Raw genomic sequence first — 71,054 nt, 5'->3', positions numbered from 1 at the left:
GCCGCTGCCGGGCGTCTTTCGGCAGAAGCCGCGCTAAGGAGAGCCCTGTGAGCGGCACAATCGTCTTTGCGCGAAGAAGCCGCTTCTTGGGCTCCGGCAGCCGGCGAGAGCGGCAGCTTCGGGAAGGTGAAGAAGCAAGCTGTACAACACTGGGATTGTGTGCGCACCTTGCCAACTGATAGAAAACAGTACCTTTGCACTCTCCTGACTTTTCCAATCACAGGAACATTCGATTGGAAGCTGTTTTGGACAACTTTTCTTTTCTTCCTGCCAAACACTTGGCAGACATCCGTGCAACTTCTAGAACACGATGGGAGATGTTTTCTGTGCTGGCACAGTTTTTCCTAGCCAGACATAGTGGAGAAGCTTTTTGCCGAGGTGTAGATGAGAAGAGGAGCTAAAGACGAAGGTAGGATGCTCTCCGGAGGTAAGAGCCGCTGCCGGGCGTCTTTCGGCAGAAGCCGCGCTAAGGAGAGCCCTGTGAGCGGCACAATCGTCTTTGCGCGAAGAAGCCGCTTCTTGGGCTCCGGCAGCCGGCGAGAGCGGCAGCTTCGGGAAGGTGAAGAAGCAAGCTGTACAACACTGGGATTGTGTGCGCACCTTGCCAACTGATAGAAAACAGTACCTTTGCACTCTCCTGACTTTTCCAATCACAGGAACATTCGATTGGAAGCTGTTTTGGACAACTTTTCTTTTCTTCCTGCCAAACACTTGGCAGACATCCGTGCAACTTCTAGAACACGATGGGAGATGTTTTCTGTGCTGGCACAGTTTTTCCTAGCCAGACATAGTGGAAAAGCGTTTTGCTAAGATGTAGACGACAAGAGAGGCTAAAGAGTGGATGTTAGCAAATGACACCCATCTTCAAAAAAGGCAATTAAGAGGACTCGCCATAGTACAAACCAGCCAGCCTCTTTTTTATCCCCAGGAAGTTGATGAAGCAGCTCTTCCTGGAAATCCTTGCCAGGCACATGACAGATGACCAAATAATGTAGTTAGCATGATTTTTCAGGGGAATTTCATGCTGAACATCACTTTAAACTCCTCTGATGAATCAACTTGACTGGTAGATGAAGGGAATATTATCTGCCTGGGCTTCAGGGAGGTTTTTGACATACCTCTACATGGCATCACACATACATATGGAAGCAATAGTGCAAAGGGGAGGGAATCAGTGTCTTTTCAGTGATGCTGAGGGAAAAGACAAGAGGCAGTGGGCACACACTGAAATACAGGAGATTGCCTTTGAACATCAGTAAATGTTTCTTTACTGTCAGGGTGACTGAACCACGGCACAGACTGCCCAGAAAGATTGTGGAGCCTGGATCTTTGAAGACATTAAAAGTACACCCAGATAGAATCCTGGGCAAGAGGCTCTAGGTATCCTGGTTTAGGCAGGGGGGTTGGGCCTGGTTAGCCCCACCAACCCCTTCCACTCTCTTTCATTCTGTGCTAGTGAATTCTCTTCAAGATGCATTTCAAAGCACTGGCATGACAAAGTTCTGTGCAGACAGAGATCCAAATGGACATGGCATCTAAGTTCCTTAAGCAGTGTTCAAGAAGAATGTAAAACTCTGGCACAAGTGTCTCTTCCCTAACTGAATCCCTTTCATGGGAAAATTCCCAGCTCTAGAAAGATCTTCTGATACGCATGCTTAAGACTGACACTGGCTGAGCAAATTTCTCCCTATGTATATCTAAGACCAGTTAGGATCTTCACCCAAAGTGCTGTCAACATAGTCACAGAATGCCTATTGTTAAGAAGTGACAGCTTCCATCAGAATGGCAGCTATTGGTCCACAAAATGGATTAATGGATGGGAATTATCTACGTGGGTTAAAAACAAAAATAAAGAGTTGGTCTTTATTTATCAATTTCATGGCAATATTGATAAGGGAAGAAAAAGATCTAAGTCCTTGACTTTCTGGACTCGAGGAAAGATTTTAAAAATTCCTTGTAAAAATGTATGATCACAATCAGACTATTGAAACCATTTTAGTTGGGAACAAAGTTCCAAAATTGTCTAGATAGTGGCAAAGAAGCCAAGAAAATAGGAAAGAAACAAAAAGAGAGCAAAAGAGTCAGCTTCAGTGTACAAGCTCGTTCTAGAAGTAGTCTGCTGGGAAAAGGAACCCCCAGCTAAATTTCCAATGTATTCCTGCGCTTGATTCAGTAACTGGTCAATGTAAAAACCAATCCTTTTGTACAACTTCTTCCAGCAACAAAAACTCCAACAGGTTGACACTACCATCATGCCTGTTCCAGACATATTTAAAAGAGAAATGATGATTTTCTTGAAAACCTACTTACATAAAAGTTGCAAGATGGTGGAGGGATTCCCACATCCTCCTTCCTCCATCTGGCTTGAAAGTATATTTGATAAAATATGCAACAAAGCACATGATTTATAAGGGAGAGTCAAATGGATGATTTGGGAATCGATCTCTTGTTGATAGTAAACTTCATATCCACTCGGTGTGACCTTTTTAAAACAAAATGTGGAGCTGAGGCATGAATCTGCCACAACAATTGTAAAGCAAACATACACACTCCCCTTCATATGCCCCCCCCTCCACACACACCTAGGCACACACAGAGATCAGCATAGCAGATCATGAACACCTTGGAAAAGACTGAAATGCTAAATGCCTCTCTTGATGGGCAAAAGAGCTGGTGCAGTAATTCAAATGCCTGGTACAAAAATTCTGTTTAATATTTAGCTCCTATTTAAAACACAGCTTTTCATTTCATTCTATTTACAGAATATTTTCATTTCATTTGTTTCTTTAAAATTACTTAGTTCTCACCTGTTGTATGTCTAGGAATATTTTCTTCCAAAAATAGAAAAAAATAGATGATATCTTTTCAGCAGAAAACATTGGTTGATACAATTTTAAACCATCATGATATGGAAGAATTCTTCTGTCCCTCTCGAAGGTGGAAGAAGCATTTGGATCACAGATCATCTACAATGAAATACTTGACATGTTTAAGATGCTTTCAATCAATTTTGATCGTCAATTGCTTATTTGTTGTAAACAGTAATTTTTCAGTGAAGGGAAAGTGTGTGTGGTATATCTACATGATATGTTCAAAGGCAGTTCCTACTAATGGCCAGGCTGAATTCCAGTAAATAATGTCCCGAATGATATTTTGCCGCCTTCTTTGGCACTTCATGAAATCTTACCCTGATGAAGTGCTGAAACACAGAGATTTTCTCTTAGAGAGTGTCTCATGTTGTAACCTATCCCATGGATTTTATGCTGTAATTCTTATCTCTTTTAAAATTTACTATCTTCTGTACAGTTTTCATGAAACTTTCTGTTACAGTAGTGAATAGCACAGATAAATGTCATTTTGTACAACTTTGAATTTACCCCAAGAGCTGAGAGAAAACTTGATCCTATACTTCAATCCGAGTTTCTTCTATAGTCCAACTTTGTTTCTCTACCATCAAGCTTCTCCTTTGTTGCTGCTCCAAGCCCTGTCCAAGGTGACCTTGAATACTTTCAGGGATGGGACACCCACAACTTCTCTGGGCAACCTGTTCCAGTGTTCCAGCACTCCCACAGTAAAAAAGGCCTTCCTTTCATCTAATATGTGTAGGAAATCATAAATCTAGGCATAGAAGCTTGGAGTGCAAATTTGAAATTCTTTGGATTTGAAGCACATTTTATATGAATACTGACTTACAGATGACTAAAAGATGTTGATGGGCATTTGAGCTGACAAGTTTTGAAAAAGTGCACGGAAATTAAAATTGAAACCACTAAAATTAAAAACTCCTTGCCATTTTCTTTTTCCTCTCCTATTCAAAATTGCATATGTCAGATATCAGTGCTTCATGCAAACCTCTCAGATGCTCTCAGAGAAAAAGCTTTTCTTTCAGACTAAGTTGCGGTTGACGTAGAACACTAGCAGGAGTGAAAGATTTTCTGGGCATCGGGGCAGCCCGTTCTCCTTGGATTTGTGTGCAGAATGCATTTTATCCAAACTGGAAAATAGATCCCAGCTCTGTTCTATTCATCATCCTTACTTCATCAGGCCAGAAGATTCTGTGAAAAGTAGCCTGTGGACCTTGAAGACAGCGCATGTGAACCAGATGAGAGGTGATAGAGAAGTTGAGGGAGAGAAGAAAGAGCATGAGGCTGAAACCAGAAAGTATTTCTCCACGTGATCATGGAAGATTGCAGGAGCCACTTGGTACTATCAAACCAGCCCAACTTGGCACTGGTGCCACCTTGGGTCTGGGAGCCATGTTGCATATCGTGCATTTTAAGGAGCCAGCTGGCCACACCCAGCCATATGCCCCCAAACACAAACCAAGGCCCTTTTCTCTGGCAAACAAAACTCAGCTGCCCTGCTTCTGGATGGCAGATTGCAGGAACCACTTGGTACTATCAAACCAGCCCAACTTGGCACTGGTGCCACCATGGGTCTGGTCACCATCCTGCCTATTGTAGCTTTTCAGGAGCCAGCCGGTCACTCTCAGCCATAGGCCCCCAAACACAAACCTCGGCCCGTTTCCCTGGCAAACAAAAGTAAGCTGCCCCGCTTCTGCATGGCAGATTGCAGGAGCTACTTAGTACTATCAAATCAGCCCGACTTGGCACAGGTGCCACCTTGGATCTGGGAACCATCCTGTGTATCGTGGATTTTCAGGGGCCAGCCGGCCACTCTCAGCCATATGCCCCCAAAAACAAACCACGGACCTTTTCTCTGGCAAACAAAAATCAGCTGCCCCACTTCTGGATGGCAGATTGCAGGAGCCACTTGGGACTATCACACCAGCACAACATGGCACTGCTGCCACCTTGGATCTGGGAACAATCCTGCGTATCGTACATATTCAGGAACCAGCCGAACACTCCCAGCCACAGGCCCCCAAACACAAACAACGGCCCATTTCCCTGGCAAACAAAAGTAAGCTGCCCCGCTTCTGGATGGCAGTTTGCAGGAGCCACTTGGGACTATCAAACCAGCCCGACTTGGTAATGGTACCACCTTGGATCTGGGAACCATCCGGCGTATCGTGGATTTTCAGGGGCCAGCCGGTCATTCCCAGCCATATGCCCCCAAACACAAACCTCGGCCCTTTTCTCTGGCAAACAAAACTCAACTGCCCCTCTTCTGGATGGCAAATTGCAGGACGCACTTGGTACTACAAAAAGAGCCCGACTTGGCAGTGGTGCCACCTTGGCTCTGGGAACCATCCTGCGTATCGAGCATTTTAAGGAGCCAGCCGGCAATTCCCAGCCGTATGCCCCAAAAAGAAACCATGGACATTTTCTCTGGCAAAAAAAACTCAGCTGTCCCGCTTCTGGATGGCAGATTGCAGGAGTCACTTTGAACCATACAACCAGCCTTACTTGGCACTGGTGCCACCTTGGATCTGGGAACCATCCTGCCTATCGTTGATTTTCAGGGGCCAGCCGGCCACTCTCAGCCATAGGCCCCCAAACACAAACCACAGCCCTTTTCTCTAGCAAACAAAATTCAACTGCCCCGCTTCTGGATGGCAAATTGCAGGAGCCACTGGGTACTACAAAAACAGCCTGACTTGGCACTGGTGCCACCTTGCGTCTGGTTACCATGCGGCGTATCGTGCATTTTAAGGAGCCAGGTGGCCACTCCCAGCCATATGCCCCCAAACACAACCCACGGCCCTTTTCTCTGGCAAACAAAACTCAGCTGCCCCGCTTCTGGATGGCAGATTGCAGGAGACACTTGGTACTATCAAACCAGCCCGACTTGGCACTGGTGCCACCTTGGGTCTGGGAACCATCCTGCGTATTGTGGATTGTCCGGAGACAGCCGACCACTCTCGGCCACAGAGCCCAATCAAAAACAAAGGTCCGTTTCCCTGGCAAAAAAAACTCAGCTGCCCCGCTTCTGGATGGGAGATTGCAGGACGCACTTGACACTGTCAAACGAGCCCCACTTGGCACTGGTGCCACCTTGGGTCTGGGAACCATGCTGCGTATCGTGGATTTTCAGGAGCCAGCCGGCCACTGCCAGCCACAGGCCCCCAAACACAAACCACAGCCTTTTCCTCTGGCAAACAAAACTCAGCTGCCCCGCTTCTGGATGGCAGATTGCAGGAGCCACTTGGTACTATCAAACCAGCCCGACTTGGCACTGGTGCCACCTCTGGTCTGGGAACCATCCTGCCTATCGTGGATTTTAAGGAGCCAGCCGGCTACTCCCAGCCACAGGCCCCCAACAAAAACCACGGCCCTTTTTTCTCGCAAACAAAACTTAGCTGCCTCACTTCTGGATGGCAGATTGCAGGAGCCACTTGGTGTAATCAAACCAGCCCGACTTGGCACTGGTGCCACCTTGGGTCTGGGAACCATCCTGCGTATCGTGGATTCTAAGGAGCCAGCCGGCCACTCCCAGCCACAGGCCCCCAAACAAAATCAACGGCGCTGTTCCCTGGAAAACAAAACACGCCTGCCAACTTTTTGATGGAGTCTGCAGGAGCCACTTGGTACTATCAAACCAGCCCGACTTGGCACTGGTGCCACCTTGGGTCTGGGAAACATCCTGCGTATCCTGGATTCTTAGGAGCCTGCCGGCCACTCCTAGCCACAGGCCCCCAAACAAAAACCTAGGCCTATTTCTCTGGCAAACAAAAGTAAGCTGCCCTGCTTCTGGATGGCAGATTGCAGGAGACACTTGGTACTATCAAACCAGCCCGACTTGGCACTGGTGCCACCTTGGATCTGGGAACCATGCTGTGTATCGTGGATATTCAGGGGCCAGCTGGCCACTCTCAGCCATATGTCCCCAAACAGAAACCTCGGCCCGTTTCTCTGGCAAACAAAACTCAACTGCCCCTCTTCTGGATGGCAAATTGCAGGATGAACTTGATACTAAAACCGCAGGCCGACTTGGTAGTGGTGACACCTTGGGCCTGGGAACCATCATGCGTATCGAGCATTTTAAGGAGCCAGCCGGCCACTCCCAGCAATATGCCCCCAAAAACAATCCACGGAATTTTTCTCTGGCAAACAAAAATCAGCTGCCCCGCTTCTGGATGGCAGATTGCAGGAGCCACTTTGCACCATCAAACCAGCCCGACTTGGCACTGGTGCCACCTTGCATCTGGGAACCATGCTGCCTAGCGTGGATTTTCAGGAGCCAGCCGGCCACTCTCAGCTATATGCCCCCAAACAAAACCCACGGCCCGTTTCCCTGGCAAACAAAATTAAGCTGCCCCGCTTCTGGATGGCAGATTGCAGGACGCACTTGGTAGTATCAAACCAGCCCGACTTGGCACTGGTGCCACCTTGGGTCTGGGAACCATCCTGCGTATCGTGGGTTCAAAGGAGCCAGCCGGCCACTCCCAGCCACAGGCCCCCAAATACAAACAATGGCGCTTTTCCCTGGAAAACAAAACTCGCCTGCCAAGTTTTTGATGGCAGATTACAGGAGCCACTTGGTACTATCAAACCAGCCCAACTTGGCACTGGTGCCACCATGGGTCTGGTAACCATCCTGCCTATTGTAGCTTTTCAGGAGCCAGCCGGTCACTCCCAGCCATAGGCCCCCAGACACAAACCTCGGCCCGTTTCCCTGGCAAACTAAAGTAAGCTGCCCCGCTTCTGGATGGCAGATTGCAGGAGCCACTTGGTACTATCAAACCAGCCCAACTTGGCACTGGTGCCACCTTGGGTCTGGGAACCATGCTGCGTAACACAGATTCTAAGGAGGCAGTCGGCCACTCCCAGCCACAAGCCCCCAAACACAAACAACGGCGCTATTCTCTGGCAAACAAAACTCAACTGCCCCTCTTCTGGATGGCAAATTGCAGGACGCACTTGGTACTATAAAAACAGCCCGACTTGGCACTGGTGCCACCTTGGGTCTGGGAACCATCCTGCGTATTGTGGGTTGTCAGGAGCCAGCCGAACCCTCTCGGCCACAGACCCCAATTAAAAACAACGGCCCGTTTCACAGGCAAACAAAACTCAGCTGCCCCGCTTCTGGATGGGAGATTGCAGGAGGCACTTGACACTGTGAAACCAGCCCCACTTGGCACTGGTGCCACCTTGGGTCTGGGAACCATGCTGCGTATCATGGATTTTCAGGAGCCAGCCGGTCACTCACAGCCATAGGCCCCCAAACACAAACCTCGTCCCGTTTCCCTGGCAAACAAAAGTAAGCTGCCCCGCTTCTGCATGGCAGATTGCAGGAGCTACTTAGTACTATCAAATCAGCCCGACTTGGCACAGGTGCCACCTTGGATCTGGTCACCATCCTTCCTATCGTAGCTTTTCAGGAGCCAGCCGGCCACTCCCTGCCACAGGCCCCCAAACACAAACAACGGCGCTTTTCCCTGGAAAGCAAAATTCGCCTGCCAACATTTTGATGGCAGATTGCAGGAGCCACTTGGTACTATCTAACAAGCCGAACTTGGCACTTGTGCCACCATGGGTCTGGTCAACATCCTGCCTATCGTAGCTTTTCAGGAGCCAGCCAGTCACTCCCAGCCATAGGCCCCGAGACAAAAACCTCGGCCCGTTTCCCGGGCAAACAAAAGTAAGCTACCCCGCTTCTGGATGGCAGATTGCAGGACGCACTTGGTACTATCAAACCAGCCCGACTTGGCACTGGTGCCACCTCTGGTCTGGGAACCATCCTGCGTATCGTAGATTCTAAGGAGCCAGCCGGCCACTCCCAGCCATTGGCCCCCCAAAAAAAACAACGGCGCTTTTCCCTGGAAAACAAAACTTGCCTGCCAACTTTTTGATGGCAGATTGCCGGAGCCACTTGGTACTATCAAACCAGCCCTACTTGGCACTGGTGCCACCATGGGTCTGGTCACCATCCTGCCTATCGTAGCTTTTCAGGAGCCAGCCGGTCACTCCCAGCCATACGCCCCCAGACACAAAGCTCGACCCGTTTCCCTGGCAAACAAAAGTAAGCTGCCCCGCTTCTGGATGGCAGATTGCAGGACGCACTTGGTACTATCAAACCAGCCCAACTTGGCACTGGTGCCACCTTGGGTCTGGGAACCATCCTGCGTATCGTGGATTCTAAGGAGCCAGCCGGTAACTCCCTGCCACAGGCCCCCAGACACAAACAACGGCGCTTTTCCCTGGAAAACAAAACTCGCCTGCCGACTTTTTGATGGCAGATTGCAGGAGCCACTTGCTACTATCAAATCAGCCCAACTTGGCACTGGTGCCACCATGGGTCTGGTCACCATCCTGCCTATTGTAGCTTTTCAGGAGCCAGCCGGTCACTCCCAGCCATAGGCCCCCAGACACAAACCTCGGCCCGTTTCCCTGGAAAACAAAAGTAAGCTGCCCCGCTTCTGGATGGCAGATTGCAGGAGCCACTTTGCACCATCCAACTAGCCCGACTTGGCACTGGTGCCACCTCAGGTCTGGGAACCATCCTGCGTATCGTGGATTCTAATTAGCCATCCGGCCACTCCCACCCACAGGCCCCCAAACACAAACAACGGCGCTTTTCCCTGGAAAACAAAACTCGCCTGCCAATTTTTGATGGCAGATTGCAGGAGCCACTTGGTACTATCAAACCAGCCCAACTTGGCACTGGTGCCACCTTGGATCTGGGAACCATGCTGTGTATCGTGGATATTCAGGGGCCAGCTGGCCACTCTCAGCCATATGTCCCCAAACAGAAACCTCGGCCCGTTTCTCTGGCAAACAAAACTCAACTGCCCCTCTTCTGGATGGCAAATTGCAGGATGAACTTGATACTAAAACCGCAGGCCGACTTGGTAGTGGTGACACCTTGGGCCTGGGAACCATCATGCGTATCGAGCATTTTAAGGAGCCAGCCGGCCACTCCCAGCAATATTCCCCCAAAAACAATCCACGGAATTTTTCTCTGGCAAACAAAAATCAGCTGCCCCGCTTCTGGATGGCAGATTGCAGGAGCCACTTTGCACCATCAAACCAGCCCGACTTGGCACTGGTGCCACCTTGCATCTGGGAACCATGCTGCCTAGCGTGGATTTTCAGGAGCCAGCCGGCCACTCTCAGCTATATGCCCCCAAACAAAACCCACGGCCCGTTTCCCTGGCAAACAAAATTAAGCTGCCCCGCTTCTGGATGGCAGATTGCAGGACGCACTTGGTAGTATCAAACCAGCCCGACTTGGCACTGGTGCCACCTTGGGTCTGGGAACCATCCTGCGTATCGTGGGTTCAAAGGAGCCAGCCGGCCACTCCCAGCCACAGGCCCCCAAATACAAACAATGGCGCTTTTCCCTGGAAAACAAAACTCGCCTGCCAACTTTTTGATGGCAGATTACAGGAGCCACTTGGTACTATCAAACCAGCCCAACTTGGCACTGGTGCCACCATGGGTCTGGTAACCATCCTGCCTATTGTAACTTTTCAGGAGCCAGCCGGTCACTCCCAGCCATAGGTCCCCAGTCACAAACCTCGGCCCGTTTCCCTGGCAAACTAAAGTAAGCTGCCCCGCTTCTGGATGGCAGATTGCAGGAGCCACTTGGTACTATCAAACCAGCCCAACTTGGCACTGGTGCCACCTTGGGTCTGGGAACCATGCTGCGTAACACAGATTCTAAGGAGGCAGTCGGCCACTCCCAGCCACAAGCCCGCAAACACAAACAACGGTGCTATTCTCTGGCAAACAAAACTCAACTGCCCCTCTTCTGGATGGCAAATTGCAGGACGCACTTGGTACTATAAAAACAGCCCGACTTGGCACTGGTGCCACCTTGGGTCTGGGAACCATCCTGCGTATTGTGGGTTGTCAGGAGCCAGCCGAACACTCTCGGCCACAGACCCCAATTAAAAACAACGGCCCGTTTCACAGGCAAACAAAACTCAGCTGCCCCGCTTCTGGATGGGAGATTGCAGGAGGCACTTGACACTGTGAAACCAGCCCCACTTGGCACTGGTGCCACCTTGGGTCTGGGAACCATGCTGCGTATCATGGATTTTCAGGAGCCAGCCGGTCACTCTCAGCCATAGGCCCCCAAACACAAACCTCGTCCCGTTTCCCTGGCAAACAAAAGTAAGCTGCCCCGCTTCTGCATGGCAGATTGCAGGAGCTACTTAGTACTATCAAATCAGCCCGACTTGGCACAGGTGCCACCTTGGATCTGGTCACCATCCTGCCTATCGTAGCTCTTCAGGAGCCAGCCGGCCACTCCCTGCCACAGGCCCCCAAACACAAACAACGGCGCTTTTCCCTGGAAAGCAAAATTCGCCTGCCAACATTTTGATGGCAGATTGCAGGAGCCACTTGGTACTATCAAACAAGCCGAACTTGGCACTTGTGCCACCATGGGTCTGGTCAACATCCTGCCTATCGTAGCTTTTCAGGAGCCAGCCGGTCACTCCCAGCCATAGGCCCCGAGACAAAAACCTCGGCCCGTTTCCCGGGCAAACAAAAGTAAGCTACCCCGCTTCTGGATGGCAGATTGCAGGACGCACTTGGTACTATCAAACCAGCCCGACTTGGCACTGGTGCCACCTCTGGTCTGGGAACCATCCTGCGTATCGTAGATTCGAAGGAGCCAGCCGGCCACTCCCAGCCATTGGCCCCCCAAAAAAAACAACGGCGCTTTTCCCTGGAAAACAAAACTTGCCTGCCAACTTTTTGATGGCAGATTGCCGGAGCCACTTGGTACTATCAAACCAGCCCAACTTGGCACTGGTGCCACCATGGGTCTGGTCACCATCCTGCCTATCGTAGCTTTTCAGGAGCCAGCCGGTCACTCCCAGCCATAGGCCCCCAGACACAAAGCTCGACCCGTTTCCCTGGCAAACAAAAGTAAGCTGCCCCGCTTCTGGATGGCAGATTGCAGGACGCACTTGGTACTATCAAACCAGCCCAACTTGGCACTGGTGCCACCTTGGGTCTGGGAACCATCCTGCGTATCGTGGATTCTAAGGAGCCAGCCGGTCACTCCCTGCCACAGGCCCCCAGACACAAACAACGGCGCTTTTCCCTGGAAAACAAAACTCGCCTGCCGACTTTTTGATGGCAGATTGCAGGAGCCACTTGCTACTATCAAATCAGCCCAACTTGGCACTGGTGCCACCATGGGTCTGGTCACCATCCTGCCTGTCGTAGCTTTTCAGGAGCCAGCCGGTCACTCCCAGCCATAGGCCCCCAGACACAAACCTCGGCCCGTTTCCCTGGAAAACAAAAGTAAGCTGCCCCGCTTCTGCATGGCAGATTGCAGGAGCCACTTTGCACCATCCAACTAGCCCGACTTGGCACTGGTGCCACCTCAGGTCTGGGAACCATCCTGCGTATCGTGGATTCTAATTAGCCATCCGGCCACTCCCACCCACAGGCCCCCAAACACAAACAACGGCGCTTTTCCCTGGAAAGCAAAACTCGCCTGCCAACTTTTTGATGGCAGATTGCAGGAGCCACTTGGTACTATCAAACCAGCCCAACTTGGCACTGGTGCCACCATGGGTCTGGTCACCATCCTGCCTATCGTAGCTTTTCAGGAGCCAGCCGGTCACTCCCAGCCATAGGCCCCCAGACACAAAGCTCGGCCCGTTTCCCTGGCAAGCAAAAGTAAGCTGTCCCGCTTCTGGATGGCAGATTGCAGGACGCACTTGGTAGTATCAAACCAGGCGACTTGGCACTGGCGCCACCTCACGTCTGGGAACCATCCTGCATATCGTGGATTCTAAGCAGCCAGCCGGCCACTCCCAGCCACAGGCCCCCAAACACAAACAACGGCGCTTTTCCCTGGAAAACAAAACTCGCCTGCCAAGTTTTTGATGGCAGATTGCAGGAGCCACTTGGTACTATCAAACCAGCCCAACTTGGCACTGGTGCCACCATGGGTCTGGTCACCATCCTGCCTATCGTAGCTTTTCAGGAGCCAGCCGGTCACTCCCAGCCATAGGCCCCCAGACACAAACCTCGGCCCGTTTCCCTGGCAAACAAAAGCAAGCTGCCCCGCTTCTGGATGGCAGATTGCAGGAGCCACTTTGCACCATCAAACTAGCCCGACTTGGCACTGGTGCCACCTCTGGTCTGGGAACCATCCTGCGTATGGTAGATTCTAAGCAGCCAGCCGGCCACTCCCAGCCACAGGCCCCCAAACACAAACAACGGCGCTTTTCCCTGGAAAACAAAACTCGTCTGCCAACTTTTTGATGGCAGATTGCCGGAGCCACTTGGTACTATCAAACCAGCCCAACTTGGCACTGGTGCCACCATGGGTCTGGTCACCATCCTGCCTATCGTAGCTTTTCAGGAGCCAGCCGGCCACTCCCTGCCACAGGCCCCCAAACACAAACAACGGCGCTTTTCCCTGGAAAAAAAAATTCGCCTGCCAACTTTTTGATGGCAGATTGCAGGAGCCACTTGGTACTATCAAATCAGCCCAACTTGGCACTGGTGCCACCATGGGTCTGGTCACCATCCTGCCTATCGTAGCTTTTCAGGAGCCAGCCGGTCACTCCCAGCCATAGGCCCCCAGACATAAACCTCGGCCCGTTTCCCTGGCAAACAAAAGTAAGCTGCCCCGCTTCTGGATGGCAGATTGCAGCAACCACTTGGTACTATCAAACCAGCCCAACTTGGCACTGGTGCCACCTCTGGTCTGGGAACCATGCTGAGTATCGTGGATTCTAAGGAGCCAGCCGGCCACTCCCAGCCACAGGCCCCCAAACACAAACAACGGCGCTTTTCCCTGGAAAACAAAACTCGCCTGCCAAGTTTTGATGGCAGATTGCAGGAGCCACTTGGTACTATCAAACCAGCCCAACTTGGCACTGGTGCCGTCATGGGTCTGGTCACCATCCTGCCTATCGTAGCTTTTCACGAGCCAGCCGGTCACTTCCAGGCTTAGGCCCCCAGACACAATCCTCGGACCGTTTCCCTGGCAAACAAAAGTAAGCTGCCCCGCTTCTGGATGGCAGATTGCAGGAACCACTTGGTACTATCAAACCAGCCCAACTTGGCACTGGTGTCACCATGGGTCTGGGAACCATCCTGTGTATCGTGGATTCTAATTAGCCATCCGTCCACTCCAGGCCATAGGGCCCCAGGCACAAACAACGGCGCTTTTCCCTGGATAACAAACTCGCCTGCCAACTTTTTGATGGCAGATTGCAGGAGCCACTTGGTACTATCAAACCAGCCCAACTTGGCACTGCTGCCACCATGGGTCTGGTCACCATCCTGCCTATCGTAGCTTTTCAGGAGCCAGCCGGTCACTCCCAGCCATATGCCCCGAGACACAAACCTCGGCCCGTTTCCCTGGCAAACAAAAGTAAGCTACCCCACTTCTGGATGGCAGATTGCAGGACGCACTTGGTACTATCAAACCAGCCCAACTTGGCACTGGTGCCACGTCAAGTCTAGGAACCATCCTGCGTATCGTGGATTCTAAGGAGCCAGCCGGTCACTCCCAGCCATAGGCCCCCAAACAAAAACAACGGCGCTTTTCCCTGGTAAAGAAAACTTGCCTGCCAACTTTTTGATGGCAGATTGCAGGAGCCACTTGGTACTATCAAACCAGCCCAACTTGGCACTGGTGCCACCATGGGTCTGGTCACCATCCTGCCTATCGTAGCTTTTCAGGAGCCAGCCGGTCACTCCCAGCCATAGGCCCCCAGACACAAAGCTCGGCCCGTTTCCCTGGCAAACAAAAGTAAGCTGCCCCGCTTCTGGATGGCAGATTGCAGGAGCCACTTGGTACTATCAAACCAGCCCGACTTGGCACTGGTGCCACGACAAGTCTGGGAACCATCCTGCGTATCGTGGATTCTAAGGAGCCAGCCGGCCACTCCCAGCCACAGGCCCCCAAACACAAACAACGGCGCTTTTCCCTGGAAAACAAAACTCGCCTGCCAACTTTTTGATGGCAGATTGCAGGAGCCCCTTGGTACTATCAAACCAGCCCAACTTGGCACTGGTGCCGCCATGGGTCTGGTCACCATCCTGCCTATCGTAGCTTTTCAGGAGCCAGCCGGTCACTCCCAGCCATAGGCCCCCAGACAAAAACCTCGGCCCGTTTCCCTGGAAAACAAAAGTAAGCTGCCCCGCTTCTGGATGGCAGATTGCAGGACGCACTTGTTACTATCAAACCAGCCCGACTTGGCACTGGTGCCACCACTGGTCTGGGAACCATCCTGCGTATCGTGGATTCTAAAGAGCCAGCCGGCCACTCCCAGCCACAGGCTCCCAAACACAAACAACGGCGCTTTTCCCTGGAAAACAAAACTCGCCTGCCAACTTTTTGATGGCAGATTGCAGGAGCCACTTGGTACTATCAAACCAGCCCAACTTGGCACTGCTGCCACCATGGGTCTGGTCACCATCCTGCCTATCGTAGCTTTTCAGGAGCCAGCCGGTCACTCCCAGCCATAGGCCCCCAGACAAATCCTCGGCCCGTTTCCCTGGCAAACAAAAGTAAGCTGCCCCGCTTCTGGATGGCAGATTGCAGGATCCACTTGGTACTATCAAACCAGCCCGACTTGGCACTGGTGCCACGACAAGTCTGGGAACCATCCTGCGTATCGTGGATTCTAATGAGCCAGCCGGCCACTCCCAGCCACAGGCCCCCAAACACAAACAACGGAGCTTTTCCCTGGAAAACAAAACTCGCCTGCCAACTTTTTGATGGCAGATTGCAGGAGCCTCTTGGTACTATCAAACAAGCCCAACTTGGCACTGGTGCCACCTTGGGTCTGGTCACCATCCTGCCTATCGTAGCTTTTCAGGAGCCAGCCGGTCACTCCCAGCCATAGGCCCCGAGACACAAAGCTCGGCCCTTTTCCCTGGCAAACAAAAGTAAGCTGCCCCGCTTCTGGATGGCAGATTGCAGGAGCCACTTTGCACTATCAAACTATCCCGACTAGGCACTGGTGCCACCTTGGGTCTGGGAACCATCCTGCGTATGGTGGATTCTAAGGAGCCAGCCGGCCACTCCCAGCCACAGGCCCCTAAACACAACAACGGCGCTTTTCCCTGGAAAACAAAACTCGCCTGCCAATTTTTGATGGCAGATTGCAGGAGCCACTTGGTACTATCAAACCAGCCCAACTTGGCACTGGTGCCACCATGGGTCTGGTCACCATCCTGCCTATCGTAGCTTTTCAGGAGCCAGCCGGTCACTCCCAGCCATAGGCCCCCAGACACAAAGCTCGGCCCGTTTCCCTGGCAAGCAAAAGTAAGCTGTCCCGCTTCTGGATGGCAGATTGCAGGACGCACTTGGTAGTATCAAACCAGCCCGACTTGGCACTGGCGCCACCTCACGTCTGGGAACCATCCTGCGTATTGTGGATTCTAAGCAGCCAGCCGGCCACTCCCAGCCACAGGCCCCCAAACACAAACAACGGTGCTTTTCCCTGGAAAACAAAACTCGCCTGCCAACTTTTTGATGGCAGATTGCAGGAGCCACTTGGTACTATCAAACCAGCCCAACTTGGCACTGGTGCCACCATGGGTCTGGTCACCATCCTGCCTATCGTAGCTTTTCAGGAGCCAGCCGGTCACTCCCAGCCATAGGCCCCCAGACACAAACCTCGGCCCGTTTCCCTGGCAAACAAAAGCAAGCTGCCCCGCTACTGGATGGCAGATTGCAGGAGCCACTTTGCACCATCAAACTAGCCCGACTTGGCACTGGTGCCACCTCAGGTCTGGGAACCATGCTGCGTATCGTGGATTCTAATTAGCCATCCGGCCACTCCCACCCACAGGCCCCCAAACACAAACAACGGCGCTTTTCCCTGGAAAACAAAACTCGCCTGCCAAATTTTGATGGCAGATTGCCGGAGCCACTTGGTACTATCAAACCAGCCCACCTTGACACTGGTGCCACCATGGGTCTGGTCACCATCCTGCCTATCGTAGCTTTTCAGGAGCCAGCCGGTCACTCCCAGCCATAGGCCCCCAGACACAAAGCTCGGCCCGTTTCCCTGGCAAACAAAAGTAAGTTATCCCGCTTCTGGATGGCAGATTGCAGGAGCCACTTTTCACCATCAAACCAGCCCGACTTGGCACTGGTGCCACCTCTGGTCTGGGAACCATCCTGCGTATCGTGGATTCTAAGGAGCCAGCCGGCCACTCCCAGCCATAGGCCCCCAAACAAAAACAACGGCGCTTTTCCCTGGAAAACAAAACGTGCCTGCCAACTTTTTGATGGCAGATTGCAGGAGCCACTTGGTACTATCAAACCAGCCCAACTTGGCACTGGTGCCACCATGGGTCTGGTCACCATCCTGCCTATCGTAGCTTTTCAGGAGCCAGCCAGTCACTCCCAGCCGTAGGCCCAGAGACACAAAGCTCGGCCCGTTTCCCTGACAAACAAAAGTAAGCTGTCCCGCTTCTGGATGGCAGATTGCAGGACGCACTTGGTAGTATCAAACCAGCCCGACTTGGCACTGGTGCCACCTCTGGTCTGGGAACTATCCTGCGTATGGTAGATTCTAAGCAGCCAGCCGGCCACTCCCAGCCACAGGCCCCCAAACACAAACAACGGCGCTTTTCCCTGGAAAACAAAACTCGTCTGCCAACTTTTTGATGGCAGATTGCCGGAGACACTTGCTACTATCAAACCAGCCCAACTTGGCACTGGTGCCACCATGGGTCTGGTCACCATCCTGCCTATCGTAGCTTTTCAGGAGCCAGACGGCCACTCCCTGCCACAGGCCCCCAAACACAAACAACGGAGCTTTTCCCTGGAAAAAAAAATTCGCCTGCCAACATTTTGATGGCAGATTGCAGGAGCCACTTGGTACTATCAAATCAGCCCAACTTGGCACTGGTGCCACCATGGGTCTGGTCACCATCCTGCCTATCGTAGCTTTTCAGGAGCCAGCCGGTCACTCCCAGCCATAGGCCCCCAGACACAAACCTCGGCCCGTTTCCCTGGCAAACAAAAGTAAGCAGCCCCGCTTCTGGATGGCAGATTGCAGCAACCACTTGGTACTATCAAACCAGCCCAACTTGGCACTGGTGCCACCTCTGGTCTGGGAACCATGCTGAGTATCATGGATTCTAAGGAGCCAGCCGGCCACTCCCTGCCACAGGCCCCCAAACACAAACAACGGCGCTTTTCCCTGGAAAACAAAACTCGCCTGCCAAGTTTTTGATGGCAGATTGCAGGAGCCACTTGGTACTATCAAACCAGCCCAACTTGGCACTGGTGCCGTCATGGGTCTGGTCACCATCCTGCCTATCGTAGCTTTTCACGAGCCAGCCGGTCACTTCCAGGCTTAGGCCCCCAGACACAATCCTCGGACCGTTTCCCTGGCAAACAAAAGTAAGCTGCCCCGCTTCTGGATGGCAGATTGCAGGATCCACTTGGTACTATCAAACCAGCCCAACTTGGCACTGGTGTCACCATGGGTCTGGGAACCATCCTGTGTATCGTGGGTTCTAATTAGCCATCCGTCCACTCCAGGCCATAGGGCCCCAGGCACAAACAATGGCGCTTTTCCCTGGATAACAAACTCGCCTGCCAACTTTTTGATGGCAGATTGCAGGAGCCACTTGGTACTATCAAACCAGCCCAACTTGGCACTGCTGCCACCATGGGTCTGGTCACCATCCTGCCTATCGTAGCTTTTCAGGAGCCAGCCGGTCACTCCCAGCCATATGCCCCGAGACACAAACCTCGGCCCGTTTCCCTGGCAAACAAAAGTAAGCTACCCCACTTCTGGATGGCAGATTGCAGGACGCACTTGGTACTATCAAACCAGCCCAACTTGGCACTGGTGCCACGTCAAGTCTAGGAACCATCCTGCGTATCGTGGATTCTAAGGAGCAAGCCGGCCACTCCCAGCCATAGGCCCCCAAACAAAAACAACGGCGCTTTTCCCTGGTAAAGAAAACTTGCCTGCCAACTTTTTGATGGCAGATTGCAGGAGACACTTGGTACTATCAAACCAGCCCAACTTGGCACTGGTGCCACCATGGGTCTGGTCACCATCCTGCCTATCGTAGCTTTTCAGGAGCCAGCCGGTCACTCCCAGCCATAGGCCCCCAGACACAAAGCTCGGCCCGTTTCCCTGGCAAACAAAAGTAAGCTGCCCCGCTTCTGGATGGCAGATTGCAGGAGCCACTTGGTACTATCAAACCAGCCCGACTTGGCACTGGTGCCACCTCTGGTCTGGGAACCATCCTGCGTATCGTGGATTCTAAGGAGCCAGCCGGCCAATCCCAGCCACAGGCCCCCAAACACAAACAACGGCGCTTTTCCCTGGAAAACAAAACTCGCCTGCCAACTTTTTGAAGGCAGATTGCAGGAGCCACTTGGTACTATCAAACCAGCCCAACTTGGCACTGGTGCCGCCATGGGTCTGGTCACCATCCTGCCTATCGTAGCTTTTCACGAGCCAGCCGGTCACTCCCAGCCATAGGCCCCCAGACAAAAACCTCGGCCCGTTTCCCTGGAAAACAAAAGTAAGCTGCCCCGCTTCTGGATGGCAGATTGGAGGACGCACTTGTTACTATCAAACCAGCCCGACTTGGCACTGGTGCCACCACTGGTCTGGGAACCATCCTGCGTATCGTGGATTCTAAAGAGCCAGCCGGCCACTCCCAGCCACAGGCTCCCAAACACAAACAACGGCGCTTTTCCCTGGAAAACAAAACTCGCCTGCCAACTTTTTGATGGCAGATTGCAGGAGCCACTTGGTACTATCAAACCAGCCCAACTTGGCACTGGTGCCACCTTGGGTCTGGTCACCATCCTGATTATCGTAGCTTTTCAGGAGCCAGCCGGTCACTCCCAGCCATAGGCCCCGAGACACAAAGCTCGGCCCTTTTCCCTGGCAAACAAAAGTAAGCTGCCCCGCTTCTGGATGGCAGATTGCAGGAGCCACTTTGCACCATCAAACTATCCCGACTAGGCACTGGTGCCACCTTGGGTCTGGGAACCATCCTGCGTATGGTGGATTCTAAGGAGCCAGCCGGCCACTCCCAGCCACAGGCCCCTAAACACAACAACGGCGCTTTTCCCTGGAAAAAAAAACTCGCCTGCCAAATTTTGATGGCAGATTGCAGGAGCCACTTGGTACTATCAAACCAGCCCAACTTGGGACTGGTGCCACCATGGGTCTGGTCACCATCCTGCCTATCGTAGCTTTTCAGGAGCCAGCCGGTCACTCGCAGCCATAGGCCCCCAGACAAAAACCTCGGCCCGTTTCCCTGGCAAACAAAAGTAAGCTGCCCTGCTTCTGGATGGCAGATTGCAGGAACCACTTGGTACTATCAAAACAGCCCAACTTGGCACTGGTGCCACCTCTGGTCTGGGAACCATCCTGCGTATCGTGGATTCTAAGGAGCCAGTCGGCCACTCCCAGCCACAGGCCCCCAAACACAAACAACGGCCCGTTTCCGTGGCAAACAAAAGTAAGCTGCCCCGCTTCTGGATGGCAGATTGCAGGAGCCACTTGGTACTATCAAACCAGCCCGACTTGGCACTGGTGCCACCTCTGGTCTGGGAACCATCCTGCGTATCGTGGTGTCTAAGGAGCCAGCCGGCCACTCCCAACCACAGGCCCCCAAACACAAACAACGGCGCTTTTCCCTGGAAAACAAAACTCGCCTGCCAACTTTTTGATGTCAGATTGCAGGAGCCACTTGGTACTATCAAACCAGCCCAACTTGGCACTGGTGCCACCATGGGTCTGGTCACCATCCTGCCTATCGTAGCTTTCAGGAGCCCGCCGGTCACTCCCTGCCATAGGCCCCGAGACACAAACCTCGGCCCGTTTCCCTGGCAAACAAAAGTAAGCTGCCCCGCTTCTGGATGGCAGATTGCAGGACGCACTTGGTACTATCAAACCAGCCCGACTTGGCACTGGCGCCACCTCACGTCTGGAAACCATCCTGCGTATCGTGGATTCTAAGCAGCCAGCCGGCCACTCCCAGCCACAGGCCCCCAAACACAAACAACGGCGCTTTTCCCTGGCAAACAAAAGTAAGCTGCCCCGCTTCTGGATGGCAGATTGCAGGAACCACTTGGTAGTATCAAACCAGCCCAACTTGGCACTGGTGGCACCTCTTGTCTGGGAACCATGCTGCGTATCGTGGTTTCTAAGGAGCCAGCCGGCCACTCCCAACCATAGACCCCCAGACACAAACCTCGGCCCGTTTCCCTGGAAAACAAAAGTAAGCTACCCCGATTCTGGATGGCAGATTGCAGGAGGCACTTGGTACTATCAAATCAGCCCAACTTGGCACTGGTGCCACAATGGGTCTGGTAAACATCCTGCCTATCGTAGCTTTTCAGGAGCCAGCCGGCCACTCTCAGCCATATGCCCCCAAAAACAAACCACGGCCCTTTTCTCTGGCAAACAAAACTCAACTGCCCCTCTTCTGGATGGCAAATTTTAGGACGCACTTTGTACTACGAAAACCGCCCGACGTGGCACTGGTGCCACCTTGGCTCTGGGAACCATCCTGCGTATCGAGCATTTTAAGGAGCCAGCCGGCAATTCCCAGCCGTATGCCCCAAAAAGAAACCATGGACATTTTCTCTGGCAAAAAAAACTCAGCTGTCCCGCTTCTGGATGGCAGATTGCAGGAGTCACTTTGAACCATACAACCAGCCTTACTTGGCACTGGTGCCACCTTGGATCTGGGAACCATCCTGCCTATCGTTGATTTTCAGGGGCCAGCCGGCCACTCTCAGCCATAGGCCCCCAAACACAAACCACAGCCCTTTTCTCTAGCAAACAAAATTCAACTGCCCCGCTTCTGGATGGCAAATTGCAGGAGCCACTGGGTACTACAAAAACAGCCTGACTTGGCACTGGTGCCACCTTGCGTCTGGTTACCATGCGGCGTATCGTGCATTTTAAGGAGCCAGGTGGCCACTCCCAGCCATATGCCCCCAAACACAACCCACGGCCCTTTTCTCTGGCAAACAAAACTCAGCTGCCCCGCTTCAGGATGGCAGATTGCAGGAGACACTTGGTACTATCAAACCAGCCCGACTTGGCACTGGTGCCACCTTGGGTCTGGGAACCATCCTGCGTATTGTGGATTGTCCGGAGACAGCCGACCACTCTCGGCCACAGAGCCCAATCAAAAACAAAGGTCCGTTTCCCTGGCAAAAAAAACTCAGCTGCCCCGCTTCTGGATGGGAGATTGCAGGAGGCACTTGACACTGTCAAACGAGCCCCACTTGGCACTGGTGCCACCTTGGGTCTGGGAACCATGCTGCGTATCGTGGATTTTCAGGAGCCAGCCGGCCACTGCCAGCCACAGGCCCCCAAACACAAACCACAGCCTTTTCCTCTGGCAAACAAAACTCAGCTGCCCCGCTTCTGGATGGCAGATTGCAGGAGCCACTTGGTACTATCAAACCAGCCCGACTTGGCACTGGTGCCACCTTGGGTCTGGGAACCATCCTGCCTATCGTGGATTTTAAGGAGCCAGCCGGCTACTCCCAGCCACAGGCCCCCAACAAAAACCACGGCCCTTTTTTCTCGCAAACAAAACTTAGCTGCCTCACTTCTGGATGGCAGATTGCAGGAGCCACTTGGTGTAATCAAACCAGCCCGACTTGGCACTGGTGCCACCTTGGGTCTGGGAACCATCCTGCGTATCGTGGATTCTAAGGAGCCAGCCGGCCACTCCCAGCCACAGGCCCCCAAACAAAATCAACGGCGCTGTTCCCTGGAAAACAAAACACGCCTGCCAACTTTTTGATGGAGTTTGCAGGAGCCACTTGGTACTATCAAACCAGCCCGACTTGGCACTGGTGCCACCTTGGGTCTGGGAAACATCCTGCGTATCGTGGATTCTTAGGAGCCAGCCGGCCACTCCTAGCCACAGACCCCCAAACAAAAACCTAGGCCTATTTCTCTGGCAAACAAAAGTAAGCTGCCCTGCTTCTGGATGGCAGATTGCAGGAGACACTTGGTACTATCAAACCAGCCCGACTTGGCACTGGTGCCACCTTGGATCTGGGAACCATGCTGTGTATCGTGGATATTCAGGGGCCAGCTGGCCACTCTCAGCCATATGTCCCCAAACAGAAACCTCGGCCCGTTTCTCTGGCAAACAAAACTCAACTGCCCCTCTTCTGGATGGCAAATTGCAGGATGAACTTGATACTAAAACCGCAGGCCGACTTGGTAGTGGTGACACCTTGGGCCTGGGAACCATCATGCGTATCGAGCATTTTAAGGAGCCAGCCGGCCACTCCCAGCAATATGCCCCCAAAAACAATCCACGGAATTTTTCTCTGGCAAACAAAAATCAGCTGCCCCGCTTCTGGATGGCAGATTGCAGGAGCCACTTTGCACCATCAAACCAGCCTGACTTGGCACTGGTGCCACCTTGCATCTGGGAACCATGCTGCCTAGCGTGGATTTTCAGGAGCCAGCCGGCCACTCTCAGCTATATGCCCCCAAACAAAACCCACGGCCCGTTTCCCTGGCAAACAAAATTAAGCTGCCCCGCTTCTGGATGGCAGATTGCAGGACGCACTTGGTAGTATCAAACCAGCCCGACTTGGCACTGGTGCCACCTTGGGTCTGGGAACCATCCTGCGTATCGTGGGTTCAAAGGAGCCAGCCGGCCACTCCCAGCCACAGGCCCCCAAATACAAACAATGGCGCTTTTCCCTGGAAAACAAAACTCGCCTGCCAACTTTTTGATGGCAGATTGCAGGAGCCACTTGGTACTATCAAATCAGCCCAACTTGGCACTGCTGCCACCATGGGTCTGGTAACCATCCTGCCTATTGTAGCTTTTCAGGAGCCAGCCGGTCACTCCCAGCCATAGGTCCCCAGTCACAAACCTCGGCCCGTTTCCCTGGCAAACAAAAGTAAGCTGCCCCGCTTCTGGATGGCAGATTGCAGGAGCCACTTGGTACTATCAAACCAGCCCAACTTGGCACTGGTGCCACCTTGGGTCTGGGAACCATGCTGCGTAACACAGATTCTAAGGAGCCAGTCGGCCACTCCCAGCCACAAGCCCCCAAACACAAACAACGGCGCTATTCTCTGGCAAACAAAACTCAACTTCCCCTCTTCTGGATGGCAAATTGCAGGACGCACTTGGTACTATAAAAACAGCCCGACTTGGCACTGGTGCCACCTTGGGTCTGGGAACCATCCTGCGTATTGTGGGTTGTCAGGAGCCAGCCGAACACTCTCGGCCACAGACCCCAATTAAAAACAACGGCCCGTTTCACAGGCAAACAAAACTCAGCTGCCCCGCTTCTGGATGGGAGATTGCAGGAGGCACTTGACACTGTGAAACCAGCCCCACTTGGCACTGGTGCCACCTTGGGTCTGGGAACCATGCTGCGTATCATGGATTTTCAGGAGCCAGCCGGTCACTCTCAGCCATAGGCCCCCAAACACAAACCTCGGCCCGTTTCCCTGGCAAACAAAAGTAAGCTGCCCCGCTTCTGCATGGCAGATTGCAGGAGCTACTTAGTACTATCAAATCAGCCCGACTTGGCACAGGTGCCACCTTGGATCTGGGAACCATCCTGTGTATCGTGGATTTTCAGGGGCCAGCCGGCCACTCTCAGCCATATGCCCCCAAAAACAAACCACGGACCTTTTCTCTGGCAAACAAAAATCAGCTGCCCCACTTCTGGATGGCAGATTGCAGGAGCCACTTGGGACTATCACACCAGCACAACATGGCACTGCTGCCACCTTGGATCTGGGAACAATCCTGCGTATCGTACATATTCAGGAACCAGCCGAACACTCCCAGCCACAGGCACCCAAACACAAACAACGGCCCATTTCCCTGGCAAACAAAACTCAGCTGCCCCGCTTCTGGATGGCAGTTTGCAGGAGCCACTTGGGACTATCAAACCAGCCCGACTTGGTAATGGTACCACCTTGGATCTGGGAACCATCCGGCGTATCGTGGATTTTCAGGGGCCAGCCGGTCATTCCCAGCCATATGCCCCCAAACACAAACCTCGGCCCTTTTCTCTGGCAAACAAAACTCAACTGCCCCTCTTCTGGATGGCAAATTGCAGGACGCACTTGGTACTACAAAAAGAGCCCGACTTGGCAGTGGTGCCACCTTGGCTCTGGGAACCATCCTGCGTATCGAGCATTTTAAGGAGCCAGCCGGCAATTCCATGCCGTATGCCCCAAAAAGAAACCATGGACATTTTCTCTGGCAAAAAAAACTCAGCTGTCCCGCTTCTGGATGGCAGATTGCAGGAGTCACTTTGAACCATACAACCAGCCTTACTTGGCACTGGTGCCACCTTGGATCTGGGAACCATCCTGCCTATCGTTGATTTTCAGGGGCCAGCCGGCCACTCTCAGCCATAGGCCCCCAAACACAAACCACAGCCCTTTTCTCTAGCAAACAAAATTCAACTGCCCCGCTTCTGGATGGCAAATTGCAGGAGCCACTGGGTACTACAAAAACAGCCTGACTTGGCACTGGTGCCACCTTGCGTCTGGTTACCATGCGGCGTATCGTGCATTTTAAGGAGCCAGGTGGCCACTCCCAGCCATATGCCCCCAAACACAACCCACGGCCCTTTTCTCTGGCAAACAAAACTCAGCTGCCCCGCTTCTGGATGGCAGATTGCAGGAGACACTTGGTACTATCAAACCAGCCCGACTTGGCACTGGTGCCACCTTGGGTCTGGGAACCATCCTGCGTATTGTGGATTGTCAGGAGACAGCCGACCACTCTCAGCCACAGAGCCCAATCAAAAACAAAGGTCCGTTTCCCTGGCAAAAAAAACTCAGCCGCCCCGCTTCTGGATGGGAGATTGCAGGAGGCACTTGACACTGTCAAACGAGACCCACTTGGCACTGGTGCCACCTTGGGTCTGGGAACCATGCTGCGTATCGTGGATTTTCAGGAGCCAGCCGGCCACTGCCAGCCACAGGCCCCCAAACACAAACCACAGCCTTTTTCTCTGGCAAACAAAACTCAGCTGCCCCGCTTCTGGATGGCAGATTGCAGGAGCCACTTGGTACTATCAAACCAGCCCGACTTGGCACTGGTGCCACCTTGGGTCTGGGAACCATCCTGCCTATCGTGGATTTTAAGGAGCCAGCCGGCTACTCCCAGCCACAGGCCCCCAACAAAAACCACGGCCCTTTTTTCTCGCAAACAAAACTTAGCTGCCTCACTTCTGGATGGCAGATTGCAGGAGCCACTTGGTGTAATCAAACCAGCCCGACTTGGCACTGGTGCCACCTTGGGTCTGGGAACCATCCTGCGTATCGTGGATTCTAAGGAGCCAGCCGGCCACTCCCAGCCACAGGCCCCCAAACAAAATCAACGGCGCTGTTCCCTGGAAAACAAAACACGCCTGCCAACTTTTTGATGGAGTTTGCAGGAGCCACTTGGTACTATCAAACCAGCCCGACTTGGCACTGGTGCCACCTTGGGTCTGGGAAACATCCTGCGTATCGTGGATTCTTAGGAGCCAGCCTGCCACTCCTAGCCACAGGCCCCCAAACAAAAACCTAGGCCTATTTCTCTGGCAAACAAAAGTAAGCTGCCCTGCTTCTGGATGGCAGATTGCAGGAGACACTTGGTACTATCAAACCAGCCCGACTTGGCACTGGTGCCACCTTGGATCTGGGAACCATGCTGTGTATCGTGGATATTCAGGGGCCAGCCGGCCACTCTCAGCCATATGTCCCCAAACAGAAACCTCGGCCCGTTTCTCTGGCAAACAAAACTCAACTGCCCCTCTTCTGGATGGCAAATTGCAGGATGAACTTGATACTAAAACCGCAGGCCGACTTGGTAGTGGTGACACCTTGGGCCTGGGAACCATCATGCGTATCGAGCATTTTAAGGAGCCAGCCGGCCACTCCCAGCAATATGCCCCCAAAAACAATCCACGGAATTTTTCTCTGGCAAACAAAAATCAGCTGCCCCGCTTCTGGATGGCAGATTGCAGGAGACACTTTGCACCATCAAACCAGCCCGACTTGGCACTGGTGCCACCTTGCATCTGGGAACCATGCTGCCTAGCGTGGATTTTCAGGAGCCAGCCGGCCACTCTCAGCTATATGCCCCCAATCAAAACCCACGGCCCGTTTCCCTGGCAAACAAAAGTAAGCTGCCCCGCTTCTGGATGGCAGATTGCAGGACGCACTTGGTAGTATCAAACCAGCCCGACTTGGCACTGGTGCCACCTTGGGTCTGGGAACCATCCTGCGTATCGTGGGTTCAAAGGAGCCAGCCGGCCACTCCCAGCCACAGGCCCCCAAATACAAACAATGGCGCTTTTCCCTGGAAAACAAAACTCGCCTGCCAACTTTTTGATGGCAGATTGCCGGAGCCACTTGGTACTATCAAACCAGCCCAACTTGGCACTGGTGCCACCATGGGTCTGGTAACCATCCTGCCTATTGTAGATTTTCAGGAGCCAGCCGGTCACTCCCAGCCATAGGTCCCCAGTCACAAACCTCGGCCCGTTTCCCTGGCAAACAAAAGTAAGCTGCCCTGCTTCTGGATGGCAGATTGCAGGAGCCACTTGGTACTATCAAACCAGCCCAACTTGGCACTGGTGCCACCTTGGGTCTGGGAACCATGCTGCGTAACACAGATTCTAAGGAGCCAGTCGGCCACTACCAGCCACAAGCCCCCAAACACAAACAACGGCGCTATTCTCTGGCAAACAAAACTCAACTGCCCCTCTTCTGGATGGCAAATTGCAGGACGCACTTGGTACTATAAAAACAGCCCGACTTGGCACTGGTGCCACCTTGGGTCTGGGAACCATCCTGCGTATTGTGGGTTGTCAGGAGCCAGCCGAACACTCCCAGCCACAGGCCCCCAAATACAAACCAAAGCCTTTTTCTCTGGCAAACAAAACTCAGCTGCCCCGCTTCTGGATGGCAGATTGCAGGAGCCACTTGGGACTATCACACCAGAACAACATGGCACTGCTGCCACCTTGGATCTGGGAACCATCCTTCCTATCGTGGATTTTCAGGGGCCAGCCGGTCACTCTCAGCCATAGGCCCCAAACACAAACCACGGCCCTTTTCTCTGGAAAACAAAACTCAACTGCCCCTCTTCTGGATGGCAGATTGCAGGAGCCACTGGGTACTATGAAACCAGCCCTACTTGGCACTGATGCCACCTTGGGTCTGGGAACCATCCTGCGTATCATGGATTTTCAGGAGCCAGCCGGCCACTGCCAGCCACAGGCCCCGAAACACAAACAACAGCCTTTTTCTCTGGCAAACAAAATTCAGCTGCCCCGCTTCTGGATGGCAGATTGCAGGAACCACTTGGTACTAACAAACAAGCCCGACTTGGCACTGGTGCCACCTTGGGTCTGGGAACCATCCTGCGTATCGTGGATTCTAAGGAGCCAGCTGGCCACTCCCAGCCACAGGCCCCAAAACACGCACAACGGTGCTTTTCCCTGGAAAACAAAACTCGCCTGCCAAACTTTTGATGGCAGATTGCAGGAGCCACTTGGTACTATCAAACCAGCCCAACTTGGCACTGGTGCCACCATGGGTCTGGTCACCATCCTGCCTATCGTAGCTTTTCAGGAGCCAGCCAGCCACCCCAATCCAGAGGCCCCCAGACAAATATTTCGGCCCGTTTCCCTGGCAAACAAAAGTAAGCTGCCCCGCTTCTGCATGGCAGATTGCAGGAGCCACTTTGCACCATCAAACCAGCCCAACTTGGCACTGGTGCCACCTCAGGTCTGGGAACCATCCTGCGTATCGTGGGTTCTAAGGAGCCAGCCGGCCACTCCCAGCCACAGGCCCCCAAACACAAACAACGGCGCTTTTCCCTGGAAAACACAACTCGCCTGCCAACTTTTTGATGGCAGATTGCAGGAGCCACTTGGTACTATCAAACCAGCCCAACTTGGCACTGGTGCCACCATGGGTCTGGTCACCATCCTGCCTATCGTAGCTTTTCAGGAGCCAGCCAGCCACCCCCAGCCAGAGGCCCCTAGACACAAACCTCGGCCCGTTTCCCTGGCAAACAAAAGTAAGCTGCCCCGCTTCTGCATGGCAGATTGCAGGAGCTGCTTAGTACTATCAAACCAGCCCGACTTGGCACTGGTGCCACCTCAGGTCTGGGAACCATCCTGCCTATCGTGGATTTTCAGGGGCCAGCCGGCCACTCTCAGCCATATGCCCCCAAAAACAAACCACGGCCCTTTTCTCTGGCAAACAAAACTCAACTGCCCCTCTTCTGGATGGCAAATTTTAGGACGCCCTTAGTACTACGAACACCGCCCGACGTGGCCCTGGTGCCACCTTGTGTCAGGGAACCATCCTGCATATCGAGCTTTTTAAGGAGCCAGACGGCCACGCCCAGCCATAAACCCCCAAAAACAAACCACGGACTATTTCTCTTGGAAACAAAAATCCGCTGCCCCGCGTCTGGATGGCAGATTGCAGGAGCCACTTTGCACCATCAAACCAGCCCGACTTGGCACTGGTGCCACCTTGGGTCGGGGAACAATCCTGCATATCGTGGATTCTAAGGAGCCAGCCGGCCACTCCCAGCCACAGGCCCCCAAACACAAACAACGGCGCTTTTCCCTGGAAAACAAAATTCGCCTGCCAACTTTTTGATGGCAGATTGCAGGAGCCACTTGGTACTATCAAACCAGCCCAACTTGGCACTGGTGCCACCTCTGGTCTGGGAACCATCCTGCCTATCGTAGCTTTTCAGGAGCCAGCCGGTCACTCCCAGCCATAGACCCCCAGACACAAACCTCGGCCCGTTTCCCTGGAAAACAAAAGTAAGCTACCCCAATTCTGGATGGCAGATTGCAGGAGCCACTTGGTACTATCAAATCAGCCCAACTTGGCACTGGTGCCACCATGGGTCTGGTAAACATCCTGCCTATCGTAGCTTTTCAGGAGCCAGCCGGTCACTCCCTGCCATAGGCCCCTGGACACAAACCTCGGCCCGTTTCCCTGGCAAACAAAAGTAAGCTGCCCCGCTTTTGGATGGCAGATTGCAGGATGCACTTGGTACTTACAAACCAGCCCGACTTGGCCCTGGTGCCACCTTGGCTCTGGGAACCATGCTGCGTAACGTAGATTCTACGAGGACAGGCGGCCACTCCCAGCCACAGGCCTCTAAACAAAAACAACGGCGCTTTTCCCTGGAAAACAAAACTCGCCTGCAAACTTCTTGATGGCAGATTGCAGGAGCCACTTGGTACTATCAAACCAGCCCAACTTGGCACTGGTGCCACCATGGGTCTGGTCACCATCCTGCCTATCGTAGCTTTTTAGGAGCCAGCAGCTCACTCCCAGCCATAGGCCTCCAGACAAATACCTCGGCACGTTTCCCTGGCAAACAAAAGTAGGCTGCCCCGCTTCTGGATGGCAAATTGCAGGACGCACTTGGTACTACGAAAACAGCCCGACTTGGCACTGATGCCACCTTGGGTCAGGGAACAATCCTGCGTATAGAGCTTTTTAAGGAGCCAGCCGGCCACGTCCAGTCATATACCCCCAAAAAAAACCACGGAACATTTCTCCAGCAAACAAAAATCCGCTGCCCCGCGTCTGGATGGCAGATTGCAGGAGCTATTTAGTATTATCAAACCAGCCCGACTTGGCACTGGTGGCACCATGAGTCTGGTAACCATCCTGCCTATCGTAGCTTTTCAGTAGCCAGCCGGTCACTCCCAGCCATAGGCCCCCAGACAAATACCTCGGCCCGTTTCCCTGGGAAACAAAAGTAAGCTGTCCCGCTTCTGGATGGAAGATTGCAGGAGCCACTTGGTACTCTCAAACCAGCCCAACTTGTTCCCAGACCCAAGGTGGCACCAGTGCCAAGTCGGGCTGGTTTGATGGTGCAACGTGGCTCCTGCAATCTGCCATCCAAAAGCGGGGCAGCTTACTTTTGTTTGCCAGGGAAACGGGCCGAGGTTTGTGTCTGGGGGCCTATGGCAGGGAGTGACCGGCTGGCTCCTCAAAAGCTACGATAGGCAGGATGTTTACCAGACCCATGGTGGCACCAGTGCCAAGTTGAGCTGATTTGATAGTACCAAGTGGCTCCTGCAATCTGCGATCCAGAATCGGGGTAGCTTACTTTTGTTTTCCAGGGAAACGGGCCGAGGTTTGTGTCTGGGGGTCTATGGCTGGGAGTGACCGGCTGGCTCCCGAAAAGCTACGATAGGCAGGATGGTTCCCAGACCAGAGGTGGCACCAGTGCCAAGTTGGGCTGGTTTGATAGTACCAAGTGGCTCCTGCAATCTGCCATCAAAAAGTTGGCAGGCGAATTTTGTTTTCCAGGGAAAAGCGCCGTTGTTTTTGTTTGGGGGCCTGTGGCTGGGAGTGGCCGGCTGGCTCCTTAGAATCCACGATATGCAGGATTGTTCCCAGACCCAAGGTGGCACCAGTGCCAAGTCGGGCTGGTTTGATGGTGCAAAGTGGCTCCTGCAATCTGCCATCCAGACGCGGGGCAGCGGATTTTTGTTTCCAAGAGAAATGGTCCGTGGTTTGTTTTTGGGGGTTTATGGCTGGGCGTGGCCGGCTGGCTCCTTAAAAAGCTCGATATGCAGGATGGTTCCCTGACACAAGGTGGCACCAGTGCCACGTCGGGCGGTTTTCGTAGTACAAAGTGCGTCCTAAAATTTGCCATCCAGAAGAGGGGCAGTTGAGTTTTGTTTGCCAGAGAAAAGGGCCGTGGTTTGTTTTTGGGGGCATATGGCTGAGAGTGGCCGGCTGGCTCCTGAAAAGCTACGATAGGCAGGATGTTTACCAGACCCATGGTGGCACCAGTGCCAAGTTGGGCTGATTTGATAGTACCAAGTGGCTCCTGCAATCTGCCATCCAGAATCGGGGTAGCTTACTTTTGTTTTCCAGGGAAACGGGCCGAGTTTGTGTCTGGGGTTCTATGGTTGGGAGTGGCCGGCTGGCTCCTTAGAAACCACGATACGCAGCATGGTTCCCAGACAAGAGGTGCCACCAGTGCCAAGTTGGGCTGGTTTGATACTACCAAGTGGTTCCTGCAATCTGCCATCCAGAAGCGGGGCAGCTTACTTTTGTTTGCCAGGGAAACGGACCGTTGTTTGTGTTTGGGGGCCTATGGCTGGGACAACCGGCTGGCTCCTTAAAATCTACGATACGCAGGATGGTTCCCAGACCAGAGGTGGCACCAGTGCCAAGTTGGGCTGGTTTGATAGTACCAAGTGGCTTCTGCAATCTGCCATCCAGAAGCGGGGTAGCTTACTTTTGTTTGCCAGGGAAACGGGCCGAGCTTTGTGTCTCGGGGCCTATGGCTGTGAGTGACCGGCTGGCTCCTTAAAAGCTTCGATAGGCAGGATGGTGACCAGACCCATGGTGGCACCAGTGCCAAGTTGGGCTGGTTTGATAGTACCAAGTGGCTCCTGCAATCTGCCATCAAAATGTTGTCAGGCGAGTTTTGTTTTCCAGGGAAAAGCGTCGTTGTTTGTGTTTGGGGGCCTGTGGTTGGGAGTGGCCGGCTGGCTCCTTAGAAACCACGATACGCAGCATGGTTCCCAGACAAGAGGTGCCACCAGTGCCAAATTGGGCTGGTTTGATAGTACCAAGTGGTTCCTGCAATCTGCCATCCAGAAGCGGGGCAGCTTACTTTTGTTTGCCACGGAAACGGGCCGTTGTTTGTGTTTGGGGGCCTGTGGCTGGGAGTGGCCGGCTGGCTCCTTAGAATCCACGATACGCAGGATGGTTCCCAGACCAGAGGTGGCACCAGTGCCAAGTTGGGCTGGTTTGATAATACCAAGTGGCTCCTGCAATCTGCCATCCAGAAGCGGGGCAGCTTAATTTTGTTTGCCAGGGAAACGGGCCAAGGTTTGTGTCTGGGGGCCTATGGCTGTGAGTGACCGGCTAGGTCCTGAAAAGCTACGAGAGGCATGATGGTGACCAGACCCATGGTGGCACCAGTGCCAAGTTGGGCTGGTTTGATAGTACCAAGTGGCTCCTGCAATCTGCCATCAAAAATCGGCAAGCGAGTGTTGATTTCCAGGGAAAAGCGTCGTTGTTTGTGTTTGGGGGCCTGTGGCTGGGAGTGGCCGGCTGGCTCCTTAGAATCCACGATACGCAGCATGGTTCCCAGACCCAAGGTGGCACCAGTGCCAAGTCGGGCTGGCTTGATAATACCAAGTGGTTCCTGCAATCGGCCATCAAAATGTTCGCAGGCGAGTTTTGTTTTCCAGGGAAAAGCGCCGTTGTTTGTGCCTGGGGCCCTATGGCCTGGAGTGGACGGATGGCTAATTAGAATCCACGATACACAGGATGGTTCCCAGACCCATGGTGGCACCAGTGCCAAGTTGGGCTGGTTTGATAGTAACAAGTGGTTCCTGCAATCTGCCATCCAGAAGCGGGGCAGCTTACTTTTGTTTGCCAGGGAAACGGTCCGAGGTTTGTGTCTGGGGGCCTATGGCTGGGAGTGACCGGCTGGCTCCTGAAAAGCTACGATAGGCAGGATGGTGACCAGACCCATGGTGGCACCAGTGCCAAGTTGGGCTGGCTTGATAATACCAAGTGGTTCCTGCAATCGGCCATCAAAAAGTTGGCAGGCGAGTTTTGTTTTCCAGGGAAAAGCGCCGTTGTTTGTGCCTGGGGCCCTATGGCCTGGAGTGGACGGATGCCTAATTAGAACCCACGATACGCAGGATGGTTCCCAGACCTGAGGTGGCACCAGTGCCAAGTTGGGCTGGTTTGACGGTGCAAAGTGGCTCCTGCAATCTGCCATGCAGAAGCGGGGCAGCTTACTTTTGTTTGCCAGGGAAACGGGCCGAAATATTTGTCTGGGGGCCTCTGGCTGGGGGTGGCTGGCTGGCTCCTGAAAAGCTACGATAGGCAGGATGGTGACCAGACCCATGGTGGCACCAGTGCCAAGTTGGGCTGGTTTGATAGTACCAAGTGGCTCCTGCAATCTGCCATCAAAAACTTGGCAGGCGAGTTTTGTTTTCCAGGGAAAAGCGCCGTTGTTTGTGTTTGGGGGCCTGTGGCTGGGAGTGGCCGGCTGGCTCCTTAGAATCCACGATACGCAGCATGGTTCCCAGACCCAAGGTGGCACCAGTGCCAAGTCGGGCTGGCTTGATAATACCAAGTGGTTCCTGCAATCGGCCATCAAAATGTTCGCAGGCGAGTTTTGTTTTCCAGGGAAAAGCGCCTTTGTTTGTGCCTGGGGCCCTATGGCCTGGAGTGGACGGATGGCTAATTAGAATCCACGATACACAGGATGGTTCCCAGACCCATGGTGGCACCAGTGCCAAGTTGGGCTGGTTTGATAGTAACAAGTGGTTCCTGCAATCTGCCATCCAGAAGCGGGGCAGCTTACTTTTGTTTGCCAGGGAAACGGTCCGAGGTTTGTGTCTGGGGGCCTATGGCTGGGAGTGACCGGCTGGCTCGTGAAAAGCTACGATAGGCAGGATGGTGACCAGACCCATGGTGGCACCAGTGCCAAGTTGGGCTGGCTAGATAATACCAAGTGGTTCCTGCAATCGGCCATCAAAATGTTGGCAGGCGAGTTTTGTTTTCCAGGGAAAAGCGCCGTTGTTTGTGCCTGGGGCCCTAAGGCCTGGAGTGGACGGATGGCTAATTAGAATCCACGATACACAGGATGGTTCCCAGACCCATGGTGGCACCAGTGCCAAGTTGGGCTGGTTTGATAGTACCAAGTGGTTCCTGCAATCTGCCATCCAGAAGCGGGGCAGCTTACTTTTGTTTTCCAGGGAAACGGGCCGAGGTTTTTGTCTGGGGGCCTATGGCTGGGAGTGACCGGCTGGCTCCTGAAAAGCTACGATAGGCAGGATGGTGACCAGACCCATGACGGCACCAGTGCCAAGTTGGGCTGGTTTGATAGTACCAAGTGGCTCCTGCAATCTGCCATCAAAAAGTTGGCAGGCGAGTTTTGTTTTCCAGGGAAAAGCGCCGTTGTTTGTGTTTGGGGGCCTGTGGCTGGGAGTGGCCGGCTGGCTCCTTAGAATCCACGATACTCAGCATGGTTCCCAGATCAGAGGTGGCACCAGTGCCAAGTTGGGCTGGTTTGATAGTACCTAGTGCGTCCGGGAATCTGCCATCCAGAAGCGGGGCAGCTTACTTTTGTTTGCCAGGGAAACGGGCCGAGGTATTTGTCTGGGGGCCTATGGCTGGGAGTGACCCGCTGGCTCCTGAAAAGTTACGATAGGCAGGATGGTGACCAGACCCATGGTGGCACCAGTGCCAAGTTGGGCTGGTTTGATAGTACCAAGTGGCTCCTGCAATCTGCCATCAAAAAGTTGTCAGGCGAGTTTTGTTTTCCAGGGAAAAGCGCCGTTGTTTGTGTTTGGGGGCCTGTGGCAGGGAGTGGCCGGCTGGCTCCTTAGAATCCACGATACGCAGGATGGTTCCCAGACCAGTGGTGGCACCAGTGCCAAGTCGGGCTGGTTTGATAGTAACAAGTGCGTCCTCCTATCTGCCATCCAGAAGCGGGGCAGCTTACTTTTGTTTGCCAGGGAAACGGGCCGAGCTTTGTGTCTGGGGGCCTATGGCTGGGAGTGACCGGCTGGCTCCTGAAAAGCTACGATAGGCAGGATGGTGACCAGACCCATGGTGGCACCAGTGCCAAGTTGGGCTGGTTTGATAGTACCAAGTGGCTCCTGCAATCTGCCATCAAAAAGTTGTCAGGCGAGTTTTGTTTTCCAGGGAAAAGCGCCGTTGTTTGTGTTTGGGGGCCTGTGGCTGGGAGTGGCCGGCTGGCTAATTAGAATCCACGATACGCAGGATGGTTCCCAGACCAGAGGTGGCAACAGTGACAAGTCGGGCCAGTTTGATGGTGCAAAGTGGCTCCTGCAATCTGCCATCCAGAAGCAGGGCTGCTTACTTTTGTTTGCCAGGGAAAGGAGCCGAGGTTTGTGTCTGGGGGCCTATGGCTGGGAGTGACCAGCTGGCTCCTGAAAAGGTACGATAGGCAGGATGGTTCCCAGACCCATGGTGGCACCAGTGCCAAGTTCGGCTGATTTGATAGTACCAAGTGGCTCCTGCAATCTGCCATCAAAATGTTGGTAGGCGAGTTTTGTTTTCCAGAGAAAAGCGCCGTTGTTTGTGTTTGGGGGCCTGTGGGTGGGAGTGGCCGGATGGCTAATTAGAATCCACGATACGCAGGATGGTTCCCAGTCCTAAAGTGGCACCAGTGACAAGTCGGGCCAGTTTGATGGTGCAAAGTTGCTACTGAAATCTGCCATCCAGAAACGGGGCAGCTTACTTTTGTTTGCCAGGGAAACGGGCCAAGGTTTGTGTCTGGGGGCCTATGGCTGTGCGTGACCGGCTAGGTCCTGAAAAGCTACGAGAGGCATAATGGTGACCAGACCCATGGTGGCACCAGTGCCAAGTTGGGCTGGTTTGATAGTACCAAGTGGCTCCTGCAATCTGCCATCAAAAATTCGGGAAGCGAGTGTTGATTTCCAGGGAAAAGCGCCGTTGTTTTTGTTTGGGGGCCTATGGGTGGGAGTGGCCGGCTTGCTCCTTAGAATCCACGAGACGCAGGATGGTTCCCAGACCTGAGGTGGCACCAGTGCCAAGTTGGGCTGGTTTGATAGTACCAAGTGCGTCCTGCAATCTGCCATCCAGAAGCGGGGTAGCTTACTTTTGTTTGCCAGGGAAACGGTCCGAGGTTTGTGTCTCGGGGCCTATGGCTGGGAGTGACCGGCTGGCTCCTGAAAAGCTACGATAGGCAGGATGGTGACCAGACCCATGGTGGCACCAGTGCCAAGTTGGGCTGGTTTGATAGTACCAAGTGGCTCCTGCAATCTGCCATCAAAAATTTGGCAGGCGAGTTTGTTATCCAGGGAAAAGCGCCGTTGTTTGTGCCTGGGGCCCTATGGCCTGGAGTGGACGGATGGCTAATTAGAATCCACGATACACAGGATGGTTCCCAGACCCATGGTGGCACCAGTGCCAAGTTGGGCTGGTTTGATAGTACCAAGTGGTTCCTGCAATCTGCCATCCAGAAGCGGGGCAGCTTACTTTTGTTTGCCAGGGAAACGGTCCGAGGATTGTGTCTGGGGGCCTAAGCCTGGAAGTGACCGGCTGGCTCGTGAAAAGCTACGATAGGCAGGATGGTGACCAGACCCATGACGGCACCAGTGCCAAGTTGGGCTGGTTTGATAGTACCAAGTGGCTCCTGCAATCTGCCATCCAAAAGTTGTCAGGCGAGTTTTGTTTTCCAGGGAAAAGCGCCGTTGTTTGTGTTTGGGGGCCTGTGGCTGGGAGTGGCCGGCTGGCTCCTTAGAATCCACGATACTCAGCATGGTTCCCAGACCAGAGGTGGCACCAGTGCCAAGTTGGGCTGGTTTGATTGTAACAAGTGCGTCCGGGAATCTGCCATCCAGAAGCGGGGCAGCTTACTTTTGTTTGCCAGGGAAACGGGCCGAGGTTTGTGTCTGGGGGCCTATGGCTGGGAGTGGCCGGCTGGCTCCTGAAAAGCTACGAAAGGCAGGATGGTGACCAGACCCATGGTGGCACCAGTGCCAACTTGGGCTGGTTTGATAGTACCAAGTGGCTCCTGCAATCTGCCATCAAAAACTTGGCAGGCGAGTTTTGTTTTCCAGGGAAAAGCGCCGTTGTTTGTGTTTGGGGGCCTGTGGCAGGGAGTGGCCGGCTGGCTCCTTAGAATCCATGATACACAGCATGGTTCCCAGACCCAAGGTGGCACCAGTGCCAAGTCGGGCTGGCTTGATAATACCAAGTGGTTCCTGCAATCGGCCGTCAAAAAGTTGGCAGGCGAGTTTTGTTTTCCAGGGAAAAGCGCCGTTGTTTGTGCCTGGGGCCCTATGGCCTGGAGTGGACGGATGGCTAATTAGAATCCACGATACACAGGATGGTTCCCAGACCCATGGTGGCACCAGTGCCAAGTTGGGCTGGTTTGATAGTAACAAGTGGTTCCTGCAATCTGCCATCCAGAAGCGGGGCAGCTTACTTTTGTTTGCCAGGGAAACGGTCCGAGGTTTGTGTCTGGGGGCCTATGGCTGGGAGTGACCGGCTGGCTCCTGAAAAGCTACGATAGGCAGGATGGTGACCAGACCCATGGTGGCACCAGTGCCAAGTTGGGCTGGCTAGATAATACCAAGTGGTTCCTGCAATCGGCCATCAAAAAGTTGGCAGGCGAGTTTTGTTTTCCAGGGAAAAGCGCTGTTGTTTGTGCCTGGGGCCCTATGGCCTGGAGTGGACGGATGGCTAATTAGAATCCACGATACACAGGATGGTTCCCAGACCCATGGTGGCACCAGTGCCAAGTTGGGCTGGTTTGATAGTACCAAGTGGTTCCTGCAATCTGCCATCCAGAAGCGGGGCAGCTTACTTTTGTTTGCCAGGGAAACGGTCCGAGGTTTGTGTCTGGGGGCCTATGGCTGGGAGTGACCGGCTGGCTCCTGAAAAGCTACGATAGGCAGGATGGTGACCAGACCCATGGTGGCACCAGTGCCAAGTTGGGCTGGCTTGATAATACCAAGTGGTTCCTGCAATCGGCCATCAAAATGTTGGCAGGCGAGTTTTGTTTTCCAGGGAAAAGCGCCGTTGTTTGTGCCTGGGGCCCTATGGCCTGGAGTGGACGGATGGCTAATTAGAACCCACGAGACGCAGGATGGTTCCCAGACCTGAGGTGGCACCAGTGCCAAGTTGGGCTGGTTTGACGGTGCAAAGTGGCTCCTGCAATCTGCCATGCAGAAGCGGGGCAGCTTACTTTTGTTTGCCAGGGAAACGGGCCGAAATATTTGTCTGGGGGCCTCTGGCTGGGGGTGGCTGGCTGGCTCCTGAAAAGCTACGATAGGCAGGATGGTGACCAGACCCATGGTGGCACCAGTGCCAAGTTGGGCTGGTTTGATAGTACCAAGTGGCTCCTGCAATCTGCCATCAAAAACTTGGCAGGCGAGTTTTGTTTTCCAGGGAAAAGCGCCGTTGTTTGTGTTTGGGGGCCTGTGGCAGGGAGTGGCCGGCTGGCTCCTTAGAATCCACGATACGCAGCATGGTTCCCAGACCCAAGGTGGCACCAGTGCCAAGTCGGGCTGGCTTGATAATACCAAGTGGTTCCTGCAATCGGCCATCAAAATGTTCGCAGGCGAGTTTTGTTTTCCAGGGAAAAGCGCCGTTGTTTGTGCCTGGGGCCCTATGGCCTGGAGTGGACGGATGGCTAATTAGAATCCACGATACACAGGATGGTTCCCAGACCCATGGTGGCACCAGTGCCAAGTTGGGCTGGTTTGATAGTAACAAGTGGTTCCTGCAATCTGCCATCCAGAAGCGGGGCAGCTTACTTTTGTTTGCCAGGGAAACGGTCCGAGGTTTGTGTCTGGGGGCCTATGGCTGGGAGTGACCGGCTGGCTCCTGAAAAGCTACGATAGGCAGGATGGTGACCAGACCCATGGTGGCACCAGTGCCAAGTTGGGCTGGCTTGATAATACCAAGTGGTTCCTGATATCGGCCATCAAAAAGTTGGCAGGCGAGTTTTGTTTTCCAGGGAAAAGCGCCGTTGTTTGTGCCTGGGGCCCTATGGCCTGGAGTGGACGGATGGCTAATTAGAACCCACGAGACGCAGGATGGTTCCCAGACCTGAGGTGGCACCAGTGCCAAGTTGGGCTGGTTTGACGGTGCAAAGTGGCTCCTGCAATCTGCCATGCAGAAGCGGGGCAGCTTACTTTTGTTTGCCAGGGAAACGGGCCGAAATATTTGTCTGGGGGCCTCTGGCTGGGGGTGGCTGGCTGGCTCCTGAAAAGCTACGATAGGCAGGATGGTGACCAGACCCATGGTGGCACCAGTGCCAACTTGGGCTGGTTTGATAGTACCAAGTGGCTCCTGCAATCTGCCATCAAAAACTTGGCAGGCGAGTTTTGTTTTCCAGGGAAAAGCGCCGTTGTTTGTGTTTGGGGGCCTGTGGCAGGGAGTGGCCGGCTGGCTCCTTAGAATCCATGATACGCAGCATGGTTCCCAGACCCAAGGTGGCACCAGTGCCAAGTCGGGCTGGCTTGATAATACCAAGTGGTTCCTGCAATCGGCCATCAAAAAGTTGGCAGGCGAGTTTTGTTTTCCAGGGAAAAGCGCCGTTGTTTGTGCCTGGGGCCCTATGGCCTGGAGTGGACGGATGGCTAATTAGAATCCACGATACACAGGATGGTTCCCAGACCCATGGTGGCACCAGTGCCAAGTTGGGCTGGTTTGATAGTAACAAGTGGTTCCTGCAATCTGCCATCCAGAAGCGGGGCAGCTTACTTTTGTTTGCCAGGGAAACGGTCCGAGGTTTGTGTCTGGGGGCCTATGGCTGGGAGTGACCGGCTGGCTCCTGAAAAGCTACGATAGGCAGGATGGTGACCAGACCCATGGTGGCACCAGTGCCAAGTTGGGCTGGCTAGATAATACCAAGTGGTTCCTGCAATCGGCCATCAAAAAGTTGGCAGGCGAGTTTTGTTTTCCAGGGAAAAGCGCTGTTGTTTGTGCCTGGGGCCCTATGGCCTGGAGTGGACGGATGGCTAATTAGAATCCACGATACACAGGATGGTTCCCAGACCCATGGTGGCACCAGTGCCAAGTTGGGCTGGTTTGATAGTACCAAGTGGTTCCTGCAATCTGCCATCCAGAAGCGGGGCAGCTTACTTTTGTTTGCCAGGGAAACGGTCCGAGGTTTGTGTCTGGGGGCCTATGGCTGGGAGTGACCGGCTGGCTCCTGAAAAGCTACGATAGGCAGGATGGTGACCAGACCCATGGTGGCACCAGTGCCAAGTTGGGCTGGCTTGATAATACCAAGTGGTTCCTGCAATCGGCCATCAAAATGTTGGCAGGCGAGTTTTGTTTTCCAGGGAAAAGCGCCGTTGTTTGTGCCTGGGGCCCTATGGCCTGGAGTGGACGGATGGCTAATTAGAACCCACGAGACGCAGGATGGTTCCCAGACCTGAGGTGGCACCAGTGCCAAGTTGGGCTGGTTTGACGGTGCAAAGTGGCTCCTGCAATCTGCCATGCAGAAGCGGGGCAGCTTACTTTTGTTTGCCAGGGAAACGGGCCGAAATATTTGTCTGGGGGCCTCTGGCTGGGGGTGGCTGGCTGGCTCCTGAAAAGCTACGATAGGCAGGATGGTGACCAGACCCATGGTGGCACCAGTGCCAAGTTGGGCTGGTTTGATAGTACCAAGTGGCTCCTGCAATCTGCCATCAAAAACTTGGCAGGCGAGTTTTGTTTTCCAGGGAAAAGCGCCGTTGTTTGTGTTTGGGGGCCTGTGGCAGGGAGTGGCCGGCTGGCTCCTTAGAATCCACGATACGCAGCATGGTTCCCAGACCCAAGGTGGCACCAGTGCCAAGTCGGGCTGGCTTGATAATACCAAGTGGTTCCTGCAATCGGCCATCAAAATGTTCGCAGGCGAGTTTTGTTTTCCAGGGAAAAGCGCCGTTGTTTGTGCCTGGGGCCCTATGGCCTGGAGTGGACGGATGGCTAATTAGAATCCACGATACACAGGATGGTTCCCAGACCCATGGTGGCACCAGTGCCAAGTTGGGCTGGTTTGATAGTACCAAGTGGTTCCTGCAATCTGCCATCCAGAAGCGGGGCAGCTTACTTTTGTTTGCCAGGGAAACGGTCCGAGGTTTGTGTCTGGGGGCCTATGGCTGGGAGTGACCGGCTGGCTCCTGAAAAGCTACGATAGGCAGGATGGTGACCAGACCCATGGTGGCACCAGTGCCAAGTTGGGCTGGCTTGATAATACCAAGTGGTTCCTGATATCGGCCATCAAAAAGTTGGCAGGCGAGTTTTGATTTCCAGGGAAAAGCGCCGTTGTTTGTGCCTGGGGCCCTATGGCCTGGAGTGGACGGATGGCTAATTAGAACCCACGAGACGCAGGATGGTTCCCAGACCTGAGGTGGCACCAGTGCCAAGTTGGGCTGGTTTGACGGTGCAAAGTGGCTCCTGCAATCTGCCATGCAGAAGCGGGGCAGCTTACTTTTGTTTGCCAGGGAAACGGGCCGAAATATTTGTCTGGGGGCCTCTGGCTGGGGGTGGCTGGCTGGCTCCTGAAAAGCTACGATAGGCAGGATGGTGACCAGACCCATGGTGGCACCAGTGCCAACTTGGGCTGGTTTGATAGTACCAAGTGGCTCCTGCAATCTGCCATCAAAAACTTGGCAGGCGAGTTTTGTTTTCCAGGGAAAAGCGCCGTTGATTGTGTTTGGGGGCCTGTGGCTGGGAGTGGCCGGCTGGCTCCTTAGAATCCATGATACGCAGCATGGTTCCCAGACCCAAGGTGGCACCAGTGCCAAGTCGGGCTGGCTTGATAATACCAAGTGGTTCCTGCAATCGGCCATCAAAAAGTTGGCAGGCGAGTTTTGTTTTCCAGGGAAAAGCGCCGTTGTTTGTGCCTGGGGCCCTATGGCCTGGAGTGGACGGATGGCTAATTAGAATCCACGATACACAGGATGGTTCCCAGACCCATGGTGGCACCAGTGCCAAGTTGGGCTGGTTTGATAGTAACAAGTGGTTCCTGCAATCTGCCATCCAGAAGCGGGGCAGCTTACTTTTGTTTGCCAGGGAAACGGTCCGAGGTTTGTGTCTGGGGGCCTATGGCTGGGAGTGACCGGCTGGCTCCTGAAAAGCTACGATAGGCAGGATGGTGACCAGACCCATGGTGGCACCAGTGCCAAGTTGGGCTGGCTAGATAATACCAAGTGGTTCCTGCAATCGGCCATCAAAAAGTTGGCAGGCGAGTTTTGTTTTCCAGGGAAAAGCGCTGTTGTTTGTGCCTGGGGCCCTATGGCCTGGAGTGGACGGATGGCTAATTAGAATCCACGATACACAGGATGGTTCCCAGACCCATGGTGGCACCAGTGCCAAGTTGGGCTGGTTTGATAGTACCAAGTGGTTCCTGCAATCTGCCATCCAGAAGCGGGGCAGCTTACTTTTGTTTTCCAGGGAAACGGGCCGAGGTTTTTGTCTGGGGGCCTATGGCTGGGAGTGACCGGCTGGCTCGTGAAAAGCTACGATAGGCAGGATGGTGACCAGACCCATGACGGCACCAGTGCCAAGTTGGGCTGGTTTGATAGTACCAAGTGGCTCCTGCAATCTGCCATCACAAACTTGGCGGGCGAGTTTTGTTTTCCAGGGAAAAGCGCCGTTGTTTGTGTTTGGGGGCCTGTGGGTGGGAGTGGCCGGCTGGCTCCTTAGAATCCACGATACTCAGCATGGTTCCCAGATCAGAGGTGGAACCAGTGCCAAGTTGGGCTGGTTTGATAGTACCAAGTGCGTCCGGGAATCTGCCATCCAGAAGCGGGGCAGCTTACTTTTGTTTGCCAGGGAAACGGGCCGTGGGTTTTGTTTGGGGGCCTATGGCTGAGAGTGACCGGCTGGCTCCTGAAAAGTTACGATAGGCAGGATGGTGACCAGACCCATGGTGGCACCAGTGCCAAGTTGGGCTGGTTTGATAGTACCAAGTTGCTCCTGCAATCTGCCATCAAAAAGTTGGCAGGCGAGTTTTGTTTTCCAGGGAAAAGCGCCGTTGTTTGTGTTTGGGGGCCTGTGGCAGGGAGTGGCCGGCTGGCTCCTTAGAATCCACGATACGCAGGATGGTTCCCAGACTTGACGTGGCACCAGTGCCAAGTGGGGCTGGTTTGATAGTACCAAGTGCGTCCTGCAATCTGCCATCCAGAAGCGGGGCAGCTTACTTTTGTTTTCCAGGGAAACGGGCCGAGGTATTTGTCTGGGGGCCTATGGCTGGGAGTGACCGGCTGGCTCCTGAAAAGCTACGATAGGCAGGATGGTGACCAGACCCATGGTGGCACCAGTGCCAAGTTGGGCTGGTTTGATAGTACCAAGTGGCTCCTGCAATCTGCCATCAAAAAGTTGTCAGGCGAGTTTTGTTTTCCAGGGAAAAGCGCCGTCGTTTGTGTTTGGGTGCCTGTGGCTGGGAGTGGCCAGCTGGCTAATTAGAATCCACGATACGCAGGATGGTTCCCAGACCAGTGGTGGCACCAGTGCCAAGTCGGGCTGGTTTGATAGTACCAAGTGGCTCCTGCAATCTGCCATCCAGAAGCGGGGCAGATTACTTTTGTTTGCCAGGGAAACGGGCCGAGGTTTGTGTCTCGGGGCCTATGGCTGGGAGTGACCGGCTGGCTCCTGAAAAGCTACGATAGGCAGGATGGTGACCAGACCCATGGTGGCACCAGTGCCAAGTTGGGCTGGTTTGATAGTACCAAGTGGCTCCTGCAATCTGCCATCAAAAATTTGGCAGGCGAGTTTGTTATCCAGGGAAAAGCGCCGTTGTTTGTGCCTGGGGCCCTATGGCCTGGAGTGGACGGATGGCTAATTAGAATCCACGATACACAGGATGGTTCCCAGACCCATGGTGGCACCAGTGCCAACTTGGGCTGGTTTGATAGTACCAAGTGGTTCCTGCAATCTGCCATCCAGAAGCGGGGCAGCTTACTTTTGTTTGCCAGGGAAACGGTCCGAGGATTGTGTCTGGGGGCCTAAGCCTGGAAGTGACCGGCTGGCTCGTGAAAAGCTACGATAGGCAGGATGGTGACCAGACCCATGACGGCACCAGTGCCAAGTTGGGCTGGTTTGATAGTACCAAGTGGCTCCTGCAATCTGCCATCAAAAACTTGGCAGGCGAGTTTTGTTTTCCAGGGAAAAGCGCCGTTGTTTGTGTTTGGGGGCCTGTGGCTGGGAGTGGCCGGCTGGCTCCTTAGAATCCACGATACGCAGGATGGTTCCCAGACCAGAGGTGGCACCAGTGCCAAGTTGGGCTGGTTTGATTGTAACAAGTGCGTCCGGGAATCTGCCATCCAGAAGCGGGGCAGCTTACTTTTGTTTGCCAGGGAAACGGGCCGAGGTTTGTGTCTGGGGGCCTATGGCTGGGAGTGGCCGGCTGGCTCATGAACAGCTACGATAGGCAGGATGTTTACCAGACCCATGGTGGCACCAGTGCCAAGTTGGGCTGGTTTGATAGTACCAAGTGGCTCCTGCAATCTGCCATCAAAAAGTCGGCAAGCGAGTGTTGATTTCCAGGGAAAAGCGTCGTTGTTTGTGTTTGGGGGCCTGTGGCTGGGAGTGGCCGGCTGGCTCCTTAGAATCCACGATACGCAGCATGGTTCCCAGACCCAAGGTGGCACCAGTGCCAAGTCGGGCTGGCTTGATAATACCAAGTGGTTCCTGCAATCGGCCATCAAAATGTTCGCAGGCGAGTTTTGTTTTCCAGGGAAAAGCGCCGTTGTTTGTGCCTGGGGCCCTATGGCCTGGAGTGGACGGATGGCTAATTAGAATCCACGATACACAGGATGGTTCCCAGACCCATGGTGGCACCAGTGCCAAGTTGGGCTGGTTTGATAGTACCAAGTGGTTCCTGCAATCTGCCATCCAGAAGCGGGGCAGCTTACTTTTGTTTGCCAGGGAAACGGTCCGAGGTTTGTGTCTGGGGGCCTATGGCTGGGAGTGACCGGCTGGCTCCTGAAAAGCTACGATAGGCAGGATGGTGACCAGACCCATGGTGGCACCAGTGCCAAGTTGGGCTGGCTTGATAATACCAAGTGGTTCCTGCAATCGGCCATCAAAATGTTGGCAGGCGAGTTTTGTTTTCCAGGGAAAAGCGCCGTTGTTTGTGCCTGGGGCCCTATGGCCTGGAGTGGACGGATGGCTAATTAGAACCCACGAGACGCAGGATGGTTCCCAGACCTGAGGTGGCACCAGTGCCAAGTTGGGCTGGTTTGACGGTGCAAAGTGGCTCCTGCAATCTGCCATGCAGAAGCGGGGCAGCTTACTTTTGTTTGCCAGGGAAACGGGCCGAAATATTTGTCTGGGGGCCTCTGGCTGGGGGTGGCTGGCTGGCTCCTGAAAAGCTACGATAGGCAGGATGGTGACCAGACCCATGGTGGCACCAGTGCCAAGTTGGGCTGGTTTGATAGTACCAAGTGGCTCCTGCAATCTGCCATCAAAAACTTGGCAGGCGAGTTTTGTTTTCCAGGGAAAAGCGCCGTTGTTTGTGTTTGGGGGCCTGTGGCAGGGAGTGGCCGGCGGGCTCCTTAGAATCCACGATACGCAGCATGGTTCCCAGACCCAAGGTGGCACCAGTGCCAAGTCGGGCTGGCTTGATAATACCAAGTGGTTCCTGCAATCGGCCATCAAAAAGTTGGCAGGCGAGTTTTGTTTTCCAGGGAAAAGCGCCGTTGTTTGTGCCTGGGGCCCTATGGCCTGGAGTGGACGGATGGCTAATTAGAATCCACGATACAAAGGATGGTTCCCAGACCCATGATGGCACCAGTGCCATGTTGGGCTGGTTTGATAGTACCAAGTGGTTCCTGCAATCTGCCATCCAGAAGCAAGGCAGCTTACTTTTGTTTGCCAGGGAAACGGGCCGAGGTTTTTGTCTGGGGGCCTATGGCTGGGAGTGACCGGCTGGCTCCTGAAAAGCTACGATAGGCAGGATGGTGACCAGACCCATGACGGCACCAGTGCCAAGTTGGGCTGGTTTGATAGTACCAAGTGGCTCCTGCAATCTGCCATCACAAACTTGGCGGGCGAGTTTTGTTTTCCAGGGAAAAGCGCCGTTGTTTGTGTTTGGGGGCCTGTGGGTGGGAGTGGCCGGCTGGCTCCTTAGAATCCACGATACTCAGCATGGTTCCCAGATCAGAGGTGGAACCAGTGCCAAGTTGGGCTGGTTTGATAGTACCAAGTGCGTCCGGGAATCTGCCATCCAGAAGCGGGGCAGCTTACTTTTGTTTGCCAGGGAAACGGGCCGTGGGTTTTGTTTGGGGGCCTATGGCTGAGAGTGACCGGCTGGCTCCTGAAAAGTTACGATAGGCAGGATGGTGACCAGACCCATGGTGGCACCAGTGCCAAGTTGGGCTGGTTTGATAGTACCAAGTTGCTCCTGCAATCTGCCATCAAAAAGTTGGCAGGCGAGTTTTGTTTTCCAGGGAAAAGCGCCGTTGTTTGTGTTTGGGGGCCTGTGGCAGGGAGTGGCCGGCTGGCTCCTTAGAATCCACGATACGCAGGATGGTTCCCAGACTTGACGTGGCACCAGTGCCAAGTCGGGCTGGTTTGATAGTACCAAGTGCGTCCTGCAATCTGCCATCCAGAAGCGGGGCAGCTTACTTTTGTTTTCCAGGGAAACGGGCCGAGGTATTTGTCTGGGGGCCTATGGCTGGGAGTGACCGGCTGGCTCCTGAAAAGCTACGATAGGCAGGATGGTGACCAGACCCATGGTGGCACCAGTGCCAAGTTGGGCTGGTTTGATAGTACCAAGTGGCTCCTGCAATCTGCCATCAAAAAGTTGTCAGGCGAGTTTTGTTTTCCAGGGAAAAGCGCCGTCGTTTGTGTTTGGGTGCCTGTGGCTGGGAGTGGCCAGCTGGCTAATTAGAATCCACGATACGCAGGATGGTTCCCAGACCAGTGGTGGCACCAGTGCCAAGTCGGGCTGGTTTGATAGTACCAAGTGGCTCCTGCAATCTGCCATCCAGAAGCGGGGCAGATTACTTTTGTTTGCCAGGGAAACGGGCCGAGGTTTGTGTCTCGGGGCCTATGGCTGGGAGTGACCGGCTGGCTCCTGAAAAGCTACGATAGGCAGGATGGTGACCAGACCCATGGTGGCACCAGTGCCAAGTTGGGCTGGTTTGATAGTACCAAGTGGCTCCTGCAATCTGCCATCAAAAATTTGGCAGGCGAGTTTGTTATCCAGGGAAAAGCGCCGTTGTTTGTGCCTGGGGCCCTATGGCCTGGAGTGGACGGATGGCTAATTAGAATCCACGATACACAGGATGGTTCCCAGACCCATGGTGGCACCAGTGCCAACTTGGGCTGGTTTGATAGTACCAAGTGGTTCCTGCAATCTGCCATCCAGAAGCGGGGCAGCTTACTTTTGTTTGCCAGGGAAACGGTCCGAGGATTGTGTCTGGGGGCCTAAGCCTGGAAGTGACCGGCTGGCTCGTGAAAAGCTACGATAGGCAGGATGGTGACCAGACCCATGACGGCACCAGTGCCAAGTTGGGCTGGTTTGATAGTACCAAGTGGCTCCTGCAATCTGCCATCAAAAACTTGGCAGGCGAGTTTTGTTTTCCAGGGAAAAGCGCCGTTGTTTGTGTTTGGGGGCCTGTGGCTGGGAGTGGCCGGCTGGCTCCTTAGAATCCACGATACGCAGGATGGTTCCCAGACCAGAGGTGGCACCAGTGCCAAGTTGGGCTGGTTTGATTGTAACAAGTGCGTCCGGGAATCTGCCATCCAGAAGCGGGGCAGCTTACTTTTGTTTGCCAGGGAAACGGGCCGAGGTTTGTGTCTGGGGGCCTATGGCTGGGAGTGGCCGGCTGGCTCATGAACAGCTACGATAGGCAGGATGTTTACCAGACCCATGGTGGCACCAGTGCCAAGTTGGGCTGGTTTGATAGTACCAAGTGGCTCCTGCAATCTGCCATCAAAAAGTCGGCAAGCGAGTGTTGATTTCCAGGGAAAAGCGTCGTTGTTTGTGTTTGGGGGCCTGTGGCTGGGAGTGGCCGGCTGGCTCCTTAGAATCCACGATACGCAGCATGGTTCCCAGACCCAAGGTGGCACCAGTGCCAAGTCGGGCTGGCTTGATAATACCAAGTGGTTCCTGCAATCGGCCATCAAAATGTTCGCAGGCGAGTTTTGTTTTCCAGGGAAAAGCGCCGTTGTTTGTGCCTGGGGCCCTATGGCCTGGAGTGGACGGATGGCTAATTAGAATCCACGATACACAGGATGGTTCCCAGACCCATGGTGGCACCAGTGCCAAGTTGGGCTGGTTTGATAGTACCAAGTGGTTCCTGCAATCTGCCATCCAGAAGCGGGGCAGCTTACTTTTGTTTGCCAGGGAAACGGTCCGAGGTTTGTGTCTGGGGGCCTATGGCTGGGAGTGACCGGCTGGCTCCTGAAAAGCTACGATAGGCAGGATGGTGACCAGACCCATGGTGGCACCAGTGCCAAGTTGGGCTGGCTTGATAATACCAAGTGGTTCCTGCAATCGGCCATCAAAATGTTGGCAGGCGAGTTTTGTTTTCCAGGGAAAAGCGCCGTTGTTTGTGCCTGGGGCCCTATGGCCTGGAGTGGACGGATGGCTAATTAGAACCCACGAGACGCAGGATGGTTCCCAGACCTGAGGTGGCACCAGTGCCAAGTTGGGCTGGTTTGACGGTGCAAAGTGGCTCCTGCAATCTGCCATGCAGAAGCGGGGCAGCTTACTTTTGTTTGCCAGGGAAACGGGCCGAAATATTTGTCTGGGGGCCTCTGGCTGGGGGTGGCTGGCTGGCTCCTGAAAAGCTACGATAGGCAGGATGGTGACCAGACCCATGGTGGCACCAGTGCCAAGTTGGGCTGGTTTGATAGTACCAAGTGGCTCCTGCAATCTGCCATCAAAAACTTGGCAGGCGAGTTTTGTTTTCCAGGGAAAAGCGCCGTTGTTTGTGTTTGGGGGCCTGTGGCAGGGAGTGGCCGGCGGGCTCCTTAGAATCCACGATACGCAGCATGGTTCCCAGACCCAAGGTGGCACCAGTGCCAAGTCGGGCTGGCTTGATAATACCAAGTGGTTCCTGCAATCGGCCATCAAAAAGTTGGCAGGCGAGTTTTGTTTTCCAGGGAAAAGCGCCGTTGTTTGTGCCTGGGGCCCTATGGCCTGGAGTGGACGGATGGCTAATTAGAATCCACGATACAAAGGATGGTTCCCAGACCCATGATGGCACCAGTGCCATGTTGGGCTGGTTTGATAGTACCAAGTGGTTCCTGCAATCTGCCATCCAGAAGCAAGGCAGCTTACTTTTGTTTGCCAGGGAAACGGGCCGAGGTTTTTGTCTGGGGGCCTATGGCTGGGAGTGACCGGCTGGCTCGTGAAAAGCTACGATAGGCAGGATGGTGACCAGACCCATGACGGCACCAGTGCCAAGTTGGGCTGGTTTGATAGTACCAAGTGGCTCCTGCAATCTGCCATCACAAACTTGGCGGGCGAGTTTTGTTTTCCAGGGAAAAGCGCCGTTGTTTGTGTTTGGGGGCCTGTGGGTGGGAGTGGCCGGCTGGCTCCTTAGAATCCACGATACTCAGCATGGTTCCCAGATCAGAGGTGGAACCAGTGCCAAGTTGGGCTGGTTTGATAGTACCAAGTGCGTCCGGGAATCTGCCATCCAGAAGCGGGGCAGCTTACTTTTGTTTGCCAGGGAAACGGGCCGTGGGTTTTGTTTGGGGGCCTATGGCTGAGAGTGACCGGCTGGCTCCTGAAAAGTTACGATAGGCAGGATGGTGACCAGACCCATGGTGGCACCAGTGCCAAGTTGGGCTGGTTTGATAGTACCAAGTTGCTCCTGCAATCTGCCATCAAAAAGTTGGCAGGCGAGTTTTGTTTTCCAGGGAAAAGCGCCGTTGTTTGTGTTTGGGGGCCTGTGGCAGGGAGTGGCCGGCTGGCTCCTTAGAATCCACGATACGCAGGATGGTTCCCAGACCAGTGGTGGCACCAGTGCCAAGTCGGGCTGGTTTGATAGTACCAAGTGCGTCCTGCAATCTGCCATCCAGAAGCGGGGCAGCTTACTTTTGTTTTCCAGGGAAACGGGCCGAGGTATTTGTCTGGGGGCCTATGGCTGGGAGTGACCGGCTGGCTCCTGAAAAGCTACGATAGGCAGGATGGTGACCAGACCCATGGTGGCACCAGTGCCAAGTTGGGCTGGTTTGATAGTACCAAGTGGCTCCTGCAATCTGCCATCAAAAAGTTGTCAGGCGAGTTTTGTTTTCCAGGGAAAAGCGCCGTCGTTTGTGTTTGGGTGCCTGTGGCTGGGAGTGGCCAGCTGGCTAATTAGAATCCACGATACGCAGGATGGTTCCCAGACCAGTGGTGGCACCAGTGCCAAGTCGGGCTGGTTTGATAGTACCAAGTGGCTCCTGCAATCTGCCATCCAGAAGCGGGGCAGATTACTTTTGTTTGCCAGGGAAACGGGCCGAGGTTTGTGTCTCGGGGCCTATGGCTGGGAGTGACCGGCTGGCTCCTGAAAAGCTACGATAGGCAGGATGGTGACCAGACCCATGGTGGCACCAGTGCCAAGTTGGGCTGGTTTGATAGTACCAAGTGGCTCCTGCAATCTGCCATCAAAAATTTGGCAGGCGAGTTTGTTATCCAGGGAAAAGCGCCGTTGTTTGTGCCTGGGGCCCTATGGCCTGGAGTGGACGGATGGCTAATTAGAATCCACGATACACAGGATGGTTCCCAGACCCATGGTGGCACCAGTGCCAACTTGGGCTGGTTTGATAGTACCAAGTGGTTCCTGCAATCTGCCATCCAGAAGCGGGGCAGCTTACTTTTGTTTGCCAGGGAAACGGTCCGAGGATTGTGTCTGGGGGCCTAAGCCTGGAAGTGACCGGCTGGCTCGTGAAAAGCTACGATAGGCAGGATGGTGACCAGACCCATGACGGCACCAGTGCCAAGTTGGGCTGGTTTGATAGTACCAAGTGGCTCCTGCAATCTGCCATCAAAAAGTTGGCAGGCGAGTTTTGTTTTCCAGGGAAAAGCGCCGTTGTTTGTGTTTGGGGGCCTGTGGCTGGGAGTGGCCGGCTGGCTCCTTAGAATCCACGATACGCAGGATGGTTCCCAGACCAGAGGTGGCACCAGTGCCAAGTTGGGCTGGTTTGATTGTAACAAGTGCGTCCGGGAATCTGCCATCCAGAAGCGGGGCAGCTTACTTTTGTTTGCCAGGGAAACGGGCCGAGGTTTGTGTCTGGGGGCCTATGGCTGGGAGTGGCCGGCTGGCTCATGAACAGCTACGATAGGCAGGATGTTTACCAGACCCATGGTGGCACCAGTGCCAAGTTGGGCTGGTTTGATAGTACCAAGTGGCTCCTGCAATCTGCCATCAAAAAGTCGGCAAGCGAGTGTTGATTTCCAGGGAAAAGCGTCGTTGTTTGTGTTTGGGGGCCTGTGGCTGGGAGTGGCCGGCTGGCTCCTTAGAATCCACGATACGCAGCATGGTTCCCAGACCCAAGGTGGCACCAGTGCCAAGTCGGGCTGGCTTGATAATACCAAGTGGTTCCTGCAATCGGCCATCAAAATGTTCGCAGGCGAGTTTTGTTTTCCAGGGAAAAGCGCCGTTGTTTGTGCCTGGGGCCCTATGGCCTGGAGTGGACGGATGGCTAATTAGAATCCACGATACACAGGATGGTTCCCAGACCCATGGTGGCACCAGTGCCAAGTTGGGCTGGTTTGATAGTACCAAGTGGTTCCTGCAATCTGCCATCCAGAAGCGGGGCAGCTTACTTTTGTTTGCCAGGGAAACGGTCCGAGGTTTGTGTCTGGGGGCCTATGGCTGGGAGTGACCGGCTGGCTCCTGAAAAGCTACGATAGGCAGGATGGTGACCAGACCCATGGTGGCACCAGTGCCAAGTTGGGCTGGCTTGATAATACCAAGTGGTTCCTGCAATCGGCCATCAAAATGTTGGCAGGCGAGTTTTGTTTTCCAGGGAAAAGCGCCGTTGTTTGTGCCTGGGGCCCTATGGCCTGGAGTGGACGGATGGCTAATTAGAACCCACGAGACGCAGGATGGTTCCCAGACCTGAGGTGGCACCAGTGCCAAGTTGGGCTGGTTTGACGGTGCAAAGTGGCTCCTGCAATCTGCCATGCAGAAGCGGGGCAGCTTACTTTTGTTTGCCAGGGAAACGGGCCGAAATATTTGTCTGGGGGCCTCTGGCTGGGGGTGGCTGGCTGGCTCCTGAAAAGCTACGATAGGCAGGATGGTGACCAGACCCATGGTGGCACCAGTGCCAAGTTGGGCTGGTTTGATAGTACCAAGTGGCTCCTGCAATCTGCCATCAAAAACTTGGCAGGCGAGTTTTGTTTTCCAGGGAAAAGCGCCGTTGTTTGTGTTTGGGGGCCTGTGGCAGGGAGTGGCCGGCTGGCTCCTTAGAATCCACGATACGCAGCATGGTTCCCAGACCCAAGGTGGCACCAGTGCCAAGTCGGGCTGGCTTGATAATACCAAGTGGTTCCTGCAATCGGCCATCAAAAAGTTGGCAGGCGAGTTTTGTTTTCCAGGGAAAAGCGCCGTTGTTTGTGCCTGGGGCCCTATGGCCTGGAGTGGACGGATGGCTAATTAGAATCCACGATACAAAGGATGGTTCCCAGACCCATGATGGCACCAGTGCCATGTTGGGCTGGTTTGATAGTACCAAGTGGTTCCTGCAATCTGCCATCCAGAAGCGGGGCAGCTTACTTTTGTTTGCCAGGGAAACGGGCCGAGGTTTTTGTCTGGGGGCCTATGGCTGGGAGTGACCGGCTGGCTCGTGAAAAGCTACGATAGGCAGGATGGTGACCAGACCCATGACGGCACCAGTGCCAAGTTGGGCTGGTTTGATAGTACCAAGTGGCTCCTGCAATCTGCCATCACAAACTTGGCGGGCGAGATTTGTTTTCCAGGGAAAACCGCCGTTGTTTGTGTTTGGGGCCTGTGGCTGGGAGTGGCCGGCTGGCTCCTTAGAATCCACGATACTCAGCATGGTTCCCAGATCAGAGGTGGAACCTGTGCCAAGTTGGGCTGGTTTGATAGTACCAAGTGCGTCCGGGAATCTGCCATCCAGAAGCGGGGCAGCTTACTTTTGTTTGCCAGGGAAACGGGCCGTGGGTTTTGTTTGGGGGCCTATGGCTGAGAGTGACCGGCTGGCTCCTGAAAAGTTACGATAGGCAGGATGGTGACCAGACCCATGGTGGCACCAGTGCCAAGTTGGGCTGGTTTGATAGTACCAAGTTGCTCCTGCAATCTGCCATCAAAAAGTTGGCAGGCGAGTTTTGTTTTCCAGGGAAAAGCGCCGTTGTTTGTGTTTGGGGGCCTGTGGCTGGGAGTGGCCGGCTGGCTCCTTAGAATCCACGATACGCAGGATGGTTCCCAGACTTGACGTGGCACCAGTGCCAAGTCGGGCTGGTTTGATAGTACCAAGTGCGTCCTGCAATCTGCCATCCAGAAGCGGGGCAGCTTACTTTTGTTTGCCAGGGAAACGGGCAGAGCTTTGTGTCTGGGGGCATATGGCTGAGAGTGGCCGTCTGGCCCCTGAAAATCCACGATAGGCAGGATGGTTCCCAGACCAGAGGTGGCACCAGTGCCAAGTCGGGCTGGTTTGATAGTACCAAGTGGCTCCTGCAATCTGCCATCAAAAAGTTGTCAGGCGAGTTTTGTTTTCCAGGGAAAAGCGCCGTCGTTTGTGTTTGGGTGCCTGTGGCTGGGAGTGGCCGGCTGGCTAATTAGAATCCACGATACGCAGGATGGTTCCCAGACCAGTGGTGGCACCAGTGCCAAGTCGGGCTGGTTTGATAGTACCAAGTGGCTCCTGCAATCAGCCATCCAGAAGCGGGGCAGCTTACTTTTGTTTGCCAGGGAAACGGGCCGAGCTTTGTGTCTGGGGGCCTATGGCTGGGAGTGACCGGCTGGCTCCTGAAAAGCTACGATAGGCAGGATGGTGACCAGACCCATGGTGGCACCAGTGCCAAGTTGGGCTGGTTTGATAGTACCAAGTGGCTCCTGCAATCTGCCATCAAAAAGTTGTCAGGCGAGTTTTGTTTTCCAGGGAAAAGCGCCGTTGTTTGTGTTTGGGGGCCTGTGGCTGGGAGTGGCCGGCTGGCTAATTAGAACCCACGATACGCAGGATGGTTCCCAGACCAGAGGTGGCAACAGTGACAAGTCGGGCCAGTTTGATGGTGCAAAGTGGCTCCTGCAATCTGCCATCCAGAAGCAGGGCTGCTTACTTTTGTTTGCCAGGGAAAGGAGCCGAGGTTTTTGTCTGGGGGCCTATGGCTGGGAGTGACCAGCTGGCTCCTGAAAAGGTACGATAGGCAGGATGGTTACCAGACCCATGGTGGCACCAGTGCCAAGTTGGGCTGATTTGATAGTACCAAGTGGCTCCTGCAATCTGCCATCAAAATGTTGGTAGGCGAGTTTTGTTTTCCAGGGAAAAGCGCCGTTGTTTGTGTTTGGGGGCCTGTGGGTGGGAGTGGCCGGATGGCTAATTAGAATCCACGATACGCAGGATGGTTCCCAGACCTAAAGTGGCACCAGTGACAAGTCGGGCCAGTTTGATGGTGCAAAGTTGCTACTGAAATCTGCCATCCAGAAACGGGGCAGCTTACTTTTGTTTGCCAGGGAAACGGGCCAAGGTTTGTGTCTGGGGGCCTATGGCTGTGAGTGACCCGCTAGGTCCTTAAAAGCTACGAGAGGCATGATGGTGACCAGACCCATGGTGGCACCAGTGCCAAGTTGGGCTGGTTTGATAGTACCAAGTGGCTCCTGCAATCTGCCATCAAAAAGTCGGCAAGCGAGTGTTGATTTCCAGGGAAAAGCGCCGTTGTTTGTGTTTGGGGGCCTGTGGCAGGGAGTGGCCGGCTGGCTCCTTAGAATCCACGATACGCAGCATGGTTCCCAGACCCAAGGTGGCACCAGTGCCAAGTCGGGCTGGCTTGATAATACCAAGTGGTTCCTGCAATCGGCCATCAAAAAGTTGGCAGGCGAGTTTTGTTTTCCAGGGAAAAGCGCCGTTGTTTGTGCCTGGGGCCCTATGGCCTGGAGTGGACGGATGGCTAATTAGAACCCACGAGACGCAGGATGGTTCCCAGACCTGAGGTGGCACCAGTGCCAAGTTGGGCTGGTTTGACGGTGCAAAGTGGCTCCTGCAATCTGCCATGCAGAAGCGGGGCAGCTTACTTTTGTTTGCCAGGGAAACGGGCCGAAATATTTGTCTGGGGGCCTCTGGCTGGGGGTGGCTGGCTGGCTCCTGAAAAGCTACGATAGGCAGGATGGTGACCAGACCCATGGTGGCACCAGTGCCAAGTTGGGCTGGTTTGATAGTACCAAGTGGCTCCTGCAATCTGCCATCAAAAACTTGGCAGGCGAGTTTTGTTTTCCAGGGAAAAGCGCCGTTGTTTGTGTTTGGGGGCCTGTGGCAGGGAGTGGCCGGCGGGCTCCTTAGAATCCACGATACGCAGCATGGTTCCCAGACCCAAGGTGGCACCAGTGCCAAGTCGGGCTGGCTTGATAATACCAAGTGGTTCCTGCAATCGGCCATCAAAAAGTTGGCAGGCGAGTTTTGTTTTCCAGGGAAAAGCGCCGTTGTTTGTGCCTGGGGCCCTATGGCCTGGAGTGGACGGATGGCTAATTAGAATCCACGATACAAAGGATGGTTCCCAGACCCATGATGGCACCAGTGCCATGTTGGGCTGGTTTGATAGTACCAAGTGGTTCCTGCAATCTGCCATCCAGAAGCAAGGCAGCTTACTTTTGTTTGCCAGGGAAACGGGCCGAGGTTTTTGTCTGGGGGCCTATGGCTGGGAGTGACCGGCTGGCTCGTGAAAAGCTACGATAGGCAGGATGGTGACCAGACCCATGACGGCACCAGTGCCAAGTTGGGCTGGTTTGATAGTACCAAGTGGCTCCTGCAATCTGCCATCACAAACTTGGCGGGCGAGTTTTGTTTTCCAGGGAAAAGCGCCGTTGTTTGTGTTTGGGGGCCTGTGGGTGGGAGTGGCCGGCTGGCTCCTTAGAATCCACGATACTCAGCATGGTTCCCAGATCAGAGGTGGAACCAGTGCCAAGTTGGGCTGGTTTGATAGTACCAAGTGCGTCCGGGAATCTGCCATCCAGAAGCGGGGCAGCTTACTTTTGTTTGCCAGGGAAACGGGCCGTGGGTTTTGTTTGGGGGCCTATGGCTGAGAGTGACCGGCTGGCTCCTGAAAAGTTACGATAGGCAGGATGGTGACCAGACCCATGGTGGCACCAGTGCCAAGTTGGGCTGGTTTGATAGTACCAAGTTGCTCCTGCAATCTGCCATCAAAAAGTTGGCAGGCGAGTTTTGTTTTCCAGGGAAAAGCGCCGTTGTTTGTGTTTGGGGGCCTGTGGCAGGGAGTGGCCGGCTGGCTCCTTAGAATCCACGATACGCAGGATGGTTCCCAGACTTGACGTGGCACCAGTGCCAAGTCGGGCTGGTTTGATAGTACCAAGTGCGTCCTGCAATCTGCCATCCAGAAGCGGGGCAGCTTACTTTTGTTTTCCAGGGAAACGGGCCGAGGTATTTGTCTGGGGGCCTATGGCTGGGAGTGACCGGCTGGCTCCTGAAAAGCTACGATAGGCAGGATGGTGACCAGACCCATGGTGGCACCAGTGCCAAGTTGGGCTGGTTTGATAGTACCAAGTGGCTCCTGCAATCTGCCATCAAAAAGTTGTCAGGCGAGTTTTGTTTTCCAGGGAAAAGCGCCGTCGTTTGTGTTTGGGTGCCTGTGGCTGGGAGTGGCCAGCTGGCTAATTAGAATCCACGATACGCAGGATGGTTCCCAGACCAGTGGTGGCACCAGTGCCAAGTCGGGCTGGTTTGATAGTACCAAGTGGCTCCTGCAATCTGCCATCCAGAAGCGGGGCAGATTACTTTTGTTTGCCAGGGAAACGGGCCGAGGTTTGTGTCTCGGGGCCTATGGCTGGGAGTGACCGGCTGGCTCCTGAAAAGCTACGATAGGCAGGATGGTGACCAGACCCATGGTGGCACCAGTGCCAAGTTGGGCTGGTTTGATAGTACCAAGTGGCTCCTGCAATCTGCCATCAAAAATTTGGCAGGCGAGTTTGTTATCCAGGGAAAAGCGCCGTTGTTTGTGCCTGGGGCCCTATGGCCTGGAGTGGACGGATGGCTAATTAGAATCCACGATACACAGGATGGTTCCCAGACCCATGGTGGCACCAGTGCCAACTTGGGCTGGTTTGATAGTACCAAGTGGTTCCTGCAATCTGCCATCCAGAAGCGGGGCAGCTTACTTTTGTTTGCCAGGGAAACGGTCCGAGGATTGTGTCTGGGGGCCTAAGCCTGGAAGTGACCGGCTGGCTCGTGAAAAGCTACGATAGGCAGGATGGTGACCAGACCCATGACGGCACCAGTGCCAAGTTGGGCTGGTTTGATAGTACCAAGTGGCTCCTGCAATCTGCCATCAAAAAGTTGGCAGGCGAGTTTTGTTTTCCAGGGAAAAGCGCCGTTGTTTGTGTTTGGGGGCCTGTGGCTGGGAGTGGCCGGCTGGCTCCTTAGAATCCACGATACGCAGGATGGTTCCCAGACCAGAGGTGGCACCAGTGCCAAGTTGGGCTGGTTTGATTGTAACAAGTGCGTCCGGGAATCTGCCATCCAGAAGCGGGGCAGCTTACTTTTGTTTGCCAGGGAAACGGGCCGAGGTTTGTGTCTGGGGGCCTATGGCTGGGAGTGGCCGGCTGGCTCATGAACAGCTACGATAGGCAGGATGTTTACCAGACCCATGGTGGCACCAGTGCCAAGTTGGGCTGGTTTGATAGTACCAAGTGGCTCCTGCAATCTGCCATCAAAAAGTCGGCAAGCGAGTGTTGATTTCCAGGGAAAAGCGTCGTTGTTTGTGTTTGGGGGCCTGTGGCTGGGAGTGGCCGGCTGGCTCCTTAGAATCCACGATACGCAGCATGGTTCCCAGACCCAAGGTGGCACCAGTGCCAAGTCGGGCTGGCTTGATAATACCAAGTGGTTCCTGCAATCGGCCATCAAAATGTTCGCAGGCGAGTTTTGTTTTCCAGGGAAAAGCGCCGTTGTTTGTGCCTGGGGCCCTATGGCCTGGAGTGGACGGATGGCTAATTAGAATCCACGATACACAGGATGGTTCCCAGACCCATGGTGGCACCAGTGCCAAGTTGGGCTGGTTTGATAGTACCAAGTGGTTCCTGCAATCTGCCATCCAGAAGCAGGGCAGCTTACTTTTGTTTGCCAGGGAAACGGTCCGAGGTTTGTGTCTGGGGGCCTATGGCTGGGAGTGACCGGCTGGCTCCTGAAAAGCTACGATAGGCAGGATGGTGACCAGACCCATGGTGGCACCAGTGCCAAGTTGGGCTGGCTTGATAATACCAAGTGGTTCCTGCAATCGGCCATCAAAATGTTGGCAGGCGAGTTTTGTTTTCCAGGGAAAAGCGCCGTTGTTTGTGCCTGGGGCCCTATGGCCTGGAGTGGACGGATGGCTAATTAGAACCCACGAGACGCAGGATGGTTCCCAGACCTGAGGTGGCACCAGTGCCAAGTTGGGCTGGTTTGACGGTGCAAAGTGGCTCCTGCAATCTGCCATGCAGAAGCGGGGCAGCTTACTTTTGTTTGCCAGGGAAACGGGCCGAAATATTTGTCTGGGGGCCTCTGGCTGGGGGTGGCTGGCTGGCTCCTGAAAAGCTACGATAGGCAGGATGGTGACCAGACCCATGGTGGCACCAGTGCCAAGTTGGGCTGGTTTGATAGTACCAAGTGGCTCCTGCAATCTGCCATCAAAAACTTGGCAGGCGAGTTTTGTTTTCCAGGGAAAAGCGCCGTTGTTTGTGTTTGGGGGCCTGTGGCAGGGAGTGGCCGGCTGGCTCCTTAGAATCCACGATACGCAGCATGGTTCCCAGACCCAAGGTGGCACCAGTGCCAAGTCGGGCTGGCTTGATAATACCAAGTGGTTCCTGCAATCGGCCATCAAAAAGTTGGCAGGCGAGTTTTGTTTTCCAGGGAAAAGCGCCGTTGTTTGTGCCTGGGGCCCTATGGCCTGGAGTGGACGGATGGCTAATTAGAATCCACGATACAAAGGATGGTTCCCAGACCCATGATGGCACCAGTGCCATGTTGGGCTGGTTTGATAGTACCAAGTGGTTCCTGCAATCTGCCATCCAGAAGCGGGGCAGCTTACTTTTGTTTGCCAGGGAAACGGGCCGAGGTTTTTGTCTGGGGGCCTATGGCTGGGAGTGACCGGCTGGCTCGTGAAAAGCTACGATAGGCAGGATGGTGACCAGACCCATGACGGCACCAGTGCCAAGTTGGGCTGGTTTGATAGTACCAAGTGGCTCCTGCAATCTGCCATCACAAACTTGGCGGGCGAGATTTGTTTTCCAGGGAAAACCGCCGTTGTTTGTGTTTGGGGCCTGTGGCTGGGAGTGGCCGGCTGGCTCCTTAGAATCCACGATACTCAGCATGGTTCCCAGATCAGAGGTGGAACCTGTGCCAAGTTGGGCTGGTTTGATAGTACCAAGTGCGTCCGGGAATCTGCCATCCAGAAGCGGGGCAGCTTACTTTTGTTTGCCAGGGAAACGGGCCGTGGGTTTTGTTTGGGGGCCTATGGCTGAGAGTGACCGGCTGGCTCCTGAAAAGTTACGATAGGCAGGATGGTGACCAGACCCATGGTGGCACCAGTGCCAAGTTGGGCTGGTTTGATAGTACCAAGTTGCTCCTGCAATCTGCCATCAAAAAGTTGGCAGGCGAGTTTTGTTTTCCAGGGAAAAGCGCCGTTGTTTGTGTTTGGGGGCCTGTGGCTGGGAGTGGCCGGCTGGCTCCTTAGAATCCACGATACGCAGGATGGTTCCCAGACTTGACGTGGCACCAGTGCCAAGTCGGGCTGGTTTGATAGTACCAAGTGCGTCCTGCAATCTGCCATCCAGAAGCGGGGCAGCTTACTTTTGTTTGCCAGGGAAACGGGCAGAGCTTTGTGTCTGGGGGCATATGGCTGAGAGTGGCCGTCTGGCCCCTGAAAATCCACGATAGGCAGGATGGTTCCCAGACCAGAGGTGGCACCAGTGCCAAGTCGGGCTGGTTTGATAGTACCAAGTGGCTCCTGCAATCTGCCATCAAAAAGTTGTCAGGCGAGTTTTGTTTTCCAGGGAAAAGCGCCGTCGTTTGTGTTTGGGTGCCTGTGGCTGGGAGTGGCCGGCTGGCTAATTAGAATCCACGATACGCAGGATGGTTCCCAGACCAGTGGTGGCACCAGTGCCAAGTCGGGCTGGTTTGATAGTACCAAGTGGCTCCTGCAATCAGCCATCCAGAAGCGGGGCAGCTTACTTTTGTTTGCCAGGGAAACGGGCCGAGCTTTGTGTCTGGGGGCCTATGGCTGGGAGTGACCGGCTGGCTCCTGAAAAGCTACGATAGGCAGGATGGTGACCAGACCCATGGTGGCACCAGTGCCAAGTTGGGCTGGTTTGATAGTACCAAGTGGCTCCTGCAATCTGCCATCAAAAAGTTGTCAGGCGAGTTTTGTTTTCCAGGGAAAAGCGCCGTTGTTTGTGTTTGGGGGCCTGTGGCTGGGAGTGGCCGGCTGGCTAATTAGAACCCACGATACGCAGGATGGTTCCCAGACCAGAGGTGGCAACAGTGACAAGTCGGGCCAGTTTGATGGTGCAAAGTGGCTCCTGCAATCTGCCATCCAGAAGCAGGGCTGCTTACTTTTGTTTGCCAGGGAAAGGAGCCGAGGTTTTTGTCTGGGGGCCTATGGCTGGGAGTGACCAGCTGGCTCCTGAAAAGGTACGATAGGCAGGATGGTTACCAGACCCATGGTGGCACCAGTGCCAAGTTGGGCTGATTTGATAGTACCAAGTGGCTCCTGCAATCTGCCATCAAAATGTTGGTAGGCGAGTTTTGTTTTCCAGGGAAAAGCGCCGTTGTTTGTGTTTGGGGGCCTGTGGGTGGGAGTGGCCGGATGGCTAATTAGAATCCACGATACGCAGGATGGTTCCCAGACCTAAAGTGGCACCAGTGACAAGTCGGGCCAGTTTGATGGTGCAAAGTTGCTACTGAAATCTGCCATCCAGAAACGGGGCAGCTTACTTTTGTTTGCCAGGGAAACGGGCCAAGGTTTGTGTCTGGGGGCCTATGGCTGTGAGTGACCCGCTAGGTCCTTAAAAGCTACGAGAGGCATGATGGTGACCAGACCCATGGTGGCACCAGTGCCAAGTTGGGCTGGTTTGATAGTACCAAGTGGCTCCTGCAATCTGCCATCAAAAAGTCGGCAAGCGAGTGTTGATTTCCAGGGAAAAGCGCCGTTGTTTGTGTTTGGGGGCCTGTGGCAGGGAGTGGCCGGCTGGCTCCTTAGAATCCACGATACGCAGCATGGTTCCCAGACCCAAGGTGGCACCAGTGCCAAGTCGGGCTGGCTTGATAATACCAAGTGGTTCCTGCAATCGGCCATCAAAAAGTTGGCAGGCGAGTTTTGTTTTCCAGGGAAAAGCGCCGTTGTTTTTGTTTGGGGGCCTATGGGTGGGAGTGGCCGGCTGGCTCCTTAGAATCCACGAGACGCAGGATGGTTCCCAGACCTGAGGTGGCACCAGTGCCAAGTTGGGCTGGTTTGATAGTACCAAGTGCGTCCTGCAATCTGCCATCCAGAAGCGGGGTAGCTTACTTTTGTTTGCCAGGGAAACGGGCCGAGGTTTGTGTCTGGGGGCCTATGGCTGGGAGTGACCGGCTGGCTCCTGAAAAGCTACGATAGGCAGGATGGTGACCAGACCCATGGTGGCACCAGTGCCAAGTTGGGCTGGTTTGATAGTACCAAGTGGCTCCTGCAATCTGCCATCACAAACTTGGCGGGCGAGTTTTGTTTTCCAGGGTAAAGCGCCGTTGTTTGTGTTTGGGGGCCTGTGGCTGGGAGTGGCCGGCTGGCTCCTTAGAATCCACGATACTCAGCATGGTTCCCAGATCAGAGGTGGAACCTGTGCCAAGTTGGGCTGGTTTGATAGTACCAAGTGCGTCCGGGAATCTGCCATCCAGAAGCGGGGCAGCTTACTTTTGTTTGCCAGGGAAACGGGCCGTGGGTTTTGTTTGGGGGCCTATGGCTGAGAGTGACCGGCTGGCTCCTGAAAAGTTACGATAGGCAGGATGGTGACCAGACCCATGGTGGCACCAGTGCCAAGTTGGGCTGGTTTGATAGTACCAAGTTGCTCCTGCAATCTGCCATCAAAAAGTTGGCAGGCGAGTTTTGTTTTCCAGGGAAAAGCGCCGTTGTTTGTGTTTGGGGGCCTGTGGCTGGGAGTGGCCGGCTGGCTCCTTAGAATCCACGATACGCAGGATGGTTCCCAGACTTGACGTGGCACCAGTGCCAAGTCGGGCTGGTTTGATAGTACCAAGTGCGTCCTGCAATCTGCCATCCAGAAGCGGGGCAGCTTACTTTTGTTTGCCAGGGAAACGGGCAGAGCTTTGTGTCTGGGGGCATATGGCTGAGAGTGGCCGTCTGGCCCCTGAAAATCCACGATAGGCAGGATGGTTCCCAGAGTAGAGGTGGCACCAGTGCCAAGTTGGGCTGGTTTGATAGTACCAAGTGGCTCCTGCAATCTGCCATCAAAAAGTTGTCAGGCGAGTTTTGTTTTCCAGGGAAAAGCGCCGTCGTTTGTGTTTGGGTGCCTGTGGCTGGGAGTGGCCGGCTGGCTAATTAGAATCCACGATACGCAGGATGGTTCCCAGACCAGTGGTGGCACCAGTGCCAAGTCGGGCTGGTTTGATAGTACCAAGTGGCTCCTGCAATCAGCCATCCAGAAGCGGGGCAGCTTACTTTTGTTTGCCAGGGAAACGGGCCGAGCTTTGTGTCTGGGGGCCTATGGCTGGGAGTGACCGGCTGGCTCCTGAAAAGCTACGATAGGCATGATGGTGACCAGACCCATGGTGGCACCAGTGCCAAGTTGGGCTGGTTTGATAGTACCAAGTGGCTCCTGCAATCTGCCATCAAAAAGTTGTCAGGCGAGTTTTGTTTTCCAGGGAAAAGTGCCGTTGTTTGTGTTTGGGGGCCTGTGGGTGGGAGTGGCCGGATGGCTAATTAGAATCCACGATACGCAGGATGGTTCCCAGACCTAAAGTGGCACCAGTGACAAGTCGGGCCAGTTTGATGGTGCAAAGTTGCTACTGAAATCTGCCATCCAGAAACGGGGCAGCTTACTTTTGTTTGCCAGGGAAACGGGCCAAGGTTTGTGTCTGGGGGCCTATGGCTGTGAGTGACCCGCTAGGTCCTTAAAAGCTACGAGAGGCATGATGGTGACCAGACCCATGGTGGCACCAGTGCCAAGTTGGGCTGGTTTGATAGTACCAAGTGGCTCCTGCAATCTGCCATCAAAAAGTCGGCAAGCGAGTGTTGATTTCCAGGGAAAAGCGCCGTTGTTTGTGTTTGGGGGCCTGTGGAAGGGAGTGGCCGGCTGGCTCCTTAGAATCCACGATACGCAGCATGGTTCCCAGACCCAAGGTGGCACCAGTGCCAAGTCGGGCTGGCTTGATAATACCAAGTGGTTCCTGCAATCGGCCATCAAAAAGTTGGCAGGCGAGTTTTGTTTTCCAGGGAAAAGCGCCGTTGTTTTTGTTTGGGGGCCTATGGGTGGGAGTGGCCGGCTGGCTCCTTAGAATCCACGAGACGCAGGATGGTTCCCAGACCTGAGGTGGCACCAGTGCCAAGTTGGGCTGGTTTGATAGTACCAAGTGCGTCCTGCAATCTGCCATCCAGAAGCGGGGTAGCTTACTTTTGTTTGCCAGGGAAACGGGCCGAGGTTTGTGTCTGGGGGCCTATGGCTGGGAGTGACCGGCTGGCTCCTGAAAAGCTACGATAGGCAGGATGGTGACCAGACCCATGGTGGCACCAGTGCCAAGTTGGGCTGGTTTGATAGTACCAAGTGGCTCCTGCAATCTGCCATCAAAAAGTTGGCAGGTGAGTTTTGTTTTCCAGGGAAAAGCGCCGTTGTTTGTGTTTGGGGGCCTGTGGTTGGGAGTGGCCAGCTGGCTCCTTAGAATCCACGATACGCAGGATGGTTCCCAGACCAGAGGTCGCAGCAGTGCCAAGTCGGGCTGGTTTGATGGTGCAAAGTGGCTCCTGCAATCTGCCATCCAGAAGCGGGGTAGCTTACTTTTGTTTGCCAGGGAAACGGGCCGAGGTTTGTGACTGGGGGCCTATGGCTGGGAGTGACCGGCTGGCGCCTGAAAAGCTACGATAGGCAGGATGGTGACCAGACCCATGGTGGCACCAGTGCCAAGTTGGGCTGGTTTGATAGTACCAAGTGGCTCCTGCAATCTGCCATCAAAAAGTTGGCAGGCCAGTTTTGTTTTCCAGGGAAAAGCGCCGTTGTTTCTGTTTGGGGGCCTGTGGCTGGGAGTGGCCGGCTGCCTCCTTTGAACCCAGGATACGCAGGATGGTTCCCAGAGCCAAGGTGGCACCAGTGCCAAGTTGGGCTGGTTTGATAGTACCAAGTGGATCCTGCAAACTGCCATCCAGAAGCGGGACAGCTTAATTTTGTTTCCCAGGGAAACGGGCCGAGGTATTTGCCTGGGGGCCTATGGCTGGGCGTGACTGGCTGGCTACTGAAAAGCTACGATAGGCAGGATGGTTACCAGGCTCATGGTGGCCCCACTGCCAAGTCGGGCTGGTTTGATAATACTAAATAACTCCTGAAATCTGCCATCCAGACGCGGGGCAGCGGATTTCTCTTTGCTGGAGAAAAGTTCCGTGGTTTTTTTTTGGGGGTATATGGCTGGACGTGGCCGGCTGGCTCCTTAAAAATCTCGATACGCAGGATTGTTCCCTGACCCAAGGTGGCATGAGTGCCAAGTCGGGCTGTTTTCGTAGTACCAAGTGCGTCCTGCAATTTGCCATCCAGAAGAGGGGCAGTTGAGTTTTGTTTGCCAGAGAAAAGGACCGTGGTATATGTTTGGGGGCATATGGCTGAGAGTGGCCGGCTGGCCCCTGAAAATCCACGATAGGCAGGATGGTTCCCAGAACCAAGGTGGCACCAGTGCCATGTTGGCCTGGTTTGATAGTACCATGTGGCTCCTGCAATCTGCCATCCAGAAGCGGGGCTGCTTACTTTTGCTTGCCAGGGAAACGGGCCGAGATATTTGTCTGGGGGCCTATGGCTGGGAGTGACCGGCTGGCTCCTGAAAAGCTACGATAGGCAGGATGGTGACCAGACCCATGGTGGCACCAGTGCCAAGTTGGGCTGGTTTGATAGTACCAAGTGGCTCCTGCAATCTGCCATCAAAAACTTGGCAGGCCAGTTTTGTTTTCCAGGGAAAAGCGCCGTTGTTTCTGTTTGGGGGCCTGTGGCTGGGAGTGGCCGGCTGCCTCCTTTGAACCCAGGATACGCAGGATGGTTCCCAGAGCCAAGGTTACGCCAGTGCCAAGTTCGGCTGGTTTGATAGTACCAAGTGGATCCTGCAAACTGCCATCCAGAAGCGGGACAGCTTAATTTTGTTTCCCAGGGAAACGGGCCGAGGTATTTGTCTGGGGGCCTATGGCTGGGCGTGACTGGCTGGCTACTGAAAAGCTACGATAGGCAGGATGGTTACCAGGCTCATGGTGGCCCCACTGCCAAGTCGGGCTGGTTTGATAATACTAAATAACTCCTGAAATCTGCCATCCAGACGCGGGGCAGCGGATTTCTCTTTGCTGGAGAAAAGTTCCGTGGTTTTTTTTTGGGGGTATATGGCTGGACGTGGCCGGCTGGCTCCTTAAAAATCTCGATACGCAGGATTGTTCCCTGACCCAAGGTGGCATGAGTGCCAAGTCGGGCTGTTTTCGTAGTACCAAGTGCGTCCTGCAATTTGCCATCCAGAAGAGGGGCAGTTGAGTTTTGTTTGCCAGAGAAAAGGACCGTGGTATATGTTTGGGGGCATATGGCTGAGAGTGGCCGGCTGGCCCCTGAAAATCCACGATAGGCAGGATGGTTCCCAGAACCAAGGTGGCACCAGTGCCATGTTGGCCTGGTTTGATAGTACCATGTGGCTCCTGCAATCTGCCATCCAGAAGCGGGGCTGCTTACTTTTGCTTGCCAGGGAAACGGGCCGAGATATTTGTCTGGGGGCCTATGGCTGGGAGTGACCGGCTGGCTCCTGAAAAGCTACGATAGGCAGGATGGTGACCAGACCCATGGTGGCACCAGTGCCAAGTTGGGCTGGTTTGATAGTACCAAGTGGCTCCTGCAATCTGCCATCCAAAAGTTGTCAGGCGAGTTTTGTTTTCCAGGGAAAAGCGCCGTTGTTCTTGTTTAGAGGCCTGTGGCTGGGAGTGGCCGGCTGCCTCCTTTGAACCCAGGATACGCAGGATGGTTCCCAGAGCCAAGGTGGCACCAGTGCCAAGTTGGGCTGGTTTGATAGTACCAAGTGGCTCCTGCAATCTGCCATCCAGAAGCGGGACAGCTTACTTTTGTTTCCCAGGGAAACGGGCCGAGGTATTTGTCTGGGGGCCTATGGCTGGGAGTGACCGGCTGGCTACTGAAAAGCTACGATAGGCAGGATGGTTACCAGACTCATGGTGGCACCAGTGCCAAGTCGGGCTGGTTTGATAATACTAAATAGCTCCTGAAATCTGCCATTCAGACGCGGGGCAGCGGATTTTTGTTTGCTGGAGAAAAGTTCCGTGGTTTTTTTTTTGGGGTATATGGCTGGACGTGGCCGGCTGGCTCCATAAAAAGATCGATACGCAGGATTGTTCCCTGACCCAAGGTGGCATCAGTGCCAAGTCGGGCTGTTTTCGTAGTACCAAGTGCGTCCTGCAATTTGCCATCCAGAAGAGGGGCAGTTGAGTTTTGTTTGTCAGAGAAAAGGGCCGTGGTATGTGTTTGGATCCATATGGCTGAGATTGGCCGGCTGGCCCCTGAAAATCCACGATAGGCAGGATGGTTCCCAGAGCCAAGGTGGCACCAGTGCCATGTTTGCCTGGTCTGATAGTACCATGTGCCTCCTGCAATCTGCCATCAAAATGTTGGCAGGCGAGTTTTGCTTTCCAGGGAAAAGCGCCGTATTTTGTGTTTGGGCGCCTGTGGCTCAGAGTGGCCGGGTGGCTGCTTAGAATCCACGATACGCAGGATGGTTCCCAGACCCAAGGTGGCACCAGTGCCAAGTCGGGCTGGTTTGACACTACCAAGTGGCTCCTGCAATCTGCCATCCAGAATCGGGGCAGCTTAATTTTGTTTGCCAGGGAAACGGTCCGAGGTTTGTGTCTGGGGGCCTATGGCTGGGAGTGACCGGCTGGCTCCTGAAATGCTACAATAGGCAGGATGGTTCCCAGACCCATAGTGGCACCAGTACCAAGTTGGGATGATTTGATAGTACCAAGTGGCTCCTGCAATCTGCCATCAAAAAGCTGGCAGGCGAGTTTTGTTTTCCAGGGAAAAGCGCCGTTGTTTGTGTTTGGAGGCCTGTGGCTGGGTGTGGCCGGCTGGCTCCTTAGAATCCACGATATGCAGGATTGTTCCCAGACCCAAGGTGGCACCAGTGCCAAGTCGGGCTGGTTTGATGGTGCAAAGTGGCTCCTGCAATCTGCCATCCAGACGCGGGGCAGCGGATTTTTGTTTCCATGAGAAAGGGTCCGTGGTTTGTTTTTGGGGGTATATGGCTCAGCGTGGCCGGCTGGCTCCTTAAAAAGCTCGATATGCAGGATGGTTCCCTGACACAAGGTGGCACCAGTGCCACGTCGGGCGGTTTTCGTAGTACAAAGTGCGTCCTAAAATTTGCCATCCAGAAGAGGGGCAGTTGAGTTTTGTTTGCCTGTGAAACGGGCCGTTGTTTTTGATTGGGGTCTGTGGCCGAGAGTGTTCGGCTGGCTCCTGACAACCCACAATACGCAGGATGGTTCCCAGACCCAAGGTGGCACCAGTGCCAAGTCGGGCTGGTTTGATAGTACCAAGTGGCTCCTGCAATCTGCCATCCAGAAGCGGTGCAGTTGAGTTTTGTTTGCCAGAGAAAAGGGCCGTGGGTTGTGTTTGGGGGCATATGGCTTGGAGTGGCCGGCTGTCTCATTAAAAAGATCGATACGCAGGATGGTTCCGAGACCCAAGGTGGCACCAGTGCCAAGTCGGGCTGTTTTTATAGTACCAAGTGCGTCCTGCAATTTGCCATCCAGAAGAGGGGCAGTGGAGTTTTGTTTGCCAGAGAATAGCGCCGTTGTTTGTGTTTGGGGGCTTGTGGCTGGGAGTGGCCGACTGGCGCCTTAGAATCTGTGTTACGCAGCATGGTTCCCAGACCAGAGGTGGCACCAGTTCCAAGTCGGGCTGGTTTGATAGTACCAAGGGGCTCCTGCAATCTGCCATCCAGAAGCGGGGCAGCTTACTTTTGTTTGCCAGGGAAACGGGCCGAGGTTTGTGACTGGGGACCTATGGCTGGGAGTGACCGGCTGGCTCCTGAAAAGCTACGATAGGCAGGATGGTGACCAGACCCATGGTGGCACCAGTGCCAAGTTGGGCTGGTTTGATAGTACCAAGTGGCTCCTGCAATCTGCCATCAAAAAGTTGGCAGGCGAGTTTTGTTTTCCAGGGAAAAGCGCCGTTGTTTGTGTTTGAGGGCCTGTGGCTGGGAGTGGCCGGCTGGCTCCTTAGAATCCACGATACGCAGGATGGTTCCCAGACCAGAGGTGGCACCTTTGCCAAGTTGGGCTGGTTTGATAGTACCAAGTGCGTCCTGCAATCTGCCATCCAGAAGCGGGGCAGCTTACTTTTGTTTGCCAGGGAAACGGGCCGAGCTTTGTGTCTGGGGGCCTATGGCTGGGAGTGACCTGCTAGGTCCTGAAAAGCTGCGATAGGCAGGATGGTGACCAGACCCATGGTGGCACCAGTGCCAAGTTGGGCTGGTTTGATAGTACCAAGTGGCTCCTGCAATCTGCCATCCAGAAGCGGGGTAGCTTACTTTTGTTTGCCAGGGAAACGGGCAGAGCTTTGTGTCTGGGGGCATATGGCTGAGAGTGGCCGTCTGGCCCCTGAAAATCCACGATAGGCAGGATGGTGACCAGACCCATGGTGGCACCAGTGCCAAGTTGGGCTGGTTTGATAGTACCAAGTGGCTCCTGCAATCTGCCATCAAAAACTTGGCAGGCCAGTTTTGTTTTCCAAGGAAAAGCACCGTTGTTTGTGTTTGGGGGACTGTGGCTGGGAGTGGCCGGCTGGCTCCTTAGAACACACGATACGCAGGATGGTTCCCAGACCCAAGGTGGCACCAGTGCCACGTCGGGCTGGTTTGATGGTGAAAAGTGGCTCCTGCAATCTGCCATCCTGAAGCGGGGTAGCTTACTTTTGTGTGCCAGGGAAACGGGCCGAGGTTTATGACTGGGGGCCTAGGGCTAGGAGTGACAGGCTGGCTCCTGAAAAGCTACAATAGGCAGGATGGTTCCCAGACCCAAGGTGGCACCAGTGCCAAGTTGGGCTGGTTTGATGGTACCAAGTGGCTCCTGCAATCTGCCATCAAAAAGTTGGCAGGCCAGTTTTGTTTTCCAGGGAAAAGCGCCGTTGTTTGTGTTTGGGGGACTGTGGCTGGGAGTGGCCGGCTGGCTCCTTAGAACACAAGATACGCAGGATGGTTCCCAGACCAGAGGTGGCACCAGTGCCAAGTTGGGCTGGTTTGATAGTCCCAAGTGTCTCCTGCAATCTGCCATCCAGAAGCGGGGCAGCTTACTTTTGTTTGCCAGAGAAATAGGCCTAGGTTTTTGTTTGGGGGCCTGTGGCTAGGAGTGGCCGGCTGGCTCCTAAGAATCCACGATACGCAGGATGTTTACCAGACCCATGGTGGCACCAGTGCCAAGTTGGGCTGGTTTGATAGTACCATTGTCTCCTGCAAACTCCATCAAAAAGTTGGCAGGCGTGTTTTGTTTTCCAGGGGACAGCGCCGTTGATTTTGTTTGGGGGCCTGTGGCTGGGAGTGGCCGGCTGGCTCCTTAGAGACCACGATACGCAGGATGGTTCCCAGACCCAAGGTGGCACCAGTGCCAAGTCGGGCTGGTTTGATAGTACCAAGTGGCTCCTGCAATCTGCCATCCAGAAGTGAGGAAGCTAAGTTTTGTTTGCCAGAAAAAAGGGCCGTGGTTTTTGTTGGGGACCTGTGGCTGGGAGTAGCCGGCTGGCTCCTTAGAATCCACGATAGGCAGGATGGTTCCCAGACCCAAGGTGGCCCCAGTGCCAAGTTGGGCTGGTTTGATAGTACCAAGTGCGTCCTGCAATCTGCCATCCACAAGCGGCGCCGCTTAGTTTTGTTTGCCACGGAAACGGGCCGAGGTTTGTGTCTGGGGGCCTATGGCTGGGAGTGACCGGCTAGGTCCTGAAAATCTACGATAGGCAGGATGGTGACCAGACCCATGGTGGCACCAGTGCCAAGTTGGGCTGGTTTGATAGTACCAAGTGGCTCCGGCAATCTGCCATCAAAATTTGGCAGGCGAGTTTTGTTTTCCAGGGAAAAGCGCTGTTGTTTGTGTTTGAGGGCCTGTGGCTGGGAGTGGCCGGCTGGCTCCTTAGAATCCACGATACGCAGGATGGTTCCCAGACCTGAGGTGGCACCAGTGCCAAGTCGGGCTAGTTTGATGGTGCAAAGTGGCTCCTGCAATCTGCCATCCAGAAGCGGGGCAGCTTACTTTTGTTTTCCAGGGAAACGGGCCGAGCTTTTTGTCTGGGGTCTATGGCTGGGAGTGACCGGCTGGCTCCTG

This window comes from Melospiza melodia, chromosome 3 (assembly GCF_035770615.1).
Source record: "Melospiza melodia melodia isolate bMelMel2 chromosome 3, bMelMel2.pri, whole genome shotgun sequence".
Classification (NCBI taxonomy): Eukaryota; Metazoa; Chordata; class Aves; order Passeriformes; family Passerellidae; genus Melospiza; species Melospiza melodia.
This window is presented reverse-complemented; position numbering follows the sequence as displayed.